The sequence below is a fragment of the Sabethes cyaneus genome, chromosome 1 (assembly GCF_943734655.1).
Source record: "Sabethes cyaneus chromosome 1, idSabCyanKW18_F2, whole genome shotgun sequence".
NCBI lineage: Eukaryota > Metazoa > Arthropoda > Insecta > Diptera > Culicidae > Sabethes > Sabethes cyaneus.
The window spans coordinates 70,172,778-70,244,866 of NC_071353.1; the positions used below are offsets into that span (position 1 = coordinate 70,172,778).

The 72,089-nt window shown below is 40.5% G+C and overlaps 1 protein-coding gene across 1 annotated transcript; it reads right to left on the reverse strand.

The window, feature by feature from the left end:
• Positions 1-4,106: 4,106 nt before the first annotated feature.
• LOC128741857 (uncharacterized) lies at positions 4,107-41,818 on the reverse strand. Its single transcript, XM_053837961.1, has 5 exons — positions 41,616-41,818; positions 41,367-41,561; positions 40,616-41,310; positions 6,640-6,708; positions 4,107-6,233 (listed from the first exon to the last, which is right to left on the reverse strand). The coding sequence occupies exons 1-5, from the start codon at positions 41,745-41,747 to the stop codon at positions 4,211-4,213; spliced, it is 3,114 nt and encodes a 1,037-aa protein (XP_053693936.1). The 5' UTR covers positions 41,748-41,818; the 3' UTR covers positions 4,107-4,210.
• Positions 41,819-72,089: the final 30,271 nt, after the last annotated feature.

Sequence of the window (72,089 nt, forward strand, 5' to 3'; positions counted from 1 at the left end):
TATGGATTAATAGGCGGAAGAAGAGTGACAGAACTTGGCTCGATATAATTGTGTGCTTGGTCAATATAGCATAAGATGGCTTGTACTTATCTTGTTTTCTCCTTCCTTTGTTTGTTTCCTTATCTTGTTCGTAGTCAATCTTAATTAAACCTAAAGCAGGCTCCACGCCGGCCGTCCTCTCCATCGTTGTCACCAGTGCAATCATCTGTGGCTGATCTCTTGCCTCCCCTCACGACAACATTGTTGCCGTGAGAAGAAGCGATAGAGATCAGGCAGAGAAAGAAAAGAAAAGAAAAGAAGAAATTTTTAGTCAACATGTTGATCGCAATTTTCGAGTTAGTAATATCACGAGAATTCTATGTCTGTCCATCACCTATGCTACTACCGACTAACTACTCGCTAGGCTGGACGCTACTCATCTCCCAAATACCCATGTCATCACGATTGACCCAGCGCTGTTCAACAACCTATGCTCATTAAAAGCCACAGCCGCCTCTTTATCTACCATCTTTGCAGTATAGTAGCTGATGGCGTAAATTTTCGAATATTTTGTGCGGAATATTATTCAAGAGCAATATTATCGCTCAGAACTATCGAAAAACTACTTGAACTTCCGAAAAATAGAGCAGATGCGATATAATGGGGACTGGTACTCGCTCGTATTATTCCCGGTGGCATTAATTGCATATTTGTAGCGGTAGTCAACCGATTTGTCGGTATGCTCTTCAGACCGTGGTCAATTGAAATGATTCTGTAACTAAGAAGGGATGAGGTGGATCAAAAAGAACTTCACTTGGAGATATGTATATATGCCGTGTTAATTCTTAAGTGCAAGCTGTCTCTGAAGCAAGACTTAATAAGATGTTAACGACGTTGATAATTCTGTGAGGATGGTATTGAATCGAAAAAAAAAAAAAAAAATCCTCATACCATGGCCATATATTATGTACTATGACCCCATTTTAGGAAGTGGGAATGATGGTATATTGAGGACAGCCCTTCGCTATCGCTTGAATTAGTCAGAGAATCGAATACCTGTTTTTACTTGAAGAAGTTTTAACTCTAAAAAGATTTTGTTAGAAATGGAATTTCAGTTGAAGTCTGCCAGCATTGGGCAATGGACAGAACAAAATGTATATCGAGGCTATAAAGCTTTTCGAGAGATCCACTAAGTCCGCCCGCGACGACAGCCGCAAGAATGGAGAGGAGCAGGCCGCCGGTGAGTTGCCACCGTTCGACTTGATGGACTCTCCGACAGAGGCTCATCAGCATTAGGAGGGCCCTTGGGAGACAAACAGCGTCATTCATGATCATTTTATGTTGTTAGTTGAATACCGTTAACGCGATTAGTCACAAGGCATGCAAATCATTCTAATAAGGAGGGAAATAAAAAAAAAATAATTATAATTAATTACATCCAAAACAATACAATAGAGGTGACAGTAACAGTAACGATAGCAATATTAGTAATAATAGTAATAACATAGGAAACTGACACAGGAAACACAGCTACTGACTATAACTTCCTGCCCATTAATAATTGTAGTTTGGCAGCATAGGTATAAAAAGAATTTCCGACTCATCATAGAACACTCAAACATATATTCGTTCGTACCTATACACCCATGCACACTCATACATGCATACACATGTATACATGTACGTGTGTGTATATTTTTCAGTGCTGTGCTGTCCATAATCGCATAACAGCCACAAATTCTATGGCAATCTCATAGAAAATGTCTCGATTACGCAAATAAAGACATCACATCATTTTTGAACACTCGTTCGTTCTAACTAGCGATAAATTTTAATTTTCATGAGAAGTCAAAATCTCATGAATGGTGGGTAGGATTTGGTTTCAGTTTTCTAGAGAAATTTCTGTGCATACCAGCAATACATCTAGGGAACTGAGTAAGCCCTCCCGGTGCTTCGGCCCAAACGGATTGAATTTAAAATCAAATCCGTTCGATTTCGCTCCATTCCGCTTTACGAGAGACATGCTACAGGTAAAGGTAAATTATGCAACTACATACTACACATATATCCAACTTAAACTATATTACATTCTACATGCGGAACTAAGATTTTTAGGTCGTTTAGCCGAAGTACGCGTCAAACCACCTACCCATGGGAGGGGATAAAGAAGATTAAGAAAATAATAAGAAGAAAAGTTTTGATTTTTGATTAATCTTAACTTATATGGATTTTGTGTTGATTATGAAAGCTCATACTTGCTTTGTATTGTTTTAGGTAATGTTTTATCCTATAAAAATCCATCTGCAATAGTTTTCCAAATGTCCCTCATTTCTTATACGTCATTATACTTAAAAAATACTTGCAAAAATACTCTAAAAATTCTCCCTAACACAAAAAATATTCGTTCTAATGTAAAATAAATCTGAAATTCGGGCTCAGCACCCCAAAATTACTTGAGAACCACAAATTATCCTTGATTTGAAGAGATTTTTTTGCTTGGCCAGCATTTGTATGGAGTCGCCTTACTGTGCGATGTGCTCTCAACATATCTGCTGGGTGGTAAAAATCTGGTCCGTAGTTGCGCGAGCCTCCATAAAGCCCACTTGGAAAATTGCAAAGTAAACTTACAATGAAGAACGCAGTTAAAATATTACAATTTCCTAGTTTTTTCTTTAATGCCCTGCTGAGGTAAATTACTGATATTTATTGATAGTTATCAGTAACGTACTGAAATTACTGATAGTTATCAGTAACGATTTTTAATGATAGTTCCCATCCCTACCGCAAGGCACTTGACGGGGTTTGATTAAATTATGGAAAAGCGAAATATATTTTGTAAATTCTTTTCATCGCAATTTCAAGAGAGATATCTGAGTGATGTTAAACGCTGCTACAATTTGTCAACAAGTAATATCCTCCTGTTGATATCGTATTTGCCGTATAACGAAATATTACCCCTCCTTACTCTATTGTCCTTCCTTAATGGCCGGAAGTTACGTTTAGATTCTATTTTATACATATTTTACTCAATCCGAGTGAACGAATTTGTGCCAGTAAAATGCAAACTTTCATCTCTGTGATTTCATTAAATAAAACTAAAAATCTGTTACCATGGACATGTTTACTCTTAGACAATTTTCGCCTCGTTCTTTAGTAAGAAAAATCTACATACCTTTGTTAATTTCTTATTAATTTCATCCGTTTAAAATTGTTTTCCTTCACTTTTCAATTTCATTCAAATTTGCATTTACGGGAATCGTTTCAATAATCGTCGCCAATGAAGCAGTTTATAAAATTACACTGCGTGTTCCAATGACAGATTCAATAAGACTGAATATAAATTTCTATTCTCCTATCTAGGCCTACTAATCAAATTTAACTATTTTAGACTTACTACACCTATAAAACTATACACGTGCGATCAATGTGCAGATCACATAGATATTCTCCTGGTGCTAATCACTACAGTTCCATAAGCATAACACATGAATCATATTCAATGGTAAAACCATGAGTAAAACACTTTGATATGACCTGATATTCACATCAACTCATCGTGAAAGCCATATGAATTTCAAATAGAATGACATTTCATAAGAGTTACCTATTGATTAAACGTGTAAAACCAGTGAAATATTTATAAAAACTTACACCTTAATTTCATGTGGATTGCAACAGGATATGATCTAATGGTGAAACACGTGGATTTGCAATGTAAAAGAAGTGACTACCATGATTGATTGAAGGTGTGTTGGAGAAACATGGTTATTTAACGTGTTTTCCATATGAAATATTTCATTTCACGTTAAATCGAAGGGAAACGCTGTTGATACCCGAATGATTGAGATATGAAACAAGATTATCAATATTTGCACGTTGAAATTCATGTGTAAGATCTTTTGGTAACGCCGTGTCTATTTTTATCAGTATACAACCTAGTTGTCTAACCATTGATTTTTCAAAAATCAAATATTCAAAAAACCTGAGTCGATTTTTCTAGGAATGGCTTAACCCCCCTAGTTCCGCCAATGATCTTAAGTTTCTTTTTTCTCCATGCTATGTTTCAGACTCAAGTAAAGCTAGGCTACATGGTTTGAATAGAATATAATTTATTTCTGTTTCACGGAACTGTCATAAATGACAGTTATGGCTACATTGGGTCAATACATTTACATTATTTCTCATGAAGTATTTCATTGCTCTATTACTTCCATGTATTCTTTACTTTGAATTAATGTCGAGTAATGGTTTCTTTAGTCAACAGCCGTGGCCATTCACGCCTTGCATTATTGTTTGAAGCAATGTAGCCGCTATGGGACACTAGTGATAATTTTTGGAGAGAATTCTCTTTCAACGGCGTTTGTTGACGAACGCTAGGATTAAAACGTTTGTTTTCTTTATTATTTACGATCTTCTTATCTACGAGACGTCTAGGCGAATTACGCATTGATTCCCTTTTAACATGCGGAGTGTTATTGTCCAAATCGTAAAGATTCGGTGATGCATGTACTTTAATATTCGCTCTTTTACAGGATTTTAGCAAATGAGACTCGTCTCGCAGGTGTCGTATAAGACGTGGTGAATGATGAACTTTAGTGGCAGATTTGCCAGCAACACGTAATTTTTCTCTTCGGTTAATGCCACCGTGAGGAGATTTTGCGCAAGCGCGCTTTCGAGGAGTAGATTTTTGTTGTTTCTTTTGGCTGTAATTTACGGTAGCACAAATATTGTTTTGTACTAAAGGAGAAATACTTTTTGTTTCATCCATTTGATTGCTGTTGCGACTAAAAGTTTCAGATACGACCTTCGTTATATGTTTCTCATTTTGGTGACGATTTTTTTGCATTTGTAATGATGGTATTTGATTAGTACTATTGGATACAATTCCGTCAAATAGTTTGGCTTTCGCTAAAACCATTCCCGCATTTTGACTACGTAATCGGGCAATTGAAGCTCGTCCTGACTGTAGTTCTTGCAATGGAGTTATTTGATCTCTGTGTGTAACCAAATCTAACCGCCCTGGTGTCCTTGAGGGGCGGACAGAAATTTTAGACGGTGTTTTTCGGGGTGGTAACATAGGTGTTTTAATTTCACTGTCTTCAATTTTGGTACCAAAGCAAAGAGAGTTCTTTTTGTTTTTTTCGGAGGATCTGATTGAAACTTTTCGGGTTACTGTTTTTAGATCTGGAGTTTTAAAAATTTCTTGAGCCGGTTCTATTGTGGTCCCGTTGAGTGAATTCTGTAAATTAACAGTGTTGTTGAAGAAGGTTTCGGCATTAGTCCATTTCATTCCACATTTTTCTTCTGCATTTACATTTCTGGAATCTTCATTACTTTTGTTGCATCTCACTGGACTTAATTCAGGTTGTTTTAGCCCACTTTGAACTGTATTTGGGCGACCTCTTTTAAGATTTGTTTTAGGATAAAACGATAAATCTGACATAGGAGAAAGCACAGGTTGTTTATTTAAAATACTTGATCCTAGATGCCATGATTGATTTCTAGAAAGCCGGGCACTTTCTCGAGACCGACGCCTCATGGAACCAATTTTACGTGCACTTGGAGAACGCATCATGCAATGTTCTGCGCTACGTCGAATTTTTAACTCTCGGCTCAAACGTTTAGCCAATTGATCAGTACTTGAATTGTTAGCCTCTATAGGCTCCGTTGTTTTCAACGTCATGTTGTATTTGTCTGCTATACAATTTATGTCCAGAATATCTATATTATGATCCATTTCAGTTTTATCTATATTTTCAAATTCTTGCGATATCCGTGTTTCAATGGCCGCTACACGTTCTTTAATAGCTTCATACTCACTTTTGGAAATCCTGAAATATTCTTCTCCATCAATCCGATCGATATTGCATTTATTTTCATCCTCGTCATCTTCAAATAATGCTCTTCCTCTCAAAAAAGGTATTCCAAACGTCTGAGTTTCACAATGCTCCAAGTCATGTTCTGTTATGGGACTTCTTAAATTTGGCAGTGAGTTTACCGGTGACAAACCTTTGAAAACCTTCCTTCCATGAATTTCGTCGTCATCTTCGTCTTCGGTTTTGTTTCCAGTTGTAACATTCGTTGTCTCAACACGTTTTTTACGGCTCCATGGTGCACTAACTAGGCTCCATCGTCGTTCCATAGGCTTGCTATCAACGATTGATGAAACAGACGAACTAGGCATAAGGGGAACACTATGTTTACTTCCTTTTTGCTTTTGCCCTCCAAGACTAAGACGGGATTTCTTCACATCTCTAAAAATGAATTATTTTTAACGGAAAAGTATCATGATATTGATGTTGCAGTTGGAAACCGTAAGAATCGACGTGCGACATTCAGTTATATTCTTGTTCTGTGCGTCGCAACTACGTCGCGAGTAGTGCGCTGTAGTCGCATAGTGCGCTCTAAGCACGCTACTTGCGACACACTGAACAGGAATAAAACCGAATGTCGCACGTCGATTATTACGGTTTTCAACTGCAACATCAATATTGCTGCTGTAGTAATCGACGTGCGATATTCGGTTTTACCCTGCTTGTGTACGTTGCAATTATTGCGCTGTAATCACACAGTGATATGCACTACTTGCAACCCAGAATAAAACCGAATGTCGCTTGTCGATTACTACGGTTTTCAACTGCAACAGTAATATATACTTACTTCAACATTGTGATTGGAGTGTATGGGAGTATTTCATGAGTATCGGGTAATGAGGAAATCACTTCTTTCCTGAAATCAAATTAAATAGATAAATAATAAATTGTTATCAAGCATCTTGGTAGAATTCATGAATTAACGAAAAAAAATTAGGAAAAATTCCATTCAATTTAAACTGACCAGATGGGGGGCTCTGTAGCCGTAAGGTTACCGAGTCTGCTTTGACAAGCGAATGGTTGTAGGTTCGAGTCTTAGGCCGTGAATCATTTCGCGAAGTTTTTAATTTTTTAGTTAAAATTTGGCAGTTCGATAGTTTATTTCACCTTGTATCGAAAATAACCCTGCTGGTAAAATGGTAATCGTTATGGAGGAAGAAAAAGTTGATCGTGTACTTCTGACGCTTTTCGACGGCACGAATTTTGCAGCATGGAAGTTCCGCATGCTGATGTTCCTCGTTACACGATTCTCAATTGAAATATATCCAGGACAAATCGGCTCCTAAGGATATTTGGGTTGCGTTACACGTCGTGTATTTGAACGGCGCAGCATAGCGTTAGCGAGTCGAATGCATCTAAAACGTCAGTTGCTCACTATACTATGCGTTTTGCGATAAATTAGTGCGTAAATATCGAGCAACAGATGCAGTATTGGGGTAAATCGACGTGATGTTCGTTTGACACCGTCAGGACTGAAAACAGTTGACAGAAAATAATGAGTTTGAAAAAAGGAAAATATCAGTTCATTATATTCCCTCGATTGTAACACCAACATCAAACCATAGCACTCGGAGATATTTGATACCTACATATCCAAAGGCTGATTTCAAATTTGCGCGCGTTTTACTTTCCCTACGCAGTCTAGTGAGCTACTTTCAGTTATCAAAAAAATCAGCATTCAACAAATGAAATGATTTTTTCAGTAACGCCTCTAGACACACAGGCAGTTAACATACATTCGCAAGAATTTAGTTTTAAGATTTGTTACTTAACACTTTAATTCTAATCACAATAATTGTACAACTAAACAAAAAATCTTGCTGCATATACCTACAAAAAATGAAATTCTAATAGCGTCTGAACTAACCATTCATGATTGAACACACAATGTAAATTATATTATAAGCATTTTTATGAACACTCTTGATACGCATAGGCGCTCCCGGAAAAAAATCATTTAGTTGAAATGAAAATGATTTTCTTTAACGTTCAGACTCAGTGATATCATGTGTGAGTTGACTGCCACAATCGCTGAAGGAAAAACAAAGTTCACATACTGGACGGCGGCGTTCACGATAGCGTCCTTAATTCATTTATCAGGTAGCACGAATCATAGGTTGCTGATTTCGTAGCTAACTCATTTTGGCGCATTTTAACAGTATGATTTTGAATTTTTGCAGCTCTGGACACCGTTATTACCGCGATCGAGACAATGCCTTAAGAAAATTTGTCGATCGAATTTGTGGAAGGATACGAACTGGAAGGACACAAATTGTCTGAATGCCCTGTGAAGAAAAAGGGAGCCAACAAAAACGAAAAATCAAAAGCACACGTTGCAGAACAAAATGGTGTATTTTGCCGGTGTAAGAAGGAGCATACGATGTACATTGTGACTCGCAAAAAGTGAGTTGGTTTATCGACTCAGGATGCTCTGACCATCTATAGTAAACGATAGGTCGATGTTTGTTGAATTAAAAGAGCTAGATCAGTCGATTGAAATAGCGATCGCGAAGAATGAACAGTATATAGTGGCAAAACATTCCGGGACAATTCGAGTACTCTGTGAGATTAATGAAAAGCGAATCGAATGCACAGTGACAGTGACGTAGCCAGGATTTTCGTTGGGGGAGGGGGGGGGGCAAGCCATTTTTTATTAGAGAAGTTTTAAACCTAAGAGGTTCACTCGCCTCTAGTTATTAGCCAAGTTATTATACAGAAAACTATTTGTTTAAGAAATATATTTAATGCATATGTTACAGAATTTTTTTTCGAATTATTTTATTTATTTATTTAACTAAGTATTCATGTAACACAAGTAACTTTCTAATGGCTTTCAATAGTTTGCGTATAATATGATTTCTGCTAATTAGTTTGCTATTGAGAAGGATGTTTTACAGGATTTTTGAAGACTGTATAGCTTCCTTCGAGCATCGGACCTACTTTTTCCTCCGCAAGACGCTTCAATCAAGGAGCACCACGCTGCACAAAGCTGACGATATACAAAGCGTTAACCAGACCGGTAGTCCTATTCTTCAGCTGACGAATTTCTCGCTGGATCTCTTCGAGATCGGGAGCCAGCACGCTGTTGTCGTTTGTAGGCATTCCGAGGTAATTTCTGTTGCTATATCGCCGTTGAGGTGCTCATCGAAATACTGCTTCCACCTCTCTACCACCTCGCGCTCGTTTGTGATTAGATCCCCTTCCTCGTCACTACATATATCAGGTTTAGGTTTGTAGCCCTTACGAAATTGGTTCACCTTCTCGTAAAACTTGCGCGTGTCATTAACTCGGAATAGTTGTTCCAGCTCCTCACGATATCTGTCCTCCTTCTGGCGCTTTTTCTTCCTCAGGATCATGGTCAACTCATTCCGCGCTCGTCGATACTTGGCCAAATTCTCTCTCGTGGATATGCTTAGATAGTGTTTTCAAACTCTTTTGTCTTTTTTCAAACTCTATCGCTTGTTGGCATTCCCCATCAAACCAATCATTTCGTGCACTCGAGGTTTCCACTCCTAGCACCGCGGTTGCGGCCTCGCTGACGGCCGAGCGCATCATACTCCATCCGTTTTCGACGGTAGAACCATCTAGCGCCACAGAAGAAGGCAGAGCTTCATCCAGCATGCGCGCGTAGTTTTTGGCAACTGGCGGATTGTTAACCTGCCGAATGTTTAACCGAGAAGGGCGGCTTTGTCGTGAGGTATAAACCATTGATAGTTTTAAGCGCACATATACTGCTACTAGGTAGTGGTCCGAGTCGAAATCCGCACCCCGTAGGGAGCTTACTTTAGTGATGTTTGAAAAAAACCGGCCCTCGATAACAATGTGGTCGATTTGGTTTGAAGTTCGTTAGTCAGGTGATATCCAGGTGGCTTTGTGGATATCTTTGTGGGAAAAGAAAGTGCTTCTGATCACCATAAGTCTCGGGAAGCTGCAAAGTTGATGCATCACTGGCCGTTGTCGTTCGTATCGGTGTGCAGGCTAGAGATGGTCGGGTATGAAAATTTGAATACCCGGACCCGACCCGTACCCGATCAAGAAAAAAATTGAAAACCCGTACCCGACCCGAACCCGCAAATTTATTACTTTTGATACCCGAACCCGACCGCAACCCGTCGGGTACGGAACGGGCCCTGGTACCCGACCATCTTTAGTGTTAAATGTGGTCAATAGAGATACCCGACCCGACCCGTACCCGGTTTCAAAAACAAAAATTAAGGACCCGTACCCGACCCGAACCCGCAAATTATTTTTTCTCAATACCCGAACCCGACCCGAACCCGGCGGGTACGGGTACGGGTACGGGTTTCGGGCAAATTTTCCGCTACCCGACCATCTCTAGTGCAGGCTATGGGCCCGATCACTGGTCTATACATTGCTTCCCCACCGACCTGGGCGTTCATATTCCCGACAACGATCTTGATGTCCTGTCGTGAGCAGCTGTCATACGTTGCCTCCAGATGAGCATAGTACGCTTCCTTCTCATCTTCGAGTCTCCCTTCTTGTGGACCATGTACATTTATGATGGTGTAGTTGAAAAAACGGCCTTCTATCCTCAACACGCACATCCTCTCGTTGATCGCTTTCCAGTCCTTTACGCGATCCTGCATTTTGCCCAACACTACGAAGCCCATTCCCAGCTCGTTGGTCACTCGACCGCTCTGGAAATTCGGGGTTCTAACTGATCGAGCAGCACCCTGTCGCCAACAACGAAATTTAGCGATCTGCAGTTCCATGTACCAAATCTCCATTCCATGTCCTTATTTCGTCGCCTTTGACCATGCCGAATGTTCCGAGTAACGAAGAGCTACATAGTTAAGAATTTTCAGACTATGAGAGATTCAAAACGATGACGGTTATATTGTTATTCAAAGGCGCACTCATCAAAAATATACTTGTGCTACTGTTTTAGCTTGGTGTATTGTTATACTGCATTTAAAAATTGTTTAAAAATAAAAGCCAAAAAATGGCTACGTGGCTGCACAGTGAAGGACGTGGATTGCAACATCATATACAATCAATACAATCAAACTAAGACCATGTGTGTGTATCATCATGACTTAAATCTTACTTGACTTGGGTAGTTTTATTATCGTATTGCGTATCATTCGGTACGCACGTACCATTGCTTGAGTTACGGTCGTTGATAATAAATAAATTCCGAAACGGTGCTACATGCGGCACTATTTTTCGTGACCTCAAACATCTCGGCATAAATAGTGGATTTGTACACTATATAGTAAAAAGGTTTGTCGAGGTGCGATCTGTTGAGAATCGTAAAAAAAACCCGGAAGAAAATGAAGCGTTAAAACTGCAGAAGTCAAAAAGTTTGTTCGAGAGCAAACTCATCGCAGTTGCGACCGGTCCGCACGGAAATTGACAGTTGAGCTGAATCAATCAACAGGCAATCTCTTCGTCGAATTTTGAAAATTGATCTGGATATGAAAGCATTCAAAAAACCCGAATTAATCCACCTAGTGGTGTGACCTAGCCTTTCTACTGCAACAATAGTTATTTTTTAATTTCTCAGGAACATCTAAAATTAAGTTGACTATGTTAAATATCAGTTCCTTATTCCTCAAAATCCGTACCGCGTGCAGTAATTATATTTCCTTTCCAAGGGTGCGTAAATGTATGTAAGCATCATTTGATTTACTATATCAAAACCTTATTTTATCTATTTACTAGCTGACCCGACAAACTTCGTATTGCCACAAATTAACCTGTGTTGTACATAAATCATGAATCTCGGATGATCTTTGTCACTATCTCGAGTTTTGCAAGCCCCCCAGTGGGCGGCGCTTCCGACGGCGGGTCACCGGCAACACTCGCGACCGGCTCGTCCTGAATGATCTAGTGTTACTATAGATAGTTTTTGTGGTCTTGTTATTGATTAATGTTTTATGGAAGTCTCGAATTTCTCGAGTTGGATTAGTTTTTGAGTTTCGCAAAAATTTCTGTTTTATTTGTATGAGAGTCCATATCCCCCTACCACAGGGGTGAGAGGTCTCTAACTATCATAAAATAAATTCAAGACTCAAAAATCTCCTACATGCTAAATTTGGTTCCATTTGCTTGATTAGTACTCAAATTATAAGGAAATTTGTATTTCATTTGTATGGGAGCCCACCCTCTTAAAAGGGAAAGGGGTCGTAATACACCACAGAAAAAAAATTCTGCCATCTAAAACTCTCACATGCCAAATTTGGTTCCATTTGCTTGATTAGTTCTAAAGTTATGAGCAAATTTGTATTTCGTTTGAATGGGAGCCCCCCCCCCTCCTAAAAAGGTAAGAAGTCCTAATTCATAATGGGAAAAATGGTTGCCTCCAAAAACACCCACATGCCAAATATGGTTCCATTTGCTTGATTAGTTCTCGAATTATGAGAAAATTTGTATTTCATTTGTGTAGAAGCCCCCCCTCTTGAAGTGTGGAAGGATCCTAATTCACCGTAGAAAATATTTTTGCCTCCAAAAACCTCCACATGCCGAATTTGGTTATATTTGCTTGATTAGTTCTCGAGTTATGGGGAAATTTGTATTTCATTTGTATTGGAGCCCCCCCTCCTAATGTGGGAAAAGGTCCTAATTCATCACAGAAAAAATTCTTGCCTCCAAAAACACCTATACGCCAAATTTGGTTCCATTTGCTGGATTAGCTCTCGAGTTATAAGGAAATTTGTATTTCGTTTGTATAGGAGCCCCCCCCCCCCACTTAAAGTGGCGAGGGGTCCCAATTCATCATAGAAAAAAATTTTGTCTCCAAAAACACACACATGCCAAATTTGGTTCCATTTGCTTGATTAGTTCTCGAGTTATGAGGAAATTGGTATTTCATTTGTACAGGAGCCCCCCCTCTTAAAGTGAGGAGGGGTCCTAATTCAACATAGAAAATTTTCTTGCCCTCGAAAACTTTCACATGCCAAATTTGGTTCCATTTGCTTGATTAGTTCTCGAGTTATGAGGAAATTTGTATGGAAACCCCCCCTCTTAAAGGGGAGAGGAGTCATAATTCCCCTTATAAAGAGGGGAGGGGTCTCAAATTACCCTAGAATAAATTCTTGTCACCGAAAACACCCACATGCCAAATTTGGTTCTATTTGCTTGATTAGTTCTCGAGTTATGCAGAAATTTGTGTTTCATTTGTATGGGAGCCCCCCCTCTTAGTGGGGGGAGGGATCTCTAACCATCACTAAAACCTTTCCTGGCCCCAAAAACCTCTACATGCAAATTTTCACGCCGATTGGTTCAGTAGTTTTTGATTCTATAAAGAACACAGGACAGACAGACAGACAGACAGAAATCCTTCTTTATAGGTATAGATTTTCATATTTACATAATTTATAGAAACATATATATAAACACAAAAGATAGTTTTTGCTTGACTTGAATGAATATATATATAGAAAATTAGAAATTGACCCTCTAACGGGTCTAGACGGTCTTAACTTTTGGGCTACAGAGCCACATACGAAGCTAGTTTCGAATTGACAATATGAAAAATGTGTTCCGAAAATATTTCTTGATATTTTGATATCAATATCACAACATTCTAACCATGTGTTCAAGAGTTATCGCCTTTCAAAAACAAAAATTCAGAAATATTGCGCGAATATTTTCTTTTTCACGTTTGAAAAAAAAGGATGTCTAAAAAAAATGATGACCTCAAAATTTTACTACGTTAAATAAGGCCATTACTAATCTATTTATATAGTTATATAAAATTATAAAATAATTTATATAAGAGGTTTATGTCTGTACCGAAAACCAGGTCTCTGACAGGACGTCATAAAAGGTTTATCGATAATTAAAAACAGGCCGCTGACCGCATCATGTTTTCGTAGCAATGAGTTCTATTCTCTCTCAGTCACCTCACTGGTCGGCTGCTGGACTGGTCGATTGCTCAACTGGTTGACTAGACTGCTCGTCTGGACTGGTTAATTAGACAGCTCGATTTGAGTGCTCGACTGGACTGCTTAACTGAACTGCTCGACTGAACTGTTCGGTTCGACTGCTCGACTCAACTGCTTGATTGGACAGATGATGCTTGACTTACTACTCGACGCGATTGCTCGACTTAAACTGCTTGACTGGACTGTTCGATTCGACTGCTCGACTGGATTGCTTGACTGGACACATAATTCATCTGCTCGACAAGACTGCTCTAATCAACTGTTCGACTCGACGCTCGACTCAACTGCTCGACTCAACTGCTCGACTCAACTGCTCGACTGGACTACTCGACTCAGCTGCTCAACTGGACTACTCGACTCAACTGCTCGAATGAACTGCTCGACTCAACTGCTCAACCCGATTGCTCAATTTAACTGCTCGACTAGACTACTCGATTTGATTGCTCGACTCAACTGACAGCTTGATTCAACAGCTCGACTAGACTGCTCGACTTAGCTACTCAACCCGACTGCTCGACTCAACTGCTTGACTTAACTGTTTGATTCGACAGTTCGACTTAACTGCTCGACTGGACTACTTGACTGAACTGCTCAATTGAACTGTTCGACTTAACTACTCGTCTGAACCACTTGACACGCTTGCTCGACTAGCCTGCTTGATTAGACTACTCGATTCAACTGCTCGACTGGACTACTCGACTTAACTGCCCGATTAAACTGCTCGATTGAACTGCTCGACTCGACTTCAACTGCCCGACTCAACTGCTTGACAGAACAGCTTGATTTAATTGCTCGAATCAACTACTTGAGTTCTGTTTGATTTGACAGCTCGACTTAACTGCTCGAGGTGTGCGCCGGTCAGATTATCGGCGGCGGCGGCGCAGGAATCATTTTTATTCAGGGGGCTGGCAGGCGGCCATGGTTTTGGAGCCAACATGTCGACTGCAGCTTAACAACACAACATATCGCCAACATTTTTAAATTTCGCTCCTGCAACTTTCTGTGCTTCCGATTTGATGCTTGATACTTCTACCAGTTCCAAATGACAGTTTGAACGCACCGCCACGATCAAAAACAAAGAAAAATTAGCAATGACAAGTGTTTGTTTTGGGCCGTATTCAAAACGGCCTGCAATATGTGAGTTGCTGTCAATTGACGTTGAAAGAGATAGGGTTGCCAGTCCCCTGTTTTTATTCGGTGGCGGCGGCGTGCATCGGCGTGCGAGTATTTTACACCGTTAAATTACCGCATTTCGTATAAGTTTAAGCAAAATCTTTTTAAAAATCAACTAAATTTTTTTTACCAAAACCTCGTGATTTTAGTCATAACCTTGCAATGCGGTCAGGCATATATTAATATTTTTTGAAACGATGGTTCTACAATTGATAAAGGAACGGTAAGGGAAAGTAATGTAGGTTTTTTTTGGGAATGGAGGGGAAAGAGTGGAAAGGAATGGAGGGAGTGGAGTAATAGGTAGCTACGCTTGTGACTCCTACCTTTTATCCAATGCTGGAAGGTGCATGGGTCGAACCAAGCTAGAATCTGAGATTATAACCGGATTCGAACCCACAACACCCGCCAGGGCATGTGGCTCGCTGGTACCCGTGTACCTATGAACCACAGAGGCGTTGGACAAAAGGAGTCTGCACAACCCCCTTATTAATGTAACGACATGGGTTGGGCTATTTTTAGACACAAATTGTGCCTCTTCCTACACCTACTGTAGTAACCGCCGACCAAGAAGTTTAATCTAACTTTGCGTTTACTGGCGGGATGAATGGACGGACGGACGGACGGATGAATGGCACGGACGACCGTTACACACCAAGCTTGTGACTGCTGCTGATTAGCATAAGCAAGCATAAGCATAAGCATAGGATTCCGCCCGCGTGCTGCTACTCCGTTATTCACCAGGACCAATGAAAATTGCAAAATGATGGCTGGAAAAAGCATGCTTAGGACAGCGCACTTTTCCTAATGTGCAGCCTTATCAGGTCCTTGCGTGCTGATCAATACCGACCCCGGCCACGTCCACCACGAATGCGGTTCCTGGTGGGATGGAATCTCAGATTATAGCTTGATTCGACCCATGCACCTTTCAGCATTGGACAAAAGGTAGGAGTTACAACGACTACTTGTTAAGCGTAGCTACTAATAATCCCCCCTCCCCCACCTCTCTCTCACCTTTCCGCTCTTTCTCCTCACTCTAAAAAATTTCATTACTTTCATCTACCGTCCCTTCGTCAATTGGAAAAGAACTAGCGTTTCAAAAAATATCAATTATATATGCCTGACCTCATTTCAAGGTCAAGCCATAAACACTAGGTTGGTCTAAGGAAAAAGAAGACAAATTTTGATTTTTCAGCCATCTTTCTTCCTTCTTTTTCTTTTTTCTCAAGCTGTGATTAGTTTACAAAGCTCAAAAGTGTTTGCCAAGCTTCTACCAATAAAACTAAAAAAATTGTTTCAATATGTTGTGTGGTTTCTAAGAGAAAAGTACCGTGACCGCACATAATTGCGATCAGCTCCTAATTCCGATCATTCAACCTAAATGGTCAATTTTTAGAAAATTGAGCCAAAATCTGTAGTAAATGAGCACGCTTAGTTATTAAGCTATGTGTTTATATGCCAGTTGTTGAAAAATGACTGCCTTTGGTGCCATGCACTTCAAAATAAATTAAATTCGACAGGCAGCAGCAAAAAACGCCATCAAAATGTATTTTCATAACCGAAGAGCTAAGCGCTCGATCAAATTTGCTAAGATCATAGCAGCGTCAAAATAGATTTTACCTTCTTCAGTATTCTATGATAACAAATAGATACATGCATATGTAACCGTTCTATATCAAATTTGGCTAAAAAAATGCTGAATTTGCGGAATTTATTCCATTAAAGTGATTGATCGGAATTATGAACATAATTTTTTTTTCTGCTTCTAATTCCGATCACTATATCAAAGTTATAAATTGGCAAAATGTAAGCTAACGAAGTTGCTATTTGGATTTTAGGATTAATTGCAACATGATAACATGGTAGGATTATCGAAATTGTTTGACGTAGGACTACGTCTTACGGCAGGGTGTCAACCAAAATTTGGAGTCAAGCCATCGTCACGAAAGAATGAAAGATTTTGAATAGCTCTTCCAATTTAAAACGGATTTTGATCATAAACGATGCAGCCATTGTATGGCTTTCTTGAAAAGATTGTTTGCCAATCGCTAAATAGTGAAAATTAACGAAAGATTTCAAGCTAAAAATTTTCCATACATTTTCCGTATGTCCGTTCCCAGGCACGGACGACCGTTACACACCAAGCTTGTGGCTGCTGCTGATTAGCATAAGCAAGCATAAGCATAAGCATAGGATTCCGCCCGCGTGCTGCTACTCCGTTATTCACCAGGACGAATGAAAATTGCAAAATGATGGCTGGAAAAAGCATGCTTAGGACAGCGCACTTTTCCTTATTGTGCAGCCTTATCAGGTCCTTGCGTGCTGATCAATACCGACTCCGGCCACGTCCACCACGAATGCGGTTCCTGGTGGGATGGGAAGGAATGTTAGTCCAATACTTGTTGTTAATAAAGACCAGGGAATCCTCTGCATCTTCACAAGCATCAAGCTTGTTGCTACTGCTGATTCAAGACAAAGAAGCAAAATAAACTTGCGTGTTTTTTGCTTACTGCTACTGTACTGCTTACTTACGTACTGCTTACTGTTTTTTGCTTTTGCTCAGTATAGCCTAGGTGCTACATTCCGATTTGGAATTTTGACCTTCTGTTTTTATACGACAGACTTCGCAACCTGTAAGAGTACGGAACAATTGTAGGACTAGTGCTACAAATCCTTTGACTCTTTCAGTCGAGACTCGAACATGTGACGTCTAATAGCTTCCCGATCAGATGATTCTAACAGAAATCTTACAGAATTGTTGCTCAAGTTGATATTTTTATCAAACTTTGTTAAAAATGTTTGTACCAAGATTCTATCTCGTTCTGTTACTTATAAATCGCTATGTTACAATTTGGTTATACAGCAAGACAGAATACTGATTTTTGTTCCTCATATGGATTTAAACTAGATCAAATTACATCATAATTTGATATATTTGTGATATGCTTTGAGCAAATTTTGTTACAATTTTAGTTATTTTAACTGCTAACGAGACCAAGTTTATAATCAAACGCAAAGGAGCCTTTGTTATAAAATACTTATTATCTAGAACTCATCATGATATAAATTTCATATATATTCATTTGATCGGGTTATTAGACCAGTGCCGTACCTCGAGGTCAACTGAGAGGCTCAGACGTTTTGGTTTTCTAACTCTGCAAACAAGCGACAGCGACAGCGCAGTTATGAACTATCTTATTAATGCGTGTTATTTTAATATAACAATAACATATTATTTTGAGGACATAAGTTTTCTCCTAGAACTTTGTTATTAGCTGAATGCGTGAGGCAGATGTCTATATTAAAATACTGCGATTATGGCACTTTTGATATCACAAAATAGCTCACGTACCATAAATACGGTACAGCAAGGTAATATTATCATATTGTTTGTTTTTTTCTCACTTTACGCTATTTTACGCTACACATATACCAATATGGTGTAAACAGTTTCCTTTAATGTTCGAGGTTTCTTCGCGAAAACCAGCCTTACGTAGTTCTACGCCAACTATGCGGTCATGTCTGAAACACAACGTTTCGGACTTGATTTTTGCTATTATTTATGATCAAAGCTTTATGAAAACGTCGAATGTTGCCCAATTCTATTGTAATTGTAACAGTTGAACAAAGATAAAAGAAGAGGAAAGTTTCATAATCCGCTTGTCGATCTTTTGAGTGCACAAATTTTATGAATATTAAGCTAATGTAATAATGATCATTAACGCAAGCAGAAGATGACTGGTAGGGGGATTGTCTCCAAACTACATAAATGCAATACATTTCAGATCCATTTGGTACGAGTTGACAATAGTTTTATACTTTTAAAGCCCATTATGACGTGATCGGAATTAGATACACCTGCGATCGGAATTAGAATCACCCCTTATAATTGATGATCGGAATTAAGTGCACTGATACATCTTACTTTGATGCATTTTTTTAACTTTCGGTAAATAGTTAAGTATTTTAGTATTTTCCCATGAAACATAATTGAAAATACTTGCTAAAGACACATACCGTGTAAATAAATATCAAAGCTATATTTTTCAGTAGGGACTCAAAGATGAATCATGCCTTAGGTGATCGGAATTAGGTGCTTTCACGGTTCATAAGGTTTGAAAATCGTGTTTTTACAGGAGCGGCGTTTTATTCCAGCGAGGTTGTTCCACGCCGCAGTGGAATGCTTATGTGTTCGATCGTTTTTCGGTCACTTCCCGTGGTCGGATCATTACAAAATTAGTATCCCAAAATAAACGAAAAAGACTGTCAACATTTTGGCCTGCATTTTTGTCAATGTTGGGCTATATCGTCGGCGTGGGTAAATGGCTTCGACGGCGTGGGAAAAAGGACCTAGGCGGCGCGCCGGTTCTATATCATCGGCGGCGGCGCACACCCCTAAACTCGATTCAACTGCTCGACTGGACTACTCGACTCAACTGCTCGACTAGACTAGTCGACTGGACTAGTCGACTCGACTGCTCGACTCAGCTGCTCAACTGGACTACTCGACTTAACTGCTAGACTTAACCACTCAACCCGACGGCTCGACTCAACTGCTGGACTTAACTGTTTGATTCGACAGTTCGACTTAACTGCTCGATTCAACTGCTCGACTGGACTAGTTGACTGAACTGCTCGACTCAACTGTTCGACTTAACTGCTCGACTGAACCGCTTGACCCGATTGTTCGACTAGACTGCTCCACTCAACTGCTCGATTAGACTACTCGACTCAACTGATCGACTGGACTACTCGACTTAACTGCCCGATTAAACTGCTCGACTGGACTGCTCGATTAAACTACTCGACACGACTTCAACTGCCCAAATCGACTGCCCGACTCAACTGCTCGGCTAGACTGCTTGACTGAACAGCTTGATGTAACTGCTCGAATAGACTGCTCGACTCAACTGCTTGAGTTCTGTTAGATTCGACTGCTCGACTTAACTGCTCGACTGGACTACTCGACTCAACTGCTCGACTGGACTACTCGACTCAGCTGCTCAACTGGACTACTCAACTCAACTGCTCGACTCGACTGCTCGAATGAACTGCTCGACTCAACTGTTCGACTTAACCGCTTGACCCGACTGCTTGACTAAACCATTCGATTCGACTGCTCGACTAGACTACTCGATATAACTGCTCGACTGGACTACTTGATTTAACTGCTCGATTAAACTGCTCGACTGGACTGCTCGATTTAAATGCTCGACTTGACTACTCGACTCGACCACTCGATTCAAATGCTCTACACGACTGCTCGACTCAACTGCTCAACAGGACTGCTTGAATGAACAGCTTCATTTAATTGCTCGGCTATACTGCTCGATTTGACTGCTCGACTTGACTGATCGACTCGACTGCTCGACCCAACTGCTTGACTCGATTGATTGATTCGACTGCTCGAATCGTCTGCTCAACTCGACTGCTTGTCGCGAAATCATATGGTCGATGTTAAATCAGACCGGACCAAGTTATAAAATTTTAAAAAATGAGTTAATGATAGCAAACATTCAAGAATTTTCTAAGTAACATTTTACTCTAATCAGACTATATAAATGTTGACCAAACTCGCGTTTTAGTCTTTGACCTTGAAATGCGGTCAGGTATTAATATTAATATTTTTTGAAACGATGGTTTTGACGTAGGGCTACGTCTTTCAGGAAGGTAGCTGGTATAGGGTGTCATTCCAAAAAATCTTTCTCGAAAAGTGGTCAGGTTTTGAACGCTAATAGCTTAGTGGTTTCCGGAACGATTTTCAATATTCTTACACTAATCGATTGGAATTAACCCAAATGAAGAAAAGTATGGATTCTTGATGTTGAATAATTGAAAAATTGAAAATAATGAACCTATGTTTTATCAGAATTCTCGCTTCGTGATTGGTTGGAAGATTCTTTACGATGATCTAAACCTATACCAATTTGATATATGTGCTTGGGAAGGAAGCCAAAACAAGTTACAAAGTTTCCTAATTTCAACAAGATTTCTTAACACCGCGATTAAACCTAGATCATTTTGATGTGCTCGCTTGGGAAGTACGCCAGAAAGAGTGACAACGCCCCCTCGTGCCAACAGATTTCTTACGAACGCGATTAAACCTAGTCCAATTTGATGTCTGTGTTAGGGAAGTGTGCCAGAAAAAATGACACAAGTTCGTTGTCCGAACAGATCGCAAATTCTTTACTGTGCTACAGCTGTAGTGTTCGGTTATAATATGACTCTGTATGAATACGCATGCTTGCCGTTTCATTAGAAGTGTAGTGAAAAGATGTGCTGTTGATAAAATCGGATTGAATTGGTAAAATCCCTTCAACTTGGGGGACCATGGGTAATAAAAACAATCTTTAATTTCTGTAAGGTAGCAGGAAAGCAATAGTTTGTGTTCTTGATTTTGTTAAATTGTTTCCAAATGCACATAGAAATAACTCTGAAATCTTTTTAGGATTGACGTGTGCAATGTTACAATGTACAATGTTACAATACATGCTACTATCACTACAAAGAAACTTACGTAGTCCTGCGTCACTTATATATGCGGTCGTGTCTTGTACACAACCCCTCTGATTTTTACAATTGATGGAGGAACGGTAGGGAAAGTAATGAAAAATTTTTGGGAAAGGAGCGAAAAGAGGGGGTTCAAAAAATATTAATATTAATGTCTGACCGCATTTCAAGGTCAAAGACTAAAACACGAATTTGGTCAATATCATAGGAACGCAGCCTTTCTCCGAAGACCCGCGCTGAGAAACGCGGACTAAAGGGCCAAACAGAATGCTGCGTCAGCGCGTCCGTCAGCGTTATTCTGACAGTTTTCCCATGGGTTTACTGTCAAATTGACGCTGACGGATGCGTTGACGCAGCATTCTGTTTGGCCCTTAACACGCTTACGGACGAACAACGTCAAACGCAGTACCTTGCAAGTCGTAAGGGCCTGCATAGTGTCGTCGCCCTGAAAGTAAGAATAAGTTAGATCAACGATTGCATCCTTTCTATGTTCATAAAATCCGCCAAGAGCTATCCGTGCGGTTTTTTTCATGAACACACTTAGGGTAATATTTTTTCGTCATTTAAAGTAATGCGGAAACTGACTGATATTTAAGCATACTTTTGGAAGTAAAATATTTGGTGTTGTCAAAATCGAACCATACCAAATTCGAACTGTAGTGGGATTCAATCGGAAAGTTTTTTCTTTTCTTTGATTTCAGATTTCGATTGTCATATTCTTTACTTGCTGTTATTCACAATTGTACAAGAAAAGCAAAAAGCGAAGAAAAGCAGCTAATTTAAGCATGTAGGTATAGTCAGGGTTGCCACATGCACAGATTATTTTGTGTTTAACAGATATTTGAAAGAAATCGCCTGTACAGAATCTGTATGCATAGAATACAGATTTTCGCCAATTACACAGATTTTTGAGCTTTTACAATGAGACTGAAAGAGACGGAAATAGTTAGCAAAACGTGTCTCCATCTCATTCACTCTCATTGTTTTGTGTTGGACAGATTTTTGCACAGATATTTTTCCTCGTTGTGCAGATGGCCAGATTTTTCCAACAAAAACACAGAATTATTCGTGGCATCCCTGTATAGTGGTGTATAGGATTAAAAATACTAGTGAGTTGATTTTTCCAAATAAACTTATATAAATTTCAAACAATTTTTGCGCATCAATAGATGCTCTTTCCAATCAATAGATACTAGAGCGTAGAAATTTTATATGAAAAAATAGGAAGAAAACATTGTACGGTAGTAATTTTGTACGATTTGTTTTCGTTAGTGACACTTTAAAAGACAGACATCTTATGTCTCATATCATATTTTAATAAATAAATCGAATTGACAAGCACTGGAAATCATATCGATCATTCCCATTCTCATTTTTGCACTATTCGACCTCATCTTGTTTTCCTAACCCTCAAACGGGATACATTGTAAAAACGATGCGATCAAGCTAATGACTAATCTTTTCATGAAAGTACATTCAAAAGAAGCTTAAGTTTTGATTTTCATGCAAAAATAATTATCTGAAGGAGCGCCAGCTAAGAAATACAGTAGGATTTCGAATTTGGCAACAAATGCGTGTCACCTATGTAGCCAAAATCGAGACCATTTTTCAATATGAAAAAATTTAATGTAAATGCTTTAGAAGTTGACTAAATATCATTAATCACCGATTGCAACCATTTTATGTTTAAAAAGTCCGACAAAAGCTATCCGTCCGGTGTAAATAAGTTATTGACACCCTGCGGTAAGACGTAGTCCTACGACAATAAAAATATTGTTCGAAACCACATAACTTTTTTTCATGAACATACTCAGGGCATCATTTTTTCGTCATTTAAAGCATGTATGTGGAAACTGATTGATATTTAAGCATATTTTTGGAAGAGAAATATCTTGTGTTGCCAAAAACGGATACTTTTGTTGCCAAAATCGAGGCATGCCAAAATCGAACCATGCCAAATTCGAAATCCAACTGTACGACCATAAAATCTATTTGTTTCAGTCTCCGGCTGGCTCTTTTATGTACATACATATTAGCTGACCCGACAAACTTCATATTGCCACAAATTGAACTGTGTTGTACATAAATCGTGAATCTCGGATGACTTTTGTCATAATCTCGAGTGTTGTAAGTTTCTGAGGAGTTCTTGGGTGGTTTAATATACAAATTTTCCTCACAGTAAAGTAGAAAGCAACTCCCCCCATTGCTTAGCCCGATAAAATAAAGCGGATAGCATTAAAATATTCGCCATGATTATATAACATTTCACCGCATACCGTTTTGCGGAACACCACTTCTCGGTTGACCATAACTCGAAATCTATAGAGTTTCGTGGAATACCATTTCGCGAAAAACCTTACGCGGGATGTACCATTTCACGGAAAATGTTTTCGTGGAAAGTAACATTTCGCAGGAGTTATTCTCTCCTTACTCGCTGTCGCTCGTTCGGACCCAACTGAAAGAAAGTAAAAGAGGTCAGAAGACCTAGGAAAATAAATAAACCTAATTAATAGTTTTTGGTGATCTTGTTTTTGACTGTTTTATGGAAGCCTAAAATTTCTCGAGTTCGATTAGTTTTTAAGTTACGCAAAAAATTCTGTTTTATTTGTATGAGAGTCCTTATCCCCCTACCACAGGGGTGAGGCGACTAAAACCATCATAAAAAAATCCTGCCTCCAAAACCCCCCACATGCCAAATTTGGTTCCATTTGGTTGATTAGTTCTCTAGTTATGAGGAAATTTGTACATATATCATTTGTATGGGAGGGGCCATAATTTACCTCCTGAAGAGGGAAGAGGTCTTAATGCACCATAGAAAAAGAAGTTGCCTCCCAAAACACCCACATGCCAAGTTTAGTTTCATTTGCTTGATTAGTTCTAAAGTTATGAGGAAATTTGTATTTCATTTGTATGGGAGCCCCCCCCCCTCCCCTCCTAAAAAGGGAATGGTTTCTAATTCATCATAGAAAACATTCTTACCTCCAAAAACACCCACATGCCAAATGTGGTTCCATTTGATTGATTAGTTCTCGAATTATGAGGAAATTTCATAAAGGGGAGAGGGGTCAGCATTCTTCTCCTAAAGAGGGGAGGGGTCTCAATTCACCATAGAAAAAAAATTTGCCTGCGAAAACACCCACATGCTAAATTTAGTTCTATTTGCTTGATTAGTTCTGGAGTTATAAGGAAATTTGTATTTCATTTGTATAGGAGCCCCCCCCCCTCCTAAAGCGGCTAGGAGTCCTAATTCACCATAGAAAAAATTCTTGCCACCAAAAACATTCACATGCCAAATTTGGTTCCATTTGCTTGATTAGTTCTCGAGTTATGAGAAAATTTGTATGTCATTTGTATGGTAGCCCCCCCTCTTAAAGGGGAGAGGAGTCATAATTCCCCTACTAAAGAGGGGAGCTCCTTCTAAAGAGGGAAGGGGCCTCAATTTACCATAGAATAAATTCTTGTCACCAAAAAAACCCACATGCCAAATTTTGTGTCATTTGCTTGATTAGTTCTCGAATTATGCTGAAATTTGTGTTTCATTTGTATGGGAGCCCCCCCTCTTAGTGAGGGGAGAGGTCTCTAACCATCATAAGAACCTTCCATGGCCCCAAAAACCTCTACATGCAAATTTTCACGCCGTTCAGTAGTTTTCGATTCTATAAGGAACATCCTGACAGACAGACAGACAGATATAAGATTAGAGCTAAATTATGCAATATAAGAACTCAAAGAACTAATACAAAGATTAAACATCTTCGCAAACACTGGCTAATGGAATATATCCGCAGATTTCTGAATTCTAAACAGACATTTATATTTTCCGGATCTAAGATTCGGGTTCAACTAGTATTTTATAAAGTTTTTATCCTTCCGATGTTTTGCAAATAAAAAAAAACAGTGTAATCACGAGAAAAATTGGGCTTTAAACTTTAAAATAATTTGCAATGACCTAACTGAGTAGAACATTAGCTATGAACAACGAAAAAGAGATTTTTGCAAGAAAATCAAAACTTGAGCTTCTTTTGAATGTAAAAAGCAAAGCACAGCCTAGGTGCTACATTCCGTTATCGAAACTTGACCTGTTTTTAAACAGCAGACTTCGGAGCCAGCTGTTAGAGTGCAGGACAATTGCAGGGCCAGTTGCTACGATCCTATTGACTCTAACAGCCTCTCCCAGTCGAGATTCGAACATACGACGACTGGCTTATTAGGCCAGCGTCACACCTCGAAGCCAATTGGGAGGCCAATGTACTTACATTAAAAAATTGTCATTAGCTTGATCGCATCGTTTTTACGATGTTCGTGGGGGGTTAAGTATACGAGCTGAGATCAAAGAAATAGTGCAAAAGCACTAGAGCAAGCATGCGTAAAATTCATTTCTTGTCAAATTGCGAGTAACAATAAGTGAAGAAAAATGTTTCTCACTTGACTTTTCTTTGTACTTCAATGCAAATTTCAAAATTGCATATAGTTAACACACATACACATGCATACATATATACATACACATATACATACATACATACATACACGCATACATGCATACATACTTCACACATACACACACATAGATATTTTTTGATTTTATGCGTTTTAATGGTTTAATACACTCAAAATATTCTGCACATAACTAATAGTAAATTTCCAAATGAAATTCCATATGATTATCATGTGCCGCATATAAACATAATCCTCCCAGAATTACACATAAAAATTATACGCATATGAATAATATGTGCACAATTCGAGCTGTCGATCGGTTAAGGGGGCATACTACCTTTTACACCATATATTTTGCCTTAATTCAAATATTTTTGTCTCGATAACGCGAAAAACGAATCGATTCGGGGTTTTTGCATTCTAAACATTCCATCTTAAACTAATATTTACAATTCTGTTTTCATATGTGAACCTCTTCCCCTCTCCCCTGCGGCTCCTTGAACATGATCATTCGAAAAAAAAACATGAATTGCGGTACCATGGATTGGCGCCCGGGGGCTTATCCGAAATGAAAAATTCCAATGAATGAAAGCAAATTAAATTATCTCGTATTTGACCCATCCTTTTTTTGAAATTCGAACGCCTAACAAAATGGTGGACATTCAAATATAAAAGTCAGGTTTTTAGTCGAAAAAATTGACTTCTAACATCTCTAAAAAATACAAAAATTTCAATATCAAAAACAGATAATTTTATTAGCTTTGAAACAAAAAAAGAAGCAAGAGAATTACTTGAGCCGTTCTTGAGATATTTATGGTACCGACTTTGAAAACCTGGTTTCGAGAAAAACGGCATTGAAGTTTTTATTCGCTGTGCAATCGTTCCAGACAAGCGCGGTACAAATAGCAATAACTTTCTCCATTTTTGTAATTCATCCAAACGGTTTCAAGCGCATATGCCTAAAATGTTAATCTTTGGAATTAATTAATAAATTTTTTTTCAATCTTTTGGAATTGAAAAAGTACTATTAAAGATAGACGTATCTCACTACCGCTACGATAGCTTTCAATTATACGATTAATTACCTCGCTGTAAAACTTTAAATTTGGAGACAAAACACTTGTGAGGTTGTGAGTGATAGTGCATTATTTCGCTACCTAGGATTTGTTAGAAAATCGGAGCCTAATAATTATAATCACACAAAAAAATAAAATTAAAAATATCAACGACTGGCCTTTAACGAGGCAGCCTTGCCGAAGGTCACCCTGTAAGACAGCAGCCAAAGAAATCTATTGTGAATACATTCTGAGTCAGTGCGCTGCTAACAGCAAAGAACAATAGCAGTGAGCTTCGTATGTGCACAAATCTGTCTCATTGCTGGAGAGCTACCGCCCAGCTAGCTTCGAGGTACGATGCTGGTCTAACAAAGCCAGTCGTCGTATGTTCGAATCTCGGCTAGGCGGTGCTTGCTAGTTAGAGTCAGTAGGATTGTTGCACTGGCCCCGTAATTTTCCTGTACTCTAACAGCCGGCTGCGAAGTCTATCGATAAAGAAGGGTAATGTCTAAAGACGGTATAAACCCATGGCTTTGCTTTTTGCTGGAGAGCAACGAATAGCAGATCAAAGCAGTGGTAAACCCGAGCAGGAGCGAAGAGCAAAATAATATAAAAACAATATCAAACTGTGTTATTTTGTTATTGAATAGATATGGAGATACGTTGATAACACATTTTGTTATTGAGTAGATATTTCTGGCTTTAGTTTTCAGAAGGTCGCATAATCAACCCTTTTACATGCATTATGCGACCTTTTGAAAACTAAAGCCAGATTTAGTACAATGGTTGTAAGATGAGTACCTATAACTGATTTTGTTAGGCTGAAATCTCGAAAGGCTGAAAACCGAAAGGCTGAAATTTCAAAAGGCTGATAGCTACAAAAGGCTGAAAATCAAAAGGCTGACTATGACGTAAGGCTGAAAAATCATTAGGCTGAAAAATATATAATAAATATGCTGAAACTTGTATGAACTGGCCGCCCTGCTCTTTGTTATTGTTTTGGTGTTTTAATTTAGTCTCGTTTAGTTGGTAGTTACAAGCAGCGAATATGTTATTCTCCGATCGGATTTCTACCGTAATCGTTGGGAAACGAAATGTGAAACTGATTAAACTAAGATTAAACAAGCTAGATCAGTACAAACAAATCGTGTTTATGTGCATTGTCTGCGAAGGCAAATGATGCCATTGACCAAACTCGTAACTTTAGTCATGACCTTGAAATGCGGTCAGGCATAATTAATATTTTTTTGAAACGATGATTCTACAATTGATGAAGGGACGGTAAGGGAAAGTAATGAAGGATTTTTTTTTTCCGGGAATAAAGGGGAAGGGTGGAAAGCAAGGGGGGGGGGGGTGATAGGTAGCTATGCTTAACAAGTTGTCGTTGTGACTCCTATCCTTTGTCCAATGCTGGAAGGTGCATGGGTCGAACCAAGCTGTAAAACCAAGATTACAGTTTGTTTCGACCCATGCACCTTCCAGCATTGGACAAAAGATAGGAGTCACAACGACAACTTGTTAAGCATAGCTACCTATTACCCCCCCTTCCTTTCCACCCTTCCCCTTTATTCCCGAAAAAAAATCCTTCTTCATTACTCCCTTCATCATCCCCATTACCGTCCCTTCATCAATTGTAGAATCATCGTTTCAAAAAAATATTAAATGATGCCATATTGAGAATGACATTTGAACCATTTTTAATTTGCACATCGTGCAAACCAGCGGAGTTCAAATTAAAAAGTGTTCAGATTAAAAACGGTCAAACGAACGGGGGTCCACGGTAGAAGTTTAGCTAATAATTTTAAATGAAAACTTAAGTGCAATTTTTATTTACGTCGCTTTAATAAGACTCGATTACTTATTTAGCATTTAATTCTAATATGCTGTCGAAAACATGCTAAAAAGATTGCGGGGAATTTATCCAGCCCCACCCTCTCTCTCCGGTAATAAGCCGTCAATGCCTGAAGTAATACTTGTAATCAATATGCAGTATGGTTGCTGTTTCTACCAAATTTCAACAATCTAACCGAAAATATTCGCCACCTTCGGCCTGTTCAATAACCAAGTACGTGTTGTCTTTGTTCACTGCCGCTCGTTCGGAATTAAAGTTAAAGCACTTTGCAGACGGAGCGACAAACGAGAATCGACATGCCCGTCTTAGAAAATTTGTGTCTGTCACCTTACAGCTTCGTATGCGCGAATATTTCCCGAAACGCTTTTTCTCGAAAACAATTTCCCCGAAAAATATTTTAAGTATAAGTTTCTCGAATGCCTGTTCCCTGGAAAGCAGGTTGTTCTGCGTTCTGCGAAAATCCAGAAATTCGCGTAAAAAGATCCGTAAATTCCGAAATTCGCTTAAAAACCCCATAAACCGTTAAATATATATTAACAGTAAGATTAAAATATTGCAATTCGTTACGTTACGAGTATAGAATATCCGCCAAGGTAGTGCTTCTTCCGTGTTTGAGTACTTTAGGGTAATTTTCATTTAAAATACTTGTCTTTCTTGAGTCCCTTAATGCTTATACCTTCAATTGTTTAAGAAAAAATCGATCTCGAGCTTGAGCTATTGCATTATAGTTCTCTGAACCTCGCTTTTTCGTGCAAAATGTCTTTGAAAAAATTTAATGATCAACAGCGTCCCAAAAATCAGTTAAGCAGTGGCAAAGCAATAATTTGTGATTTATAGAATGGAATAGTTCGAGTCATTGGATTTAACTATTGCAGTCAAAAAATTCCCGTTTGTGTGAAAGAGTATGCTTTACTTCGTCTATAAGGTTTACCAGTGGAAAGCAAAGCAAACTGTTTTATTCATATGGGGGAGTATCTATACCTATAAAGAAGGATTTCTGTCTGTCTGTCTGTCCTGTGTTCCTTATAGAATCAAAAACTACTGAACCAATCGGCGTGAAAATTTGCATGTAGAGGTTTTTGGGGCCAGGAAAGGTTTTAGTGATGGTTAGAAGCCCCTCCCCCCACTAAGAGGGGGGGCTCTCATACAAATGAAACACAAATTTCTGCATAACTCGAGAACTAATCAAGCAAATAGAACCAAATTTGGCATGTGGGTGTTTTCGGTGACAAGAATTTATTCTAGGGTAATTTGAGACCCCTCCCCTCTTTATAAGGGGAATTATAACTCCTCTCCCCTTTAAGAGGGGGGGTTTCCATACAAATTTCCTCATAACTCGAGAACTAATCAAGCAAATGGAACCAAATTTGGCATGTGAAAGTTTTCGAGGGCAAGAAAATTTTCTATGTTGAATTAGGACCCCTCCTCACTTTAAGAGGGGGGGCTCCTGTACAAATGAAATACCAATTTCCTCATAACTCGAGAACTAATCAAGCAAATGGAACCAAATTTGGCATGTGTGTGTTTTTGGAGACAAAATTTTTTTCTATGATGAATTGGGACCCCTCCCCACTTTAAGTGGGGGGGGGGCTCCTATACAAACGAAATACAAATTTCCTTATAACTCGAGAGCTAATCCAGCAAATGGAACCAAATTTGGCATGTAGGTGTTTTTGGAGGCAAGAATTTTTTCTATGATGAATAAGAACCTCTCCCCACTTTAGGAGGGGGGGCTCCTATACAAATGAAATACAAATTTCCTCATAACTCGAGAACTAATCAAGCAAATGGAACCAAATTTGGCATGTGAATGTTTTCGAGGGCAGGAAAATTTTCTACGGTGAATTAGGACCCCTCCCCACTCTAAGAGGGGGGGCTCCTGTACAAATGAAATACAAATTTCCTCCTAACTCGAGAACTAATCAAGCAAATAGAACAACATTTGGCATGTGGGTGTTTTTTTTGGTGACAAGAATTTATTCTATGGTGAATTGAGACCCCTCCCCTCTTTATAAGAGGAATTATAACTCCTCTCCCCTTTAAGAGGGGGGGCTTCCATACAAATTTCCTCATAACTCGAGAACTAATCAAGCAAATGCAACCAAATTTGACATGTGAAGGTTTTCGAGAGCAAGAAAATTTTCTATGGTGAATTAGGACCCCTCCCCACTTTAAGAGGAGGGGCTCCTGTACAAATGAAATACAAATTTCCTCATAACTCGAGAACTAATCAAGCGAATTGAACCAAATTTGGCATATGTGTGTTTTTGGAGACAATTTTTTTTTCAATGATGAATTGGGACCCCTCCCCACTTTAGGAGGGGGGGTCCTATACAAACGAAATACAAATTTCCTCATAACTCGAGAACTAATCAGCAAATGGAACCAAATTTGGCGTGTAGGTGTTTTTGGAGGCAAGAATTTTTTCTGTGATGAATTAGGACCTCTTCCCACATTAGGAGGGGGGGCTCCAATACAAATGAAATACAAATTTCCCCATAACTCGAGAACTAATCAAGCAAATAGAACCAAATTCGGCATGTGGAGGTTTTTGGAGGCAAAAATATTTTCTACGGTAAATTAGGATCCTTCCATACTTCAAGAGGGGGGGCTTCTACACAAATGAAATACAAATTTCCTCATAATTCGAGAACTAATCAAGCAAATGGAACCATATTTGGCATGTGGGTGTTTTTGGAGGCAACCATTTTTCCCATGATGAATTAGGACTTCTTACCTTTTTGGGAGGGGGGGGAGGTCTCCCATTCAAACGAAATACAAATTTGCTCATAACTTTAGAACTAATCAAGCAAATGGAACCAAATTTGGCATGTGAGAGTTTTAGATGGCAGAATTTTTTTTCTGTGGTGTATTACGACCCCTTTCCCTTTTAAGAGGGTGGGCTCCCATACAAATGAAATACAAATTTCCTTATAATTTGAGTACTAATCAAGCAAATGGAACCAAATTTAGCATATAGGAGATTTTTGAGTCTTGAATTTATTTTATGATAGTTAGAGACCTCTCACCCCTGTGGTAGGGGGATATGGACTCTCATACAAATAAAACAGAAATTTTTGCGAAACTCAAAAACTAATCCAACTCGAGAAATTCGAGACTCTTCCATAAAACATTAATCAATAACAAGACCACAAAAACTATCTATAGTAACACTAGATCATTCAGGACGAGCCGGTCGCGAGTGTTGCCGGTCGGAAGCGCCGCCCACTGGGGGGCTTGCAAAACTCGAGATAGTGACAAAGATCATCCGAGATTCATGATTTATGTACAACACAGGTTAATTTGTGGCAATACGAAGTTTGTCGGGTCAGCTAGTGTCATATAAAACTTTAGCGGCCTTCTGCCTGCTCAAGTGTTTGTTATATGCTGTCCTTATTCGCTGCCGCTCGTTCGGACTCAACTAAGGGATAACCCCTACTAGTCAATAAACCTAGGAAAATGCTAGCACCTAAATAGAGGTGGCCGGCGCTTCTGACGGCGGGTCGCCGGCAGCCGTCTCGCCCTGAATCATCTAGGAAACGTTTACTACTGAACCGGTAAATAGGTCGCGCACCCTTGCTCTTGCTTTTCTGAGACTAAGGTGCAGAATTTTACGAAATGTTTCATTTCATTTCATTATTTTACTGAACCGCACGACAATAACTTTTGATTATTTTGATGACAGCTCACTGAGCTCACCCAGCTAAACACTGAACTTATTCAGTAAAGGGGGTTAAATTATTCTTATCAATATTATTCGAGGTACAGCTTCGGCAAAAACAGTGAGTTCGGAGAAAAATTCGATGAAGTAGTCTATTTGAGAAAGACTTTATTAGGGTAATTTATTCGGGAAAAACGTTTTCGTGAAAAAAGTTTTTGAGGAAAAGTGATATGACCAGAAAACTGACGTCGAACCACGGTGCATGACCGTTTCACAGAAAACTATTGCTTTAAACACGTTTTAAATTTATATTATTTCATCTAAATTGTCTGTGTGATTGGAGTGTGCATAAAATAACATCGATTAAGACAAGAACACAGGAGCTGCTAAGGAGATCAAGCAATAAAATGATTACAACGAATCGAAAATAAAGAATACATTTTGCGGAAAACTGTAAAACTAGTAAACCTATAATTACAATTGAATTATTTGTTTGAGAAATCCCACATGTGGTTTTGACACAAATGTATAGGAAAATAACAAAAACCCGATTTTTCAAAATGTTCTCAACCCTAACTAAAAGGGATTTATGGGATTAACCTTTTTGCAGTATTTGAGAGAAGATGTAGGAATCCCCGAGAATTCAAAATTACCAAAAACTCATGAAAATTGACTCATCAAATGACGCTTGTGGGGTTTCTCAAACAAACGATTCAATCGTTTTCAATGATTTTGCTAAACTTTAAACAATCATATTTCACTACCGGGGAAAATTCGATTTTTTTACTATCAGAAAAAAAAATTTCTTTAAGTCCTTGAAAAAGTTAAAAAACTTTTTTAATGCACAATATTGCCATGATTGCTTAGAAAATAATCTATAATGTTATGCACATTGCGGTTAAAAAACCTACTGATATTTTGCAATCAAGCGCACTCAAGATATTCTGCACATGATTAAGGGCAAAATTCCATATGATCTCCATGTGCCTCATAGATTCAAAATCCGCTCAGAAGTAGGTACACATGTAAATTATTCGCATTTGATTATGTGCAAATTTTGTGCGTATAAAAAGATATGTGTTTGGCACATAAACATCTTTTTTTGGGATCATTGTAAAAATTTACTGGAACACATTGAAACGAGATGAAAAGCATGCAAAGCCTTTTCAATGCACAGTGCACAGCTTGAATGACACGCTTTATCCCGTTGAACCCTATAAAATGTAGTGTAATTACTTTTCATATTTTATAAAAAAAAATATTAAGTTTTCTTCGATTTATGTTAAAATTGTGAAAAATTCTGAAATTTCTGCCTTGAGCATTACGTACACATTGTTTATTCTAAGTTTCAGTCATTCTTTATTCAGCCTTTCGAACATTCAGCCTTATGAGATTTCAGCCTTTTGTCCATTCAGCCTTATGTAGGCGTTACTTAGTTTTCAGCCTTTCGAATTTCAGCGTTACCCAGGTAACCAATAAGCATTAGTATAAGTAGTGAATCAACCGTTTATTAACATCCCTGGCGTTTTATACTGCAGGTTGCTGTTTATCAGCCTTTTGACTGTATAACTGTTGTGAATTGGCATCCACAATTCTATTTAAATTCTTCTTGTTGGTAGCTAGCTGCAAATAAGCATTGTCAGCACTATAAAGAGGACTAGCACTAAAGTAGCCGCATATTTTGCCAAAATAGCATTTCAGTAGCATTTAAGGCAACTTAACTGCTTATTGATTTGCATTTAAATTGCACTGAAAATGCTTATTGGTTACCTAGGTATGTTGCTAACCCCTTATTTTAACCTTAAAATTACATTCGATATATTTCATAATTTTTTTTTATTAATTAAAGAGGTTTTACAGTCGCACTTCAGCTGCGAACAGCACGAGACGCATATCTGCTCGTTCGTAGTGGCGAATATTGTACGGCAACGTTTTTGCGCTCGTACCGGCATTTTAACTCGCGAAATTTATTATTTTCCGCTTCGTCAAATAGTGAGAAATACGGAACGTTTACGTTTGGCTATCAGTAGCTAGAAAAAGGAATATTTATACGTATATAGTATCCACAATTGGCTTCCCTAGTAGCAGTGTACTCAAGTTAGTACCTATTGTCTGCAAAGAAACCGAACGAAGCAACAACAAAGGTCGCACGAGACACACAGCGAGGATCGCGCCACCCTGGACGCCAAAGTTTGATGAGGCGCCGCGGCACACTGGAAACCAAATATTGGTGAAGTATTCAACGTAGAAGTACTATATATATTTTTTCTTTTTTTAAGTTTAGTCTTCTGATTTTATTTACCTATTTTTTTAAATTATTTTTTTTTAATGCCCACTGCTTATTGACTCACCATACGAATTCATGCGAATTCACTTCTGTATTCTGCGAAGAGCTTATTGCTCCCGCTTAAAATGAACGATTCGAATGTTGGCTTGATCAACAATGTTGATTCTAACGGTGAGGAAATGGAAGAGGAATTCCGAGGATTCCCAACCTCCTATACCTACTCCACCGCCATCGCAACCCCCTATAAATCAAAGGAAGAAAGCTTACCCAGATGGCTCAAAAGGACCGTTTGTAAACCATTGAACATTATTCAAATCGGCAAGGACCTGGCAAAACATTTTTCGGACGTAATCGACATTACGAAGGTGAGACCGAATAAATTGCGAGTTGTCGTGAGGAGCTTGAAGCAAGCAAACGAGATTGCTAGCTCTGAGTTCTTTACGAGAGAGTATCGCGTGTACATCCATGCCAAGGACGTAGAAGTTGACGGTGTAGTCACCGAAGGGAATCTCACTGTCGAAGATCTTCTGCGTTGTGAAATTGGCTGTTTCAAGAACCTTATAATGCCGATTTAAATTCTTCTTGTTGGTAACTAGCTGCAAATAAGCATTGTCAGCACTATAAGAGGGCTTGCAGTAAAGTAGCTGCATATTTTGCCAAAATAGCTTATGCTATTGCTATTATGCTATGCTATTAAATACTTATTGGCTTGCTTTTAAATTGCATTGGAAATGCTTATTGGTTACCTGGGTTAAAAAGTGCTATTCCTTCTTTCGAATCGACCTCCCCTCTTTCCCAAATATAGAAGTTGTCGCCATTCAAGCTACCGTAAATGGTAAAAACATGTCTATAGTATTGATTTATATTCCCCCGGCAGTACGGTTTGAACAGAGGCAACTTTATGATATAGCAGAGTTGCTCCCAACACCATTTCTGATTTTAGGAGATTTTAATTCTCACTGCACACAATGGGGGTCGCTATACGACGACAACCGCTCATCTTTAATTTGTAGTCTGATTGACGAATTTGATGACACTTTTAAATACCGGGGAAGCGACATGAATACCTAATCCCCCAGCCCGTGAAAGCGTGCTCGATTTGTCCCTCTGCTCGACGTCACTAGCGTTAGATTGCCAGTGGAAGGCAATTAACGATCCCCACGGTAGTGATCATTTGCCAATCGTTATTTCAATTGCTAATGGTTCAGCCTCCTCGAATCTAATCAATGTTGCATATGACATCACGCGAAATATTGATTGGAAGAGTTACGCATCTACAATATCCGAGGCTGTAGAGTCTTATGAAGTATTTCCTCCGGAGGAAGAATATACGTTTATTACTAGCTTGATCCTCGACGCCGCAACTCAAGCACAGATGAAACCGAAACCGGGTGCTAGAATTAACCGGCGGCCTCCCACTAACTGGTGGGACAAAGAGTGCTCTGACCTGTATGCGAAAAAATCTACGGCGTATAAGGACTTTCGAAAACGTGGTTCGATAGAACTGCTTAGGAAGTACGATGTACTTGAGAGGCAGATGAAAAGCTTGATGAAAGCAAAAAACGCGGTATTTGGCGCCGGTTCGTGAACGGATTATCTAGAGAAACAGCGATGAATACTCGTTGGCAATCTGCTAGACGCATGCGAAATCGTAACGTTACAAACGAAAGCGCGGAATATTCGAATCGATGGATCTTCGATTTTGCCAAGAAAGTTTGTCCGGACTCTGTACCGGCCTCGTCGATTATAAACGAACCACCGTTTTCAATGTCAGAATTCTCAATTGCTCTCCTTTCGTGCAACAATAATGCTCCAGGGTTAGACGAAACTAAATTCAAATTGTTGAGAAATCTATCTAACCCTGTGAAAAGGCGTCTATTGAACCTGTTCAATAGGTTTCTTGAGCTAAATATTGTACCGCATGACTGGAGACAGGTCAAAGTTATTGCCATTCGGAAACCAGGAAAACCAGCCTCCGACCACAATTCGTACAGGCCGATTGCAATGCTCTCCTGTATCCGGAAATTGATGGAGAAAATGATCTTATTTCGTTTAGACAAAAGGGTTGAAACGAACGGCTTGCTTTCAAATACTCAATTTGGCTTTCGTAAAGGTAAAGGAACGAACGATTGCTTAGCGTTGCTTTCTACAGAAATACAACTCGCTTTTGCTCGTAAAGAGGAAATGGCATCCGTATTCTTGGATATCAAAGGAGCTTTTGATTCAGTTTCCGTGGAGTTCTTACCGAGAAGCTTCATTCACGAGGACTTTCACCAAACTTGAATAATTTTCTGCTCAATTTGTTGTCAGAAAAACGTATGCTTTTTAAACATGACGATCTGACAACCTCACGAATCAGCTTCATGGGCCTCCCCCAGGGCTCTTGCTTAAGTCCTCTGTTGTATAATTTCTACGTTAACGACATTGTCGAATGTCTTGCCAACCCATGCACGCTAAAAGAACTTGCTGACGATAGCGTTGTATCCGTTACGGGAAACAAAATCGATGATCTGCAAGGTCCTTTGCAAGATACTTTGGACAATTTGTCCAGCTGGGCTCTTAACTTAAGAGCCTTAAGCTTGGTATCGATTTCTCCCCGGAGAAAACTGAGCTGGTCGTTTTCTCACGGAAGCACGATCCAGTACAACTGCAGCTTCTACTAACGGGCAGAACGATCTCGCAGGTTTAAGTCACAAAATATCTCGGGGTCTGGTTCGACTCTTGGGCATGCCATATTAGGTATCTGAAACAAAAATGCCAACAGAGGATCAATTTTCTTCGTACAATAACCGGACCGGAACCGGATTTTCTTCGTTCAATAACTGGTGGGGCGCCCACCCAGGAGATCTTATAAGGTTCTACCAAACAACGATACTGTCGGTTCTCGAATACGGTTGTTTCTGCGTCCGCTCAGCCGCGAACACGCACATTATTAAACTAGAGAGAATACAGTATTGCAGTTTGCGTATTGCCTTACGATGTATGCAATCGACACATACGGTGAGTCTCGAAGTGCTGGCTGGTGTTCTTCCGTTGAAACACCGTTTTTGGGAACTGTCCTACCGTTTGCTCATGTGAGGTTATGAACCCATTAGTGATTTGTAATTTTGAGAGGCTTGTCGAACTTCAATTTCAAAGTAGATTCATGACTTTATATTTCGATTACATGACTCAAGATATCAGCCCCTCTTCATACACTTCCTTTTGTGTCGCGTCGCAAGATACTTCTGATTCTGCTATATTCTTCGATATCACCATGAAAGAAGACATAATTGGTATCCCGGATCAAATTCGTGCACTTCAGATTCCTAAGATTTTTGACGTAGGACTACGTCTTTGTTTACTATACTGGGATTGGGTAGCACTTTGTGAAAACGAAAATAGAAGTGTAACGTTTACATGAAAGATTTCAAATGCTAATAACTACTAAACTACTGAACTAAACAGAACAATTTATATGTCGTTGGATAGATAAAAGGACCAGCAATTTTATGAAGGGGGATAGAGAGCAATTTTATGAAGAACATAAGTGGGGGGGCTTCCATACAAATAACACACAAATTTCCATAAAATTCGAGAACTACTCAAGCAAATGGAACCAAATTTAACATGTGGGAGTTTCAGGAGGCAAGAACTCCCCTCTTTAGGAGGGGGGCTCCCATACAAATAATACACATATTTCCACATAACTCGAGAACTAATCAAGCAAATGGAACCAAATTTAGCAGATGCGGTTTTTGGAGGCATGAATTTATTTTATGATGGTTTGAGCGCCTCACCCCTGTGGTAGGAGGATAAGAACTCTCATACAAATAAAATAGAAATTTTTGCGTATTTGCCATATTTTTTGCTATGTAACAAGTGGTAAGCTGTGAAAGTAAACTAGTGAAACCTTCTCGGAGCAAAAGACAGTATATCGACGGCGCTAACTTACGTGCCTGTTGCCATTCATGTCAAAAGAGAGGGACATTCGAATGGCTCATCATATTTGCGATGAACGTGCTTTGGTTTTAATGTTATTTGTAACCAATGACCCTTTTAAAGGCCACAAGCGAGAGTAAGTAAGATAATTGAAACCTGTACACAATAAGTGCATCATATAAGCTTACAAATAGAAACTTTGAGCTTTGTTTATATTTTGAACTTAGAGAAGAAACGATGAATTCGTGTTGTTACTTCCAATATGGCGCGGCTTGCAGTACTTGTAAAAGGTAAATTATCGTAATAGACAGTATGTCCAAAGTAAGTTTGCATCTGAACGATGTTATTTTGTCTACCACCATCTCCAGAAAAATTAAAATTGTGAAAAATTCCACGTGCCTTGAAACGGCAATTTGGAGTTCGCCGACATGCTGCATTTTCACCGAATATCTTTAAAAAAGCGATAGGCGAAATTGGGAAACAAAAAACGCCTCCAGTATCTCTTGTTTTACTACAAATACATTCAAAATATCTAAAAATAGTCTTTCGCGGTTTGAAATTAGATATAAAGTCATAAGAAACGCAAAATCAGAAAAGTGTTGCAAGTAACCCTGTTTACTGGGTAACACCCCTATTTTCAGTTCATTCTACAGATTCATTTAGTTTATATTTTTTCTCATAATCATAAATCAAAAGTACTCACCACTATACAAGTTTTTGCTACTTACACTTGGTATACTTCGAAAGTTCCACCCGGATCACCCGGATAATCGAATCATCATTTTTGGTACAAAATTTTTTTTGGTATGTCAAGTTTTTTGATTTTAGGTATCAGAAATGTTTAATTTATTATTGATCTATCTTCCCAAAAGTCAAAAAAAATCCTTTCTTACGATTTTTTCCACTGATGATTACAATAATGATGATGATGATGATGATGATTTTTAAGTAAGAAAATTGATTCCATCATCGCAGGGTTTATTTTTAATTTGTTTGCCGATAAAAGGTATATAAGAAAGGAATTTTGTAACTTTAGGGATAAATCAATACTTGTCTAGTTGGAATCATCATGTAGCATGAAAACTATAACATTAAAGTTTAAATTAAATCATTGTAGAAAAAAATTTTTTTTTTTGCACCCGGATAATCGAGTCTAAAAACCCGGATAATCGAATCCCCGGATAATCGAGTCCAGCCTGTACACTCAAAGCAGTCATGGTAATCATTAATACGCGTTGAAGGTTAATTTCTGGGTAATCAAGTATTGTCGTTATTCGGGGAGAAATTCTTGATACGGCAAGAGCCACCCCGTCTCTCGGCTGGTAAAGTAAGTAACATAACCCATAATTGCTAGCTTATTGGCGCTCTAATGTAACATTTCTTTTTATAAATTCTTAAGCCTAAACCAAGTTGTAAACTATGTTAGAGTATTAGAGGTTTTCACATAGCGCTTACTATGTTGCGTATACGGCGTATTGCGTATTTATACTGTCGCTACTAGCATAACAATTCCATCTCCATAGAAACTGGAAACTAAAAGAAACTGTAATGCAAACAGCGGCAGTATATACACGGAATACACCGTTTACGCAATATAGCAAGCGCTACGTGAACACCCCTATTGAAAATCGATCAGGAAATCACTAAGTGCTAAATTATTAGCGTTCAAAACCTGACCAGTTTGCGAGAAAGATAGTTTGACTCCCTATCCAGCCATCTAGCCTATTGAGGATTGCAGAAATATAATATTACATACAGCACATGTAACATGTATACATGAAGAATCGTATAATCACATGCAGGGATACATGTTGCTTTCGCTCATGATAGTCATGTAACCCATGTAGTCGTGTTTTGTACACAACCCCTCTGATCTTGCTTTCAATCTGATACATAAAAGCAATTATAAATATAAGTATTCTTCGCAAATACTAAATAATAAATAGATAAAACTTACTTTTTTTTTGCACTAAATGGCATATTATCCGTTACTTTGCGTTTTTTAGATTTGTTCAAACACGGAGTCACAGCCGCTTTGAGGGACTCATCGGGTTTATCCAAACTTTCAGAAGAACCAACTGCACCAACTATTTTTTTCAGACCATGAAACATACGAGTAATTGATCCACTCCTTCGTTTCTTTTTCTTTTTTTCCGTCGCACTGCAAACTAATGTACTGTTATGCAAATCTCCAGCTAACCGAATGTTAGTTACAGAATCATTAATTTTGTCAAAAACACTCTCGGGAATTACACCAATTTTATGAGAGTTTTCTATCAACAATTGTATAACTTTAACATGGCTAGCCAGGCGCTGTTGGATCATTTGTGCTATGGGCATTAAATTTGGAGCAAAAATTATAGCCAGATTCTCTGCCGTCATCTTGTTAGCGCTCGAATGGAGGGAAACGGTGTGCAAAAATTGCATAAAAAATGCCAACGTATTGACAGTTATTGGTGGAAGCAGCAAACATGTTATCATTAGATTATGTACTTTATGTTCACCGGATAAAAGACATCTTATTAAAGCTTCTTGAATGTTGCCTGTCGGTAACAGCGGTTCCGGAAGATCACGAAAGAATGTTTTCAAGATATTGGCAATGTCTATTACATGATATGATTTTGCCAGATATTTTCCTGATTCGATACTAGCCTGTAAAGAGCTGTAACATTATTTACCTATAAGCTAGATTTTAAAATATAATTTACTTTAATTTCTAGTTGTCTTTTCGCGGATCCGGCTTTCCTAAATAATCCTTCCGTGTTGATTTGTTCTAAAATACGTTGACAGGCATTTGAAACAAACAGAGGAACCTGCGCGACATACCCATTTGCTAGAATAACGTCTGTTAACTCCAATGTATGCAGCGGCACGTTAAAAATTCGTTTATAGTGCGACTTTTCCTAAAAGTAAAATTACCATTTTACGTTAGAATGCTTATCGACCTTATCTTATACCTGTCCAATTTTCAGCCGCTTTTCTTTTCTATACTTAATTCCATGTTCACGTAGTTCACTCAAGATTATATTAGTTATATCTTCCTTGTTTTCAATATCGTTTATGAACATTTGAGGACCTAGCTTATTCATGATTTATTCATGCATTTTATGTTTTCAATACCAAATCCCAAATAAAACTGATGCAATGAATACTGAATGAATGACCAACATACAAAACTCCTTCGAAAAGCGAATACAAAACTGGTTAAAATCTTAAAATGTCAACGGTGAGATTGAGATTTTCGCTTTCGCTTGAATCGTTCGAATCTTCGTCTTCGAATACAACAGCTATGCAAGGGGTATCCAACAGCTATGGTTACAGCACACCGCAGCAAAAAAAATATTGTTTATCTCTCTGCACTGAGAAAAAAACATGGTAATGCGGAGCTACAGAGATCAAGAGGTTTCCAACAGCAATGATTACTATTACTACGCACAGTAGAATCAAGGGGTTTCCAACAGCAATGATTACTACGCACCTTCGAATAAAGTTACTTTTGATTACTTTACTGATTACTTCTGATTAGCAGTAATCAATCTCTTATGATTACTAAAAATTAGTCATGATTACCAATGATTACTTAAGATTATCATTGATTACTATATACTGATTACCTTTGATTACCTAATTAATTCATAAATGATTACAAAAGTAATCTCTGGTTACTACGCACTGATACGCCTTGCTGGAAACCCCTTGAGTAGAATCAATTCGCTATGACGCAAGGGTATGTAATCATGCTATCTCTTTCTCATGTAGGAGTGAAGAGAGCATCCTTCAACTAGTTCCAGGGGTTTGAAACGAACGTCAAATGCATATGATTGCAATGTAACCGTTTTTTCTGACGTTTCGGTCCGAGTGACGGCTAACGCTTTATTCAATGGAAATTCTAATTGCCGGCGAACTAGTTGAAGGATGCTCTCTTCACTCCTACATGAGAAAGAGATAGCATGATTACATACCCTTGACTAGAGTGACTATATACAGAGTGGCGACAATGTCAAAATTGGAATGATAATTATCTGTCAGTGTCATTCCAATCGAGCAGACGACCTATCCAACGCCTATGCAGGAAAGAGAAAGAAAAACCTTGGAAAAGCCGCATTGCATACATTTGGGATGACTTGTCGCCACTCTGTATATAGTCACTCTACCCTTGACTAGTTCGCCGGCAATTAGAATTTCCATTGAATAAAGCGTTAGCCGTCACTCGGACCGAAACGTCAGAAAAAACGGTTACATTGCAATCATATGCATTTGACGTTCGTTTCAAACCCCTGCTATGACGGCGCCGCAGTGGAGACACCTAAATTAGTTTCGAGTTTGTGTGAAGCAGAATAGCGATTTGTTAAAGAGTGCAAAAGACAGAATATGTCGTAAATAATTTTCACGCATTCAGCTACGGGCAGTACTGTAGGTGGAAAAGAGGTCGAGCGGTGCCGTCATAGCGAATATATATAGAATGCCACACTGAGAAAACTTTTCGTATAGTTTTTATGGGTCCCACCTTGGGTCCCACACATAGATTTTTGCAATGTGCCCAGTTAATGAACTTTATGTGCCAAACAGTTATAATTTATGGATACGCGAAACTTTTGCACATACTATTCATATGCGTATATTTTTTATGTGTATAATTGCACATACTATTCATATGCGTATAATTTTTATGTGTATTTCTGGGAGGATTGTGTTTATATGCGGCTCATGATAACTATAGGGAATTTCATATGGAAATTTACTATTAGTTATGTGCAGAATATTTTGAGTGCAGTGTCGCTGTTTTTCTACAGGACTCATTGTGGTAAACATGATGCTAGAGTGACTATATACAGAGTGGCGACAAGTCATCCCAAATGTATGCAATGCGGTTTTTCCAAGGTTTTTCTTTCTCTTTCCTGCATACGCGTTGGATAGGTCGTCTGCTCGATTGGAATGACACTGACAGATAATTATCATTCCAATTTTGACATTGTCGCCACTCTGTATATAGTCACTCTACATGATGCTAAAAATCTGTATTAAATGAATCGGGAACTTCATTGTCAAAGTTGCTCATTGTTTTTTATCTGTTCTTTATTGTGCATTTATTGTCAGTTCAGAGAAAAATTCTCATCGAGCGATTTTGAACGAAAAAGAAGAAGCAACCCCGCAGTTGTCAAACTTCTCAAACACTGAAACAAAAACGCCGTTATGAATAACACGTGATACACTCATAATTGGAAATGCACAAAAATAAAATTTTGCGCAAATCGTCACAAAAAAATTTTATTCCGAAGAACTAACGTCTGTTTTTTTTTTCATTTAAATATAGAAGAACGTTTATCTAGTCACATATTGCCATATTTTACTTACTCACATATTGAAAAAAACGTCACGTCGAAATTTATTTGTTTATAACATTCAAACAACCGAACCGATTTTAATGATTTTGGTTCCAAATGAAAAGTTTTCCGATGAAGTTTTTAGGAAAAGTATTAAGCTGAAGCAATAAAACGAAATACACTTCTAATTAAAAATATGCGTGAATAATAATCTTTTAATTATGTTGGATTTGGAGTAGGCCAAAAATAAATTACCCATAATCTGTACCTATTCAGCTTTTTACGAGCCATGCTGGTAGACGTGTTCGTAATATTTGAACAACATTTTTGACATTTCCCTAATACATCGCACGTTTTCTTACCTAGGTCTATAGAACAAGACAAATTTTGATATTTAACTTTTGTCATACAAATAAGATACTAAGTTGAATTTATATTTTATAAACATTATGTACTTCTTTAGATTTGGATTTAAGAAAGAATTATCTGATAAACAGTGTAGAAGCCAGACAGGATATAATTTATCAGGTAGAAATATCTACGCTTTCTGGAAAAGAATATGAATGAATGGGAAAACCCGGTTTTAGTTTAGGAAATCAGGATTCATGGGAAGTCCAGGCGTAGAAATTGTATGTCTCGAAGCGCACGTGACGTGGCATTGAAATTGATTTGAGCGAGGATGTTTGGAGAGTCCAGTTCGCCCACTAAAACTTTCCTGATTAACAGAACTCTTTCAGTTTTTCTCCTATTGTCGAGAGTTTCAATGTTGAGTAGGTTGCAGTGGTCTGGATACGGCGGAAGCACTAAAGGGTTTCACCAGAGTAGAAATCTCAAAGCATACCGTAAGAATTTTGTTTGTACTGCTTCCAACCTGGAGGACCAAATTCCAGTGAGGGGCTCCAAACTTCAGCAGCATACTCTAGGATAGAACACACAATAGAGAAGTACAGCGAACGTAAGCAAGGTGGATATCTAAATTCTTTGGATACCCTAAATATGAAGCCCAAATTTTGATTGCCTTTAGATATTACATATGAGTAGTGTTTCCGAAAACAGAGGCTCGTATCAAGAAGACTTGGGAGTTCTTTGATTACATTTACCCTTCCAGTATTTCGTTGCTGATGCGGTAGTTTCATATAATAGGTTCTTTCATGCGACTAAAAGAGGTGATCGAACACCTGCGCACGCTAGTGGAAAGCTCATTCTTTAGACACCAGTCTGCAAAAATGTCGATTAGTTTTTGTAGTTCACAGCAATCTTCAATTGATTTGACCGGCACAAACATTTGTGGAAGTACAGCACAAACGTCGTTAAAGAATAAGGAAAACAATAGCGGTATGAGGTTACTTCTTTGTGGAACGATATTGAAAAACATACAGGACAGTCCATCCGCTTGCCGCAACCATCTGCGTGATTCAAAAGGACACGAGGGTGTCCCCGAAACGCGCACGTAGCACATCACTTACTCCAGAGTAGCGTTGATCAGCCGCGTCAGTTTATCCGGAAAACCGTACTCAATGTATAAAACGCTTACTAAATAATAGTCCGCCATCTTGGATTTCAAAATGGTGTCAAACATCTATTTTCGACTACTGGCAGTTAGCTCCGATCTTAAAAAGTCTATTTTGCAATACATGATGATTTTTCATGAAAAATGCTAAATAATAGTCCGTCATCTTGGATTTCAAAATAATCTCAAACATCTATTTTCAACTACTGGCAGTTAGACCCGTTCTAAAAAAGTCTAATTGCAAGGGTTTTCATCTAAAATGCTAAACAATAGTCCATCATCTGGAATTTCAAAATGACAAATGTGTACCGTTCTGATTCAAACTTAGAACAGTCTCAAACTTCGAACACTTCAGAATAAAATGCTCGTTAGTATCGCTAATTTGATAAAATATTATGCTTATTGCACACCACCGTGTTCGTTAGACTGTCCTCTATCCGGTGAGGTATGACATTGAACTGTAGGACTCCTTGTAAGAAATCAGCAGGCGCTGAAAAAGAGTGAGAACTCAGATTTTAACTTCGTTCGCATACTCTTAGCGTTTCGTGCAAAAGTAGCTGTTTTTTCGTTTGCATTATTTTACCAATTTTAAAACATTTACCTCCCTACTTCACGATTATTAGGTAAGTGCAAGATATATATGTACTAAAGCATAGTTAAAATACAATATTTCTTGCATTATTTCAAAGATATTAGATAAATAAAAAGTGTTCGAAGTTTGAATCACGTTTTGAGGTGTGATTCAAATTTCGAACACCCACGAATAATATCCGGTTTTTCCGGATTTTCCTTCGAGAAAATGAATTATCTGCATTGTAAAGCTGTACAAAGTTAACTTGCTTTAGATGTGGTACATAAAGTTTGAAAATATTAGCAATTGACTACAGAACTACGGATTGAAACTAATTATTGTGTGAAAAATTTAAATCATACTGTTAGGTGGATTTAAAAAGACAGTGTTTAGAAAAAGGATGAAATTTCACTTATTTAAGTTGAATGACACTAAAAACATTAATACTTTTCAAAGTAATACAAGTGTTCGATGCCTGAGACTGAAATATTCCAGCTTTGAATGTCGACCATGAAAGTGTTCGAAGTTTGAATCAAAACCGAACAGCAGTTTTTTAGTGTTTTTCAATATAAATTAACATTTTATCCTCATTTTTAACATTTTAACACGAAGAGAATTAAATTGTCATGCTATTAAACCATTTATGGGAGTATAATAAAGATGTTTTCGAACATTTTTCTTTGAAGAAAGTTTCAGCATAGCTTAAGTGTTCGAAGTTTGAATCAAAACGGTATGTTTGTTTCTAATGGGATGCTTTTTTTAACCTTTTCTATGTCAATAATTCGTATTTACATTGCTAACTCTAAAAAAATATGTTTCTGCGTCGTTGAAATGTATATTTTAAATGTGTTTTTTAAATTTTTGAATTTTTGTGCGATTAAATGTATATTTTTGCAGGCTATGACTAAAAATAATTCAGCGTGTACACATAATGTTTATGTGTTTCTAAAGATGAATTTGTATCAGTGTTTTATCAGAACTGTCAGTTTCGGTTGTCAGTTGCGGTTGTCAGAATGAGCGCAAAACGCTAATTTTTCTCTGAACGGACAATACTTGATCGATGGATTCCGAGAGGAGTTCAGGTACTGTTTCAAACGTTCCAAAGGTAAAAAAATGACTAAATTGGCAACACAGTTCGTAATGTTTTATCGCCATAATTGGCAACACAGGCTCATTGCGTTTCTGTCGCAACCTTAACCGTGACTTCGTGTTAATCATACAAAAGCATTAAACAAATTGTTTTCGAATACGAACGTTATTGCTTTGTTATTGCTTGTTTGGATAATGAAGGATAAACTACGCTTTATTCACTATGAAATTTCGGCAAACCGGCGTTGAAAATACAAATTCATTTCATGCTGAATTTCATTCCGTTTCTTCTGATAGAACGGTAATTCCCAGTAATTCCTAGGTTTATTTCAAGCCCATGGCAGACAACCATGTTCTCGCCGCCAACATCTCGTGTGTGCGAAAATGAGATAGCAATTCAGCACTGCGTTTCACTCAACTGCCAGCAGTCTGATTTGGGCCCGCTGTCAAATTTTGAGCCCCGGACATGCTGTCGCTGACGTTTACTGCAGCTCGATATAGAGATGTCGATGGGGTGGTTTATTTACTTTACTCGATTGGTTCCAATAATGAAACAGCGATGATGACACAATTTGACATTTTATCTGTCAAAAGCTAAAAACGACCCTTTTTACGACCGTTCAGAAACACGACTGTTTCAACCGTCGTGTCCAGTAAAGGAATGCGCGCACAATATCTGTGCGCTGGTTGGTGCTGTCATCAGTGCGCTCATCGCTGTGTTTTCATGCCAGTAAAATGTTTTTAAATGTTCTTTTTCTTTTCGTCCGCATGAATTGAATCCCACAACTGCGTCCTTTTGCACCGATTTTTCAGAAATTTGAAGCAAGCGAAGTTTCCAATCGCATTACTTGGCAGCCTTATTTGAAATTTTAAACTGGTTGTCAAAATTTGACAATGAGATTCCTCTTTTGATGTATCTCAGGCACACACATATCCATAAATAATGTAAATATATTATCTGAACATGTGTGATGTTTACCACGCGCACTGCAGCGACACCCCAAGCAATTAAAAGTTCGAATATTACTTGACACGCGAACTCGAAAGTTCATAATTAGTTCAGATTAAGTTCCCTGGAACTTTATTGCTGATTTGCTTTCTGACAGCTCAAGCACCCACACTAACGAACACGAAATACGCTTGTATATACATGATGTTTACCTGATTTTGGGGAACAGCTGATGCTGGAGGAAAAAACCGAAAAATAGCGATTACTAGTTGTGTTTCTCCGTTTGTTACACTACAGAGCACATATTTCGCTCAAATTTTCCATCCTGTTTCAAATTCAAGCACATATTTTGAAAATTTGCTGGTATTTAAGCCAGCGGAAGACGAAATTCATTCTGTATTGTGAGTTTCATTGAAAATTATCCACCGCGCAACTCATAAATGAAATGCTCTTTCATAGTTCCCGGGTCGATTTTGATATTATTGGAAGAAATTACACAGAAATCATATAGTTTTAGTTACTATTGACGACCCAGTTAGGTAAACAACATGCCTGTTTACAGCATTCTGGCAACAGTTCTAGCGCGGTGTTTGCTTCAGGCGCGGTGTTTCCTTTAGACCGCGTTTAACTTTGGGCAAAGCACCCAATACCTTGGTGACAAAGGAATGCATCTCTTTTGTTTACTGTTGTTGTTTGCCTCATTTTCAAGCACCAATACACACATAACTGGAAAGCTCTATATCAAGTATACGTGGAACTAAATGCTTTAAGTGTGGGAGTACAACGGTTACGCCCTATTACAATGTTGTGCTGTTTTTCCATAAGCGGACCCCTCGATATCAAACCGTCTTTAGTGTCAAACACACAAACTGTTCAACTTTACGATTTCTTCAACCGCACATGTAAAACGTTCTATTAAATAAAACTGTTTTCCTTTCGATTACTCGCGAGTGCATATAGAGCTTTCTGACAGCTCAAGCACCCACACTAGCGAACACGAAATACGCGTGTATATACATGATGTTTACCTCATTTTGGGGAACAGCTGATGTTGGAGAAAAAAAACGAAAAATGGCGATTACTAGTTGTGTTTCTCCGTTTGCCACACTACAGAGCACATATTTCGCTCAAATTTTCCATCCTGTTTCAAATGCGCTGAGGTGCTAGCAATCCCACTATGCTATATCTTCAACAAGTCTTTTGTGCAAGGGAAATTTCCCGGAATATGGAAGCAATCCTTTATGTTTCCGGTGTTGAAAGCTGGGGACCGGCAGAACGTTAGAAATTACCGTGGCATCACTAGTCTGTCGGCTGGCTCCAAGCTATTCGAGATTATAGTGAGTGGCGTGGTTCTCTCCCGTACAAAGAATTACATCTCTACCTCTCAACATGGATTTGTCCCAGGTCGCTCCGTTTGTACTAACTTGCTGGAATTTACTTCGTCGTGTATATCGCATATGGAGCAGAAGGCACAAATCGACGTCATTTACGCCGATCTAAAAGCAGCTTTCGATCGTATTGATCACAAGATCCTTCTGTGTAAAATATCGCGACTTGGTGGTTCTCGTCGATTCGTTCAATGGTTGAGTTCGTACCTATGCAGTAGAATCTTACGCGTTAAGCTCGGCGCATGCATGTCTTCGGAATTCACTAATAATTCAGGAGTTCCGCAGGGAAGCAACATGGGACCCCTGTTATTCATGCTGTTTTTCAACGACATGACCTTGTCACTCGCATCTGGCTGCAAATTGGTGTATGCCGACGACCTTAAATTGTATCTGGTAGTTCGAACCATAGATGATTGCCTCCGTTTGCAGGACATGCTGAATGATTTCGTTGGCTGGTGTCGAAGAAACTGGCTCGTAATCAGTATTGCCAAGTGTGAGGTCATGACGTTTCACCGCATTTTAAAGCCAGTTTTGTTTGATTATCACGTCGATGGATTGCAACTGAGGAGAGTCGACCGTGTAAGTGATCTCGGGGTTCTCCTTGATGCGAAGCTCACTTTTCACTTACATCATGCCGCATTGATATCAAGAGCCACACGCCAGCTTGGTTTTATCTCCAAAATCGCCCGCGATTTCAAAGATCCACATTGCCTGAAAGCTCTCTATTGCTCTCTAGTTCGTCCAATACTGGAAAACTGCAATTTAGTTTGGTTTCCACATCAGTTGACTTGGAATTTGCGGATTGAGCGTATTCAAAAAAGGTTTGTCCGACTTGCATTACGTGAGCTTCCCTGGCGTGACCCCGTTAACCTGCCACCGTATCCGGATCGCTGCCGTCTACTCGGAATCGATACACTCGAGCGCCGTCGAAAATGGCAACAAGCAATTTTTATTGCAAAACTGATCAATGGTAATGTTATTGATTCACCGACACTTCTGTCTCTCCTGAACTTCCGCGCTTCTCAACGTACTCTCCGTTCAACTGGCTTGCTACAAACCAACTACCACCGAACATCATTTGGTTATCAGGAACCGATTACCGCGTGCATGAGGACCTTCGAAATGGTTGAACAATTGTTTAATTTTAATGAGTCAAAGCAGAAATTCGTCGCGAAACTAAAAGGATCGAATATTTTATAAAGTTGACGCACATTTATTAAGATTTTAAAAATTCAGATGAATGTTCTGTAGAAATAAATAAATAAAAAAAAAATAAATTCAAGCACATATTTTGAAATTTTGCTGGTATTTAAGCCAGCGGAGGACGAAATTCATTCTGTACCTTGCATCTCTTTTGTTTACTGTTGTTGTTTGCCTCATTTTCAAGCACCAATACACACATAACTGGAAAGCTCTATATCAAGTGTCGACGAACATTTAAAAGGGGCGGATAAGCCAACTGTCAAACAGAACGTGTGAGAGTTATTTTTTGCTGGAGCAGCATACACTCAAAATATTCTGCACATAACTAATGGTAAATTTCCATATGAAATTCAAGATGATTATCATCTGCCGCATATAAACACAATCCGCCAAGAAATACACATAGAAAATATACGGATATGAATAGTATGTGCAATTATACACATAAAAAATATACGCATATGAATAGTATGTGCAAAAGTTTCGCGTACCCATAAATTATAACTGTGTGGCATATAAAGTTCATTGACCAGGCACATTGCAAAAATCTATGTGTGGGACACATAGAAACTATACGAAAAGTTTTCTCAGTGTAGGAAAATGAACTCTCACTCGTTCTGTTTGACAGTTGGCTTATCCGCCCCTTTCAAATGTTAGTCGACAAGTATACGTGGAACTAAATGCTTTAAGTGTGGGAGTACAACGGTTACGCCCTATTACAATGTTTGTTTGTTTGTTTGTTTGTTTGTCTTTTATTGTCTAGTAGCGTAAGGTTTACCCTTTTAAAAATGCTACTTCCGATTTGTCGTTAAGTATAATAAAGTCTTACATTTCTACACAATTTTTAAACTAAAACTATTACACTAATTACGATTCCAAAATTCGATGCAGCCTCTCTTAAAAACTACTTCGGAATTTGCACGCTTTACTATAGTTGGTAAACAGTTCCAATTTATTACACCCCGGACGAACAATGAGTTGGCGTAATTCATGGTGTTATTTGCCGGTATAACTAAATTTTGCAAACGTCGACCGCGGGCATGTATCAATTTTCGGTACAGTGTGGCTGGAGCTTGTGTTGCTGTCAGCTTCCTCAGGAAAATGCAGGAACGATATGAGTAGAAGACTTGCAGCGGGCATCCCAACAAGTTTTTTTGGAGGTGGGTCACGTGATCATACCGGCTTAGCCCAAAGACAAAGCGCACACAGCAATTTAGAGCTACTCGAAGGCGATCAAAGCATGCTGTACTGAGGCGAACGTGAAAGACATCTCCGAAAAGAAAATGCGGTAGGATTAGCGATTTGAACATTTTTAGTTTAGTTTCAACCGGTGCCGCAGACATACACACATATAACGTCCGCAAACCAGCGCAGATCTTTCCGCACTGCTGTGTTATTAGGCCGTCCCATTGAAGATCGCTTTGGAATATAAATCCCAGATTACTAACCTTTTCTGACCACTGAATATTCTTGCCGTCCATCATGATGGCGGGTATCGATGACATTGACCTGTCAGTTCTTCGACGTCTGCTTGTAACTAACAGTGCCTTGCTTTTGTCAGCGTTAATCACCAAACCATTTCGCTGGGACCAATCAGAGATCATTTCCAGGTCTTCATTCACACTGCTGACTATATCGCGCATACTCGGACCGAGTCGTCCAATGTAGAGTTGAACATCATCGGCATACATTTGGATAGAGCAATACCTGAGAACCGTTGGAAGGTCATTTATATGGCAACAGAACAACAAAGGGCCAAGTACTGAGCCTTGGGGTACACCAGAAGTTACTTCTACCATATTCGAGAAGCGGCCATTGCAGAACACCGTTTGTTTTCTTCCTTGGAGATACGACTGGAGCAAGTTCACAGCTGCAGGAGAGAAGTTGAATTGGGTCCTAAAATTTGTGATAAAAAGATGATTTTTTAGAAGGAACGATAAAGCTTCCCATTATGACTACCAGAGTATAGTTTTTTCTTTTTTAAAAAGATGCAGAGCACTAAAAAATTAAAAAACAAAAATATTGTAATTTATTCTCCCTTGACATTAGAGATCTTCCTTGACATAACGAAAATAACACGTTTCTGGCAACAATGATAACTTTTTCTCACTGGCAACTCTGGTTTGACATTAGAGCAGCTGATCGTTTTGACAGTTACAGCTTCGCAGTTGTCTCTTGTGCTTGTCTGCGTATTGCTGGTCGTGAGGAAGTGGAACATCAAATTTGTACTAGTTATCGGATAAAAGTTTTAATTCGGGCAATGTATTCCAATCCATCGATTCACGGTGCTAGACTTTGTCCAAATCTAGTTTGCGCTAAGAATGACTAAACGATGTCAAACTGATGGCCAACAGTATAATCTCGGTACAATCGACCCCGCAGAACAGTATGAAAAAAAAAACGCCAACCGAAACTGGCACCGTATTATCAATCAGATTGGTATGGTATGATGGTATGTTCTGCTGTATCAGATGGTGGTATGTTCTGCTACTCCGATGTGAATCAGCAGTAGGGCGAACGGCAGACCAAAAATTAACGGCAATAGCCTAAAAATATAAAATTAAATATTATAATATGTGTTCCTAACCCTAACCTCATCGTTTCAAGCTAAAAACGACATAGGGCTTTAGGACCCAATTGTGCTCCCAATTTATCCAATAGTTCCCGATGAGGAATGGTGTCAAAAGCTTTCGAAAAATCCAATAAAAGCAGTATGCCTACTCCTTTTTTATCGACTATTCCCGCTAAGTCATCGTGAACCCTCAGCACGGCGGTTTTGATGCTTTGACCTACACGAAAACCAGCTTGGTATTCACTTAGTAGGTTGTTTCGGTCAATATATGAAGTCATTTGCTCTTTGAGAAGTTTCTCGAATATTTTTGACAATCCGCATAATATGCTTATAGGACGTAAATTCGTGATGACGTTTAGGTGAGGTTTCTTTTTTAGTGGCAAAACCTTTGCTTGTTTCCAACAACTCGGAAACGTAGAGGACGCAACGAGATGGTTATATAAGTGAGTTATGTGCTGGATAACCAACGGTAAGATGACCTTAATAAAGCCGATAGGTATACCATCCAGTCCTACAGCATTTGACTTGATTCCCCAGATAGTATTAGTAATTTCCCACCAATGTACTTGGCGAAAAGTGAAAGCGTACGGCGATGGGGATGTTGCGCTTGAAGAACCTCTTTCTATGGTGTCGCTGGTGGTATAGTTCGACAGAAAAACACTGTTTACTTCGTCAGGATCGAATTCGCTGAGCCGCGCTGTCTGATCTTTCCCAACACCCAGGCTCTTCACACGCTGCCACAAAACTTTTGAAGACATCCTGCTATCCAGGTACCTCTCAAGGTACAACTTTTTGGCTCGTGCAACTTCCGCATTCGCACGATTCCGTAGCCTCTTGTAATGCTGTCGTTTGAAACCCTTCAACTGCGGTGTAGCTGTTAACCAATCTCTGTATGCAAGGTCACGTTCGAGTAGGCAACGTCGAACACTGTCGTTAAACCACGCGTTGGATCTCCGACGGCTGGTCCTGGTTCGTAGAGGTATGCAGCAATCGTGTACTTCTTTGATATGGAAATTGAAGAATTCCAAGGATGCATCTGCATTTTCAATTTCATAGAAACTATTCCAAGGAATCGCGAGTATTGCATTTTCCAAAGCATGCGGGTCAAAGTTGACATAGTCCCGATAAGTGTTCACGTGTACGGGTTCTGAGACACTAAAGTCTGTTGAAGCGAATATAAGGTCATGCTGTGACAACCCGGGAAAACTGACCTGATTGAAGCGTATAATCTTTTCGTTTTTGTTGGTAATCAAAAGGTCTAATTGCGAACACCCTCCAGTGTGAAAAAACGTTGGCTCTTCACCAACAGACGACAACGAAAAATTACTGAGCATGGATTCTAACATTGCTCGCTTAGTACTTGGACGAAGCATGTCTGTGTTCAAATCCCCTACGATGAAAATATTTTCATAACTAACAGCATATTCAGTTAGCTTTTCAGTCAGAAAAGACGAACAATCATTGTCTGGTGGATTATAAACTACCATCAGCAGAATCTTTTCGCCGGACACCCGAAACTCTAATGCCAGGCACTCCGTCAGATCGATTGAATCCGTTGTTAGCACCGTCCCAAAAACCTTAGAGCACTTTAGTTGGTCCTTGTAGTAAACTGCAATTCCTCCACCACGTCTGTATGATCTATCATTGCGCACAACACTGTACCCGGCGATACCAATACTCCGATCACTGATTTTCGTAGTAAGCCATGACTCAGTGAAACACGCCACTTCTACTTTAGAATTAATAAGAACATTTCGTACTTCATCCAATTTTGTAGACTGACGCGCACATAAACTTTGGGCATTACCGTGGCATATGTTTAGCTTGCCAGCAATCAGAGCCGCGTTTAACACTGCTCCCGATATGTTCGTCGAGGTGTCATTATGTGCAGGCAACATTAGATATAATAGGGGAAACAATTTTTAGAGGGCTGCATCATTATAGAGGTAAACAATACATAAATCATTTAAAAATTACAGTCTTCGTATGTCAATTACAATATAAAAAGTACATAATGCACATAACTTCAAAAACAAACAGAATAGTTACATAAAGTCATTCAGCTCCTCCTCAGTCCGTATTGCGATTGATGGTCCGTTTACAGTTTGCTTCACCAATACGACTCCCAACCTAGTGTATACCGATGCCAGCTTACCATCCTTCTTTAAGCGTATTGCTGCCACTTTCGCTTTACGCGCCTCACTGGAAAGACTTTCGTTGACGTACACACGACGATCCGAGTTTAGTCCAATATGCCTTAAGCAGAGATCACGCTTTCGTAGGTATGCACTGTAAAATTCGTCACGGGATTGTTTCAGCGCAAATTCGACGACAATAAGGCCATTTCCATCCGTTCGATTCCCAGTCCTCATACGCCTAGTTTCCATCAAATGGGTGGTGGTTTCTTTTATCGCCAAGTGTTTACAGATCGATTTCAAAACATTGCTGAGGTTTTCATCATGTTGGTACGGGATGCCACTTATTATTAGTTCGTTACGATTTTCCAGGGTACTAACATTTTGAGCCACACTGTTAACACTCTGTTTAAGCAAGTCCAACACAGCGTCGTTGTATTGGAATTTGGCTGCGCACTCATTTTTGAGGGACGTGATTTCGTTTTGCAGCTCCGCTTTAACAGCGTCGATTTTTCCATTTATTACGCATACCTCGGCTCGCACGGTATCAATCAGCTGTTTCGTTTCTGTGAACTGAGCCATCATCATAGTCATCATGCTGTTTAGTGTAGTTTCATTTCCAATCACATCGGTATTTTCCGAAATCAAAATTTCAGAAGACGGGTAGTCGGTGCGAGAACGTTTGTTTGCTTGCGGTGTATTCTTGTTACCACTTGCGGGAGGGCTGTGCTTTACATTAGCCATATCGTGTGTGCAACGGTTGTCGATACCGGTGATTATCGTGTGTGGCACAACACAAACCAACAGCAGAAAACAGCAGCAGCGAACAATGGCTGGGACGTCGGCACACAGTTTTTAATTGTACATTAGCCACTAGAACAGGTACGCACTGAGTAGATAACACACGTCTGATTAACTTCAATCTTCCGAAGTCCGATGGAAAGGCTTGAAGCCGAAAAAGCGCCGGGGAAACTTTATTTTTGAAGTTAGTTTACACCACAATTATTCTTGCCGCATTCTTACGCTATCTATCTATTATTTCCATTATTAATGTTGTGCTGTTTTTCCATAAGCGGACCCCTCGATATCAAACCGTCTGTAGTGTCAAACACACAAACTGCTCAACTTTACGATTTCTTCAACCGCACATGTAAAACGTTCTATTAAATAAAACTGTTTTTCTTTCGATTACTCGCGAGTGCATATTGTTTTTCCCACCGAAGATTTTCCTACCGTGTGTGCGCTGGTTTTGTCCACTTCGCTTTGGATGCTCTGCTGCTTATCTCATCAGGTTTTGGGCACAGCTAAATCGGTACAGTGATCGGTGTAGATGTTCCGACCTGCTTGCTGACGCGATTAGTTCAGTGAAGTGAGTTGAGGTTACGTTCGTTTGCTCTCGCGAAGCAAGTGTGAATAAAGAACGTGAAAATGGTCGATGCAAAGTTTTCGATCCCGAAATTAAACGGGCAGAATTGGCAAACGTGGAAAGTGCGTGTTGAAATGCTGCTTTGCCGGGAAGATTTGTGGCATGTCGCTGCAGATGATTTGCCACAGGAAGATGCTCGTGACGCTAACTGGAAAAAGGACGATCGTAAGGCCAAAGCAACGATTATTTTGCTGTTGGAAGATAGCCAGTTCCCGCAGGTAAAAGACTGTGTTCTTGCCCGTGATGTGTTCGCTGCCTTTAAGGCCTACCATCAGAAAACAAGTCGTTCCGTTCGCGTATCACTTTTGAAAAAGTTGTGTGCACTAAATTCCCCGGAGCGTGGTGATTTAGAAAAGCACCTCAGTGTAGTGGACGAAGTATTTGATCGCCTTGATGCGGCGGGTATGGCACTGGATAAGGACACGGAAATTTGTATGGTGCTCAGAAGTTTGCCTCCGTCATATGACGGTGTAGTGTTCGCATTCGATAATCGTTCGGATGATATTTCTTTGGACGTGGTTAAGCCCAAGCTGATGGAAGAGCGTAATCGGCGTTTGGAAAGAGAAGGATCTTCCACGAAGGTTGAAAGAGCGATGCCTGTTTCCGACGGCAAATCGATGAGAGAAACCAGAGTTTGTCATTTTTGTAAAATACAAGGGCACCTGAAACGAAATTGCAGGAAGTTTATAGCGTCTCAGAAAGCGGATGGTTTCAAACAAGAAAATGCAAAAGCGAAGACCGCTCGGTGCAACGGCGAAGCGATAGCTTTTATAGTCGGGGAAAAAGTAGCAGCTGTATGGATTATTGATAGCGGTGCAAGTGTACACATGACTGGCGACAAATCCTTCTTTAGTAAACTGGATGAATTTTCTGGCGGATGGATAACGTTAGCAAATGGCGAGAAAATGCAGATTTTCGGGGAAGGATGCGGCGTTTTGTACGATGTCAATGAAAACGATGAAAGCGTTAAAATAGAAATGAATGAGTTGAAATTTGTGCCGGGTCTCGCTACGAACTTGATATCTGTCGGGCGCTTAGCGCAGAAGAACCTGAAAGTGATTTTTGAGGATGAGCACTGTAAGATTTGTAATAGTAATGGAACTGTTGTGGTGACTGGAGTTCGCAGTTGCGGTTTGTATCAGTTACGAACTGGACATTCTTCGATGAACGTGACAGAAGGGCAGCATTTGGAAAACTGCCAGCATCAGTGGCATCGGCGCTTGGGCCACCGCGATTGGTCGGCTGCAGAGCGTTTGTTAAAGGAGGAGTTAGTCACCGGATTCAAGGTAATCAACTGCGGCATGAAAATTGTTTGCGAATGTTGCATGGAGGGGAAGTTAGCCCGTAGCCCCTTCGAGCCTGTTCTCGATAGAAAGTCGAACCAAATTCTTGACATTGTTCATACAGATCTCTGTGGCCCCATGAAAAATGTGACCGCAAGTGGTAAACGGTATGTCATGCACATTGTTGATGATTATAGCCGGTTTACCGTTACATATTTGTTAAAAGTTAAGTCTGAAGCTGCTGGTAATTGTGACGACCCCCTGGTCAACGCGCCTCACTTTCTGTGGCGGCTCAAAATAACTGGCAACTCGGGCGTAGCAAGTGTCATCATCGGTATGAAAAGTAAACAACAATTAAAAGGTTGTACACTCGGCGTGGTTAAATTAAAGCTTATATAACTAAAATTTATATCTAATGTACTTACTTGCTAGTGATTAGTTTACTTAGATACTAGTACTATTATATTTGCTTATAGACTAGGGCTATGCTGCTATGATAAGGCGGTTACTGGTAGTTAATACTTACTAAAATTGCCGTTACTGAAATATATAATTCGTGCTGAGAGGAAATTGGAAAACAGATCGTGAAAGATAGAGGTTAGAACAGATAACTACAGGAAGGAAGTTTGTATATATTGGAAACACTAAACGTAAGCTAAAATAATTTAAGAAAAATCAGAGGGGTTGTGCACAAGACACGACCGCATATATAGGTGACGCAGGACTACGTAAGTCTCTTTGTAGTGATAGTAGCATGTATTCATGCTTGTAATCATTCGATTCTTCATGTATACATGCTATATGCAACATATATACATGCTACATGCGTTGTATGTAACATTTATCAAAGTAGTAACATTTACGTTCAATTCTCAAAACATTGTGCATTTGAAAACAATTTAACAAAATTAAGAACATAAACTATTGCTTGCCTGCTACCTTACAGAAATTAAAGATTGTTTTTATTACCCATGGTTCCCCACGTTGAAGGGATTTTACCAATTCAATCCTATTTTATCAACAGCACATCTTTTCACTACACTTCTAATGAAACGGAAGCATGCGTATTCATACAGAGTCTTATTATAACTGTACACTAATGTGCTACAGCTGTACATTTTTCCAACACAAATATCTAATTCGCCGAGGTTTAATCGTCGGTCTCGCAGTAAAGAATTTGCGATCTGTTGGGACAACGGACTTGTGTCATTTTTTCTGGCACACTTCCCTAACACAGACATCAAAATGAACTAGGTTTAATCGCGTTCGTAAGAAATCTGTTGGCACGAGGGGACTTTGTCACTCTTTCTGGCGTACTTCCCAAGCAAGGACATCAAAATGGTCTAGGTTTAGCCGCGGTGTTAAGAAATATTGTTGAAATGAGGCGGCTTCGTCACTTGTTTTGGCTTAGTTCCCAAGCACAGATATCAAATTGGTATAGGTTTAGATCATCGTAAAGAATCTTCCAACCAATCACGAAGCGAGAATTCTGGTAGAACATAGGTTCATTATTTTCAATTTTTCAATAGTTCAACATCAAGAATCCATACTTCTCTTTATTTGGGCAAATTCTTAGAAGATTTTCCGATCGATTGGTGTAAAAATATTGAAAATCGATCGGAAAACCACTGAGCTATTAGCGCTCAAAACCTTTCATTTTTCGTGACGCTCGCATTTTTCGATTTTTTGGAATGACACCCTATCTCAAAACTTGCCGTAAGACGTAGTCCTACGTCAAAACTAAACTATTCCTAAGGTGATCATTGTCATTATTTTAGGAAGTTTTTATCGTCTTCAAATAAACGATTAAAAACTTGGAACTACGTTTCGCTGTCGTTGATTGTACATCAACATAATAAAAACTTCGTTTATTTGCACCTGCAAGTTCGTATGGAACCCGGAATTTCGCGATGTGGTCAGGAGAAGCAAAAGGCTGCTGCCGTCGATGCTACAACGGAGCAGCACTGTAAAATTTGCGTGAACCTGGACGACAGCAGCATGGTCCAGTGTGATAAGTGCAACGGCTGGTACCACTTCATCTGTGTTGGTGTTACTGCAGACATAGAGTACCAGGACTGGCTCTGCGCTACATGCGAAGCAGCTAAGGGAGCTAGGAGAAAACGTAAGACGTCTTCAAAAGCCCCTCCGTTCGTTCCACCCGTAAGTACGAATGCAAACGTTCAGGAAACCAATTCTACGCACACACAAGTGCCTCAGTTAATAAATAAAACAGAGGCTGTGCGGTTAGAAGCCTCCGTATCAGTTAGCCATTCGATTACGGTGAACAATAATGTTCCGCTAACTTTTCCCGTTGTCCCAGTAACACAACTCCCGCCGGTTCCGCCACTCTCGTGCCCCTCTATAGTATCTCATGCCCGTCATACCGTTGACAACCGTTATACCGTTTGATATGATAGTACCACCCAGGACTTCAAACCAGTCAAATACACATTCTTCGCTCAGTGTGCCAGCCCATTATGCATTACAGCCACCCACTCAACCACAACTCTCGTACGTGAATTTACCGCAAACCTTGCGCGCGCCTTGTTGCTATACGGAAGTGCATATGCAGTCTCAGTGTTACACAGTGCCTTCGAGTGTTAACCAGCCGATACCATCGCTGCAGTATGACACGCCGTTATCGTCACGGAATATGCGAACTGCCACTCTACCTGGAAAGACAACCAAGATTATTGCACCCGTACGGACAGGAAACAATCCATCTGACAACAAGAAGCAAGGTCAGGAGGAAATTTCTAGTCAGCTTTCGGGAGCAGCAAGTACAACGAAGTCTAGGAAGGAGAAGAGGCTGCAGTTGGAGCTGCAAATCCTTGATGAAGAAAGGAAGCTTCAGGAAGAAGAGCAAGCCAAGAAGCGCGAGTATCCAAAAGAAACATAACCTTCTGCGAGAAATAGCTGATAAATCAATGACAGAAGATGAAGGTGAAGAGGATGAAGGTGAACAGATGCTCAACCACAAAGATAATCAGTGCGTGCAGCGGATCCATCCTGCCGGTGCAGTCCGGTCTCAGCATGGAGCTGAGCAACGCTTGTACATCGAGAATGTCTCGTCTCAACCAGCGGTGCGTCCTCGCCCAACGACGACACAGACTAAGTTGTGCACCCAGCCGATTCCATAATTTGGTAGACTAAGGATAGGTGAACGCACAAACCTTCCTTCGAAGATCGTCGGAACTAACATAGGTGGTTTCAATCTAGCGCAGCGCTCTACTCCTAGACAAACAGCTCTAGTGGAAGATGAGGGGAACAACTTGTCACACAGTCAAGTAGCTGCTCGCCAAGCAGTATCGCGTGAACTCCCGTTGTTTAGCGGTACACTCGAGGAGTGGCCATTATTCTACTCGACTTTCGTCACCACGACCAACATGTGTGGCTACACATCGGAGGAAAATCTGATGCGGCTGCAGCAGAGTCTAAGGGGTAAAGCACACGAGGCGGTTAAATGCAGGTTGATGCATCCGTCAAACGTGCCAGGAATTATCTCAACCTTGCATATGCAAGGTATGCATATGCATACGGTAACGCTGAAGTAATCGTGCACAACTTAATTGCGAAGATTAAGGCTACTCCACCACCGAAACCTGATAGATTGGATACGTTGGTCGATTTTGCCCTGGCTGTTCAAAACCTATGCGCCACAATAGAAGTTTGCCAGTTGGAGGAATACTCATATAACTCTGTGCTTCTACGCGAACTTGTTGACAAGCTACCTACTTCGATCAAGGTTGACTGGGCGAAACACCGACGAACTCTTTCGTGTGTTAACCTCACCACCTTCTCTGGATGGCTGTATGACCTAGCAGAAGCAGTCTGCCCGCTTGCTGCACTACCGTTTAGTGAACCAAAAGGAGGCAAAAATAAGGTAGCCTATCTCAACACGCACACGGTACAAGTGGACGGTAACCAACGTAGCACGGAAAATCATGACGGCAAATTAGCTCTGCCAGATCTAAAGATAAGATCTTGCCTGGTCTGTAAAAATAACTGTACCAGAGTGGAACAATGTACACGATTTGCAGAATTAGGATGCAATTCCCGATGGGCGACCGTAAAAGAGCTCGGTCTGTGTAGAAAATGCTTGAAGAAGCACAAGATGTCCTGCAAATCCCAGCAAATATGTGGGAAAAATGGGTGCAAGTTTAAACATCACCAACTCCTGCATAATTACCATCGCGACAACGGTTCGCTGTCAAATGTATCTAGTGAAAAGCATGCAGTTGCATTGGATGCGAGATGCGAGGAACGAGAATACCATACACACGTCAGGACCACTAGCAAGACGCTATTCCGTGTAGCTCCCGTAATTCTTCACGGACCAGAGAAGAGTGTAAAAACCTTTGCTTTCTTGGATGATGGGTCATCACTTACTTTGATGGACGCCGCTCTCGCAAAGGAGCTAAAGCTAGATGGAGAATCGGAACCCTTGCGCCTCCGATGGACAAGCAGCAAGAGTCGCCTAGAAAAGAATTCGCAAAGGCTGAGTGTCGAGATTTCCGGTACAGGAGAGAGTCACAAGAAGCATCGTCTCAAAGAGGTGCATACAGTCCCTAGTCTCGACCTCTTCCATCAGTCCATCGACGTACACGACTTGGCAGCCAAGTATCCGTATTTGCAAGGCATCCCGGCTGAATCATACCAAGACATTCAGCCACGCGTTTTAATCGGTATCGACAACGCCAATTTATCGTTCCCGCTGAAAAGTCGAGGGAGAAATTTGTCAATCGATCGCCACAAAAACCCGTTTGGGTTGGGTAATACACGGTGGTACAGAACTAAGCGAGGGGTTTGGGCATCACAGTTTGCAGAAAATAAAGAATACACCGATCCTACAAAAGGAGCGCGACAGCAGGCCTGTTGAGATGTTCTCGGATAGTTTCCCTAAAGTAGTGACCCCGTCTTACTTGTTCCATCATCGAATTGCCCCACAATCCTCTACAACGAAAGTACTATCCACACAGACCATGATCTGTACGAAGCATTGGGCCTCTCACGGTGGCGGTAGGGCGAAAAAAGAAACGGTGGGGTGTACTGGTGACACGTTTGAAGAACCAGGTGAAATGGAAAACCGGCATTGTACGATCTACAGCGGTTAAAACGTCTTTCTGATGTGTGCGAACTTGCACTGCTGGAGTTTCGGCGCGAAGTGGAAGTAAGCCGAACTGGCGTACCTGGGGGGGGGGAGTGTGACGACCCCCTGGTCAACGCGCCTCACTTTCTGTGGCGGCTCAAAATAATTGGCAACTCGGGCGTAGCAAGTGTCATCATCGGTATGAAAAGTAAACAACAATTAAAAGGTTGTACACTCGGTGTGGTTAAATTAAAGCTTATATAACTAAAATTTATATCTTATTTACTTATATTTGCTATTATAGTACTATTATATTTGCTTATAGACTAGGTCTATGCTGCTATGATAAGGCGGTTACTGGTAGTTAATACGTACTAAAATTACCATTAGTTAAATATATAATTCGTGCTGAGAGGAAATTGGAAAACTGCAACAGATCGTGAAAGATAGAGGTTAGAACAGATAACTACAGGAAGGAAGTTTGTATATATTGGAAACACTAAACGTAAGCTAAAATAATTTAAGAAAAACTAAACTATTCCTAAGGTGATCATTGTCATTATTTTAGGAAGTTTTTATCGTCTTCAAATAAACGATTAAAAACTTGGAACTACGTTTCGCTGTCGTTGATTGTACATCAACAGGTAATATTAAAGATTATGTCAGATGAGTTGAAAATCTTACCGGGCGCAAACCGAGAGTTATTAGATCCGACGGTGGGGGTGAGTTCGACAATGCTGAGCTACGAAACTTTTACAAACAGGAAGGTATTAAACCGCAATATACAACCCCGTATTCTCCGCAATCCAATGGTGTACCAGAGCGGAAGAATCGATCGATCACTGAGATGGTGACATGCATGTTGATCGATGCGAAATTGGAAAAACGGTACTGGGGTGAAGCAGTACTCACCGCCACGTATCTGCAAAATCGACTCCCATCTAGGGCGATAAAGAAAACACCGTTTGAGTTATGGTGGGGTCGGAAACCTGATCATAGTCATTTTCGAGTGTTTGGAAGTGAGACCTTTGTACACATTCCAGACTCCAAGCGTAGTAAAATGGAAAGTAAAGCCGTAAAACTAACCTTCGTCGGGTACTCGATGGAACACAAAGGATACCGCTTTCTTGATCGCAAGTGCTGAAGTTCCGGTCGATGCAGTGCCGCCAGCTGAACGAAGAGCTGCAGTCGAAAGTGTGGAATTACCATTCAAAGCAGAAAAACGTGCGATTGACGAAGAAAGAGTAGAGTGAGTAGATCCCTTGAGTGTAACGCAGGACAATCGATCTAGTGAAGAGAGTGAATACGATTCATTAAGTGATACCGATGCAGCGACGCAATTGCCTGTTCGTAAATCCTCGCGACAAAACCTAGGTGCAGTTCCAAAACGTTTAAATGACTATGTGCTAGATTTGGCTATTGGTTCAATGGCTTGTGTTATCGAAGAGTTGGGAGTTAGTAGCGTTACCCGAAGGAAAGAAGGCAATAGGTTCAAAGTGGGTTTTCAAAGTGAAGAAGAACGAATTGGGGCAAGTTGTAAAGTACAAGGCTAGACTAGTTGCGCAAGGGTATGTGCAGAAGTTCGGAATAGACTTCAACCAAGTGTTCGCTCCGGTTACACAGCAGGCAACGTTCCGTATCTTTCTTTCGGTAGCTGCGAAACAAAAGATGGCTGTCCGGCATGTGGATGTAAAAACGGCATATCTTAACGGAAAGCTCGATGAAGAGCTGTATATGCATCAGCCACCTGGGTTCGAGGTACACGGACAGGAGGAGTTGGTGTGCCGTTTGAAACGTAGTATTTACGGACTTCGTCAGGCAGCACGGTGCTGGTATAAAAGGCTGCAGGAAGTGTTAGTTAAGCTCGGGTTTACGGCATCAGAAGCTGATCAGTGTTTATTCATCAAAAGGCAAGGCACTGTGAACGTTTTCATCCTCGTGTATGTGGATGATATGTTGGTTGCTGCAACATCCGATAAAGAAGTGAATACTGTAATTGCCGATCTGAAACAGGAATTTGAACTAACCTGTTTAGGAGAAGTGAAACACTTCCTAGGTATAGAAGTGCAACGTGACGACGATGGTTTTAAGCTACGCCTACCAATCTTCATTGATGAACTCGTTACCAGATTTGGTATGCAGCAGGCAAAGCCTGCGAACTCTCCGATGGATCCAGGTTATGTGAAAACCGTGGACACCAGTCAAGATTTAGAAGATGCTACGAAGTACCGCAGTTTAGTAGGTGGAATTCTCTATTTGGCCGTAAGTGCAAGACCAGATTTGGCAATCAGTGCTGCAATTTTAGGCAGACAGTTTTCAAAGCCCACCGAACGCGATTGGACTGCAGCTAAACGTGTGCTGCGCTATTTGAAAGGTACAAGAACCCATTATCTTTGTCTTAGTGGAGGCGAAGGTCATGTTCTTTCTGGATATACGGATTCCGATTGAGCGGATGATGTTGAAACCAGGCGATCGACATCGGGCTTCGTCTTTATGTTTGGAAACGGAGCTATATCATGGGCCAGTCGACGGCAACCGTGCGTCACACTTTCTTCCATGGAGGCTGAGTACGTGGCTCTCAGCGAAGCGTGTAGAGAGGCTCTTTGGCTGAGACAACTCCTTCGCGATTTTGGGGAAGAGCAACAACATCCCACTGTCCTGAGAGAGGATAACCAGGGCTGCTTATCGTTCGTGAGAAGTGAGAGAGTGACACGAAGATCAAAACACATCGATACAAGGAAGCATTTCGTCGAGGAGCTTTGCGACAACAAACAGCTGATCCTGGAGTATTGCCTAACAGAATGGATGGTCGCAGATGTGCTAACCAAACCTTTGGGACCTCTGAAGCTCGAGCGTTTTCGAGAGATGCTCGGGGTCAAGTGATAATCGGAGGGGCCACACGTTGAGGAGGAGTGTGGGAGTACAACGGTTACGCCCTATTACAATGTTGTGCTATTTTTCCATAAGCGGACCCCTCGATATCAAACCGTCTTTAGTGTCAAACACACAAACTGTTCAACTTTACGATTTCTTCAACCGCACATGTAAAACGTTCTATTAAATAAAACTGTTTTCCTTTCGATTACTCGCGAGTGCATATAGAGCTTTCTGACAGCTCAAGCACCCACACTAGCGAACACGAAATACGCGTGTATATACATGATGTTTACCTCATTTTGGGGAACAGCTGATGCTGGAGAAAAAAACCGAAAAATATCGATTACTAGTTGTGTTTCTCCGTTTGCCACACTGCAGAGCACATATTTCGCTCAAATTTTCCATCCTGTTTCAAATTCAAGCACATATTTTAAAAATTTGCTGGTATTTAAGCCAGCGGAAGACGAAATTCATTCTGTACCTTGGTGACAAAGGAATGCATCTCTTTTGTTTACTGGTGTTGTTTGCCTCATTTTCAAGCACCAATACACACATAACTGGAAAGCTCTATTGTTTTTCCCACCGAAGATTTCCCTACCGTGTGTGCGCTGGTTTTGTCCACTTCGCTTTGGATGCTCTGCTGCTTATCTCATCATTAAGAAGTGCTGTAAGTACTTCATAGATACTTCAAAGTTATTAGGATGCTACATGAAGTTCTGAAGTAACTTTAGTTGCTAACAAGTTCTGCGTGCTGCTTTTTTGTTTATATTTTTGGTGATTAAACCAGCAGAACCTAAAACTATTTGAGATTAATTATTTTTATTTCACTTGAATAAATTTAATGCTCGCACATTTCTAATTACAAATATAAATTAGAATGCTACCCAAGTATCAATTTCAGGCTGATCAAACGCTTTTATAGCTGATTTTATTCAACCTGTGGCTGATCTATGGTTTAGGTTTAGAAATGAAAACCTTTTTTCAGCTCTTAAACATCTAAATCTGGTGATTTTATCAAGCTTCCGGCTAATTAATAGCTGCTTTCGAAGCTGCAATGAAGCTTAATAGAAACTTTTTTGCACTTTTAAATAGCCAATCTGCGCAATGCTGTCAACTCTATTTTTAGAACGAGAAATAGTTTTGCAATCTACCTATCCAGTCGCTTAATCAACGCTTCATCAACCTTTATGCAGCCAAAAAAATCTATTTTTAAATTTAAAAAAAAAATGGAACGCGTCATTTTTACTTCGCCGTCAACGCGATATTTTTAGTTTCGAATAACTTTAATTCGTACAAGTAAACTAGCTAATTAAAAATGCATGTCTTTTTTCCGGGAATTGAACCCGTCATCTTTTGATCCATAAGCACTCACCGTATGATCCGCCCCATTTGCATCTGCAGAACAGACAGTGAGTATATCGTTACACCTGAAACCTAGCCCGTCTAGCGGGAAGCAGTCTATAATGTCGATAACTGATAAACTTTTGCTGTCAGCCGAATTGCGAAATTCTATGATCTGACAGAATGTGTGCTGTGAGCCGAAAGAAAACTTGGTAGAAGTTTGTAAAGCCACTTTAACACCCTTAAGCAGACTTAAAGTAGTTTGAAAGCTGTGAGCCTAATGAAAGCTTCCACTCTATATTTTAACACCTTTAAGCAGCCGTAATACGGTTTGATGTTTATGGCTGTTTAGAAGCAGATTGTTTAGCAGAAAAATCCGTTATTAAGCTTTTTTATCAGCTTTTGGGAGAGAACTGGTTTGAAAAACTTAAAGTAGCTTAAACATCGCTTATTTAAACACCATTTGAGTGCTTACTTTATGCAGCTTTGGTTGCCTTAAACCAACCCGTAAACAACCATTGCTCTTGCAATTCAGCTACCATTGTTACTTGGGTATCGCCCGGGTGTTTGCTGTATGACCTGCACTGCATTTCTTTTTGTTATAATCGCTATTGAGTGAGCGATATGCTTATTAAATCCTATGCGTGCTGGCGTGTATTGGGGTTTACCCTTCCTTCAAAGCTTGATCTACTTTACCCACGTATTTCTCGCTGCCAGCACTATCCCATATTATAGCCGTCCCTGGCGAGGACTCATTCGTACCTCTGACTAGTACACTTAACTATAGGAGGGACATTTGCACTGTTAAGAGGCTTCAGGGGGTAAATATAGAATTCAGCACGAAGGAAGGGTAAATTGGAGGGGCCTGAGAATAAACCCATGCTAAAGTCACTTGACATCGAATGGCTTGATTTTACTAAGATTCGAACCCACGACCACTCGCTTGTCAAAGCAGATTCGGTAACCTTGCGGCTCCCCCCGTCAATCTTGGACCACTCATCATCAATTTTCCAGGCGTTTCACCAGCTGCAAATTGCTTTCGAGTTCAGCCTTTTCGCATGTTGGGAACCAGATGTACGATGAGAGTTTTCAAGTAGCGCCTGTAGTTCTCTGCTTTCAGTTTGTATTATCAATATTATCATCCGTAGCACCTTCCGGCATTGGCGGAACTAGGGAGGAGGGGCGGGGAGAAGGGGCTTAGATTTACCCTTCTAGAAAAAAGGACCTGGCCGACCAAAAAAATGGTCGAAAAAAATACCGGGGACTATAGCCCCCCTAGAAATGTGCGCTAGTTCCGCCAATGCCTTCCGGTCGAACACGGCAAGGACGCGCATGTCCCGGTGAGTAGCGTCGCAGCTTGGCCGGTTAAGGCCCTAACTCAGCGAGGTTAAGGCGCCGAACAAAGTCGCATTCGACTTTGCGCGACTCCGAATAGCCACTACGATGGGAGCGGGAACTCTTATCCCTACCTCCACGCGGTACCGGCCGGGACGCAACTGGGCCTAGGGTCGACCAAATACCAGTCTTTGGTTGCACCCTCAGTTGTGTGCTAACAGGGAAAGGGGGGCACTTTGTGCCTGAGGGTAGCGTGGCGTAGTGGTGTAAAGAGGCGAGCGGGGCTCAACTCCTATAAGCCAGCTGCGGGCGCCGTAGTGTTTGCGGTTAGCGTGGCGCAGTGGTGTAAAGAGGCGAGCGGGGCTCAATTCCTATAAGCCAGCTGCGGACGTAGTAGCGTCCTGTTAGAGCTCAGGACTTTAAGCAAAAAAGCCAGGTCAGGAGTGCCATGGGCACATTAGGATCGGTTCCAGGAAGATCCTAATTACGGTGTACTGGACGGGCGGGAATAAACGTTTGGATTTGGCGCTACAGGGCTGACGGCTGTGCTATTCTACTACCTTAGGTAAGGAAGGGTGATACCTTCCCGAAACGGCGAGTAGGCTAATGGTACAGCTGCCTTCCGTCCCGTTAAAACCGTAGCTGGTCTTTAGGTACGTTCAAAGCTTGTCACTCACGTCAAAGTGCGGTGGTGTAGGCTCAGATGATACATCCCTGACTAACGCTGATCGGACGCTGACATCCCTGCCCCCATGAAGGGTAGGGGGGAGTGTCCCTAGCCATGGCCTCCCTGCTTGCATAGATCACCATGGGATCGTTAAGGCGACTACACAAATTACGAGTGGAGATAGCGGCCTAGAGTTGGGACCCTTTCGAATGGACAAATTTCTGAATTTGAATTTCAAAGAGGGATCGAATACGGGTGCTACTAGTTGCAAAGATGATATCTTTGCAAAAAGTAGTAAGTTGGCAAGGTCACCAACAGCAAAGACAGGTAGCCCCCCGTTATCGGGGGCGCGACCCAAGAAGGGAAGCCCGCCGAAATCGGGGGCACAGCCCATACAGGGAAGCCCCCCGAAAACGGGGGCGATACCGAAGAGGAAGTTGACACCACCTAGGACTAACACCCCAGTTAGAACGCCGGTGGCCATCGCTGCCAGCTCAGCCAAGAAGGCGAGCGACAGCGGTAGGCAAATGTCAACGGAGGGCGTGGTGCACCCTCCTGAGGGCGAAGTTGGGCTTCCTCCAGCCAGTAGCAAGCTGGAGGAAGCCAAAAAGTTGGTGGACGAGTTGTACTCGTTCATCAACTCAAGGTCAAATGTCCACCTCGACATTGAAAAGCTGGCGGTGAGCCTCCGCTCTACCGTCATAGCTGCCGAGGTGGAGAGGTAAGAGCTTCTGCAGCGATGCGAAATCGCCGAAGCTCTGGCCATAGCCGCTAAGGCTGTGGCCATGCCTAGTCAGGCGCGTACGCCGCTTGCCAAGCGCAAGGCGGCTACGCCCGACCATGGACCAACGCTGGTAGCCAAGAGGCAGCGGACTTCGGCTCGCGCCTCTGCCAGCGAACGTGCGGAGGCGGTCCCGGATGGTGCTTCCAGGACCGGGGATGAGGAATGGCAGGTGGTTAGGCGTAAACCGCCTAAACCGCCGAGGCCGAAACCGAGCGAGGCTGCGGCTGCAAAGCCAAAGCCAAGGCGCGTCCATAAGGGCGACGCCTTAGTAGTGAAGCTGACAGGTGAGCTGTCGTTCGCCGATCTACTGCGTAAGGTTCGTGTGGACCCCAAGTTGCAGGAGCTTGGGGCCAACGTAGTAAAGACCCGCCGAACCCAGGCAGGGGATATGCTTTTCGAACTCAAAAAGGATCCAACGGTCCAGAGTTCGAATTACCAGAAACTAGTAGAGCAGTCCCTGGGCGAAGCGGGCCAGGTAAAGGCGCTGTCGCAGCGTGTTCTGGTCGAGTGCAAAAACCTCGACGAGATTACGTCGACAGTGGACCTGAGTGATGCTCTGCGGGATCAGCTTAAGGTTGATGTGGCACCCGCAGACATCCGGTTGAGGAAGGCATACGGTGATATGCAGACTGCGACCTTAAACGTGCCAGAGGCAATCGCCAACAAGATGTTGGCGTCTGGCAAAATTAAGGTAGGATGGTCAGTGTGTACACTGGTGTCGAAACGGCGTATCGAACGCTGTTTCAGGTGTATGGGCTTTGGCCATCGGGCGGCCAAGTGTAAGGCCCCCGATCGGTCCAAGCTGTGCAGGCGGTGCGGCGAAGATGGCCACTTCGCCAGGGGATGTAGCAAACCTCCCAGGTGCATGCTCTGCACAGTCGATGCGGGAAATAAGCATGCCACAGGTGGCCCACTGTGTGCGGCTTATAGGCGGGCATTGCAACGATAAGGGTGCAGGTTATACAGATTAACCTAAACCACTGTGAAACGGCACAGGAGTTGCTTTGGCAAACGGCAGCCGAGACGGGGTGCGATATTGCCATTATCGCGGATCCCTACCGGGTCCCCCGTGGAGGCGCTAACTGGGTTATCGATAAGGGTCGGATGGCAGCGATCGCCGTGATGGGTAGATACCCGATCCAGGAGGTGGTGTCGTCCGACCAAGAGGGGTTCGTGATCGCGGTGGTCGATGGCGTCTGCATCTGTAGCTGCTACGCTCCACCTAGGTGGTCGCCGGAGCAGTTTGACCGGATGCTAGACGTGCTCACCGACGAACTCACGGGCCGCAAGCCCGTTGTCATTGGAGGAGACTTCAATGCTTGGGCTGTCGAATGGGGTAGCAGGTGCACTACTCCGAGGGGACAAAGCTTGCTGGAAGCTCTGTCCAAGCTAGATGTAAGTCTGGCTAACGTGGGATCCGTCAGTACCTTTTGTAGAGGGGTACAACAATCGATCATCGACATCACCTTCTGCAGCCCAACGTTGCTTGACAACATGGGCTGGAGGGTGTCAGATGAGTACACGCATAGTGACCACCAAGCTATACGGTACACGATTGAACGACGGGCGCTACGGCCACGCGGGGCGAAGTCGACAGGGAGGAGGTGGAAAGTGAAGGCCTTCGACAAAGACCTGTTCGTTGAAGCACTCAGTGCAGAGAGCACCCGCTCGAACCTGAGTGCTCGTGAGCTGACCAACGTCCTAGTACGGGCATGTGATACCACTATGCCTAGGACGGGGCAGCCAATGAACGGTCGTCGCTCGGTATACTGGTGGAGTGATACCATTGCCCAGCTCCGTTCCAGGTGCCACAGAGCGAGAAGGCTAGCGCAGAGGGCCCGGACCGATGCAGATGCTGAAGCTCGGGGAGTTGATCTTAGAGCGGCAA

Excerpts from the sequence above, each read along its gene's own strand:
- LOC128741857 (XM_053837961.1), bottom strand. The coding sequence starts at position 41,747 with ATGAATAAGCTAGGTCCTCAAATGTTCATAAACGATATTGAAAACAAG. Across the intron at positions 41,311-41,366 it reads AAAGACAACTAGAAATTAAA|GCTAGTATCGAATCAGGAAA; the intron begins GTAAATTATATT and ends AGCTCTTTACAG. Across the intron at positions 6,709-40,615 it reads CCATTTAGTGCAAAAAAAAA|GAAAGAAGTGATTTCCTCAT; the intron begins GTAAGTTTTATC and ends ATTTGATTTCAG.